The 69,400-nt window shown below is 33.4% G+C and overlaps 4 protein-coding genes and 2 long non-coding RNA genes across 6 annotated transcripts; 4 read left to right on the plus strand and 2 right to left on the minus strand.

Moving 5' to 3' along the window:
* Window positions 1-5,754: 5,754 nt before the first annotated feature.
* LOC123658557 lies at window positions 5,755-7,782 on the minus strand. The gene is made up of 2 exons (XR_006743913.1): window positions 7,650-7,782; window positions 5,755-6,010 (listed from the first exon to the last, which is right to left on the minus strand). It is a non-coding gene; the product is annotated as an uncharacterized LOC123658557 (long non-coding RNA).
* Window positions 7,783-18,676: 10,894 nt separating this feature from the next.
* Window positions 18,677-20,434, plus strand: LOC123658435. Its single transcript, XR_006743874.1, has 4 exons — window positions 18,677-18,832; window positions 19,067-19,257; window positions 19,322-19,496; window positions 20,053-20,434. It is a non-coding gene; the product is annotated as an uncharacterized LOC123658435 (long non-coding RNA).
* Window positions 20,435-24,169: 3,735 nt separating this feature from the next.
* On the plus strand, window positions 24,170-25,101 carry LOC123658459. The gene has a single exon (XM_045593880.1). The coding sequence runs from the start codon at window positions 24,197-24,199 to the stop codon at window positions 24,782-24,784; it is 588 nt and encodes a 195-aa protein (XP_045449836.1). The 5' UTR covers window positions 24,170-24,196; the 3' UTR covers window positions 24,785-25,101.
* Window positions 25,102-27,057: 1,956 nt separating this feature from the next.
* On the plus strand, window positions 27,058-29,571 carry LOC123658623. The gene is made up of 3 exons (XM_045593989.1): window positions 27,058-27,154; window positions 28,392-28,647; window positions 29,046-29,571. Exons 1-3 carry the CDS (start codon window positions 27,058-27,060, stop codon window positions 29,569-29,571), a joined length of 879 nt encoding a protein of 292 aa, XP_045449945.1.
* A 2,608-nt stretch (window positions 29,572-32,179) lies between these two features.
* On the plus strand, window positions 32,180-40,978 carry LOC123658624. Its single transcript, XM_045593990.1, has 5 exons — window positions 32,180-32,225; window positions 33,406-33,605; window positions 34,782-35,013; window positions 39,434-39,637; window positions 40,871-40,978. Exons 1-5 carry the CDS (start codon window positions 32,180-32,182, stop codon window positions 40,912-40,914), a joined length of 726 nt encoding a protein of 241 aa, XP_045449946.1. The 3' UTR covers window positions 40,915-40,978.
* Window positions 40,979-45,957: 4,979 nt separating this feature from the next.
* On the minus strand, window positions 45,958-46,671 carry LOC123658538. Its single transcript, XM_045593927.1, has one exon. The coding sequence runs from the start codon at window positions 46,624-46,626 to the stop codon at window positions 46,030-46,032; it is 597 nt and encodes a 198-aa protein (XP_045449883.1). The 5' UTR covers window positions 46,627-46,671; the 3' UTR covers window positions 45,958-46,029.
* Window positions 46,672-69,400: the final 22,729 nt, after the last annotated feature.

Here is a 69,400-nt window from a genome sequence, read left to right on the forward strand (position 1 = left end):
CATAGGGGAGGCCAAGGAGGATGTACATTAAGATTCAAAACAGATATGTGTAAAAATACAAAAATCTAACCGATTAACATTCAGATGTCTACTATCACCACTACACTATAAATAAATAAATATTTACACCATACATACACGCTCATCTGTCCCTAAAGTAAGCAACTTAACTTAGCTCGAATTCAGATTTCACCCGTACTAACACACATGAGAATTGAGAGCGCTTGGTAGTTCATCGCGCGAATTATATGTATTTTCTCCCCACAAACATTATCAAAGGTTATTTTTTTAAAAACGCAACATATAAAATGTTCTTCATACTTATTTCAATTACCATGCTTAATCTCAAGTCCATAACTTCTATATTTACTGAGATGTTAAGGTTTTAATACAAAAATAGAGGTAACTTTGCGATTTTTTTGTATCGGGAAATTTTTATGGAATCCTGTTTTCAAAACATATGGAAGATACGTTACGTAGTTACGGGTCTCTGTAAAGAACTCACTATAGACGGCGCCACGGTTCGCTTAAACCGAAAGTAAAAATCATCATATCAAAAATTTCGCTCTAGCGGGTACATCGTTCCATAGCTTAATTGGCTAGAGCGCCGACACGGTCAGTCGGAGACGCGGGTTCGAATCCCGCTGGAGCGGTCAATTTTTGATATGATATTCAAAAATGTTTAGAATTCCTAATTGTGGGTAACACAAAAATAAAATCGTACATATTAAAAATAGCATGGTGTCGTCTCCTGTTAAAGATTTTCATTGTAATATGAAACTTTGAATAGTTACGGGTCTCTGTAAAGAACTCACTATAGACGGCGCCACGGTTCGCTTAAACCGAAAGTAAAAATCATCATATCAAAAATTTCGCTCTAGCCGGTACATCGTTCCATAGCTTAATTGGCTAGAGCGCCGACACGGTCAGTCGGAGACGCGGGTTCGAATCCCGCTGGAGCGGTCAATTTTTGATATGATATTCAAATATCGAAGATAGATTATGTCCTGAACTTTACCATACATAAATTTCAACCTTAAATATTCAGTAGTTTGGAAGATATGGACATCCTGCCGAGTGGAAAATAAGCAATTTGAGGTAGCATACACTCTTAATGCTTGTGTTATAGGTAACAGCCGACTGGTATAGTTGAGTGTTTTTACGCCCTCATGAGAAAAAGATGTGGGTTTCTGGTGAGTAGGGTATGGGGTAGTGCCAACGGAATTCTGAGCATGATATCCGGTATACTGGATTGCATATACATGAATCATTGCAATTCCGTTGCAAATGGAACGGTGCAGCGGTGGTTCGTGTGTATTGTAACATTTATTTAAAAAAATTGTAATAATACAACTAACATAGTATGTAAGAAATATTGTTTGCTAACCAAAATGAGTCACTAGTTACTTAAATAAAGAATATTATTATTATTATTATTATTATTATTACTACATATATTTTTTGTGGCTAAACATACAGATAAATAATACATATATAAATAAATATATTATATACTAGCTGCCCGGACAGACTTCGTTGGTTTTTTTTTTGTATAAAACCTACCGTAGGTCTTAAGGAACATACAAAAAATAAATTAGCCGAATTGGTCGAGCCTTTCTCGAGTTATGCGCTTAACAACATTCATTTTTATTTATATAGATTACATCCAGACTCGGGGTGGGAATTGAACCCACAACCCCCAGAGCAGAAAGCAGTTTCACTACAAACTGCGCCAACGGGCTAGTCAAAACTATAATCGAATGATCATCAACGATGCCCTATTACATCCGCAAAAATAGATGTAAACAATACATACAGAAACAATAATATCCAAAACATCAGCCGACCCACCATTGATCACAAATACTTTTTCTAAATTTATTTAAATCAAATTGACAACTCAACTAATCTTACATTTACAATATTAGTATGGGACCACGGTAATAAGTTCTCGTAGAGTGTCGGAAGGACCTCTAGCGCTCTCAAGAGGCTGGTTCATTTGTCTGCTTCAAGAAGGTATGACGTCAATGGTTTACAAGAAGGGAGGAGTAAGGGCTTGAAAGGGAATTGAAGGAGGGATCTATAACTATAATATAATACAAAAAAAATTCCTGCTACTGTCTTCTTGCTTGTGTGGTATTTCTTGTGATCTTTTTCTGTTTGTTCTTTTGATTGATTTTCCCAAAAATGTTTGTTTAATGTCAAATCCAAAATGGAATCCAATAAAGTGTGTTTCGTTTTGGTAATACTTTTAAAATTGGCGGAATGATTCGAATAATGTTTTACAAATAATTGACAAGCTTATCCGTAAACTCGCAGTCAAGCTTTTGATGATTAATCTTCACGTTTTCTTCATCAGTCCTACTGCTAGACAAAGGCAATTTCCCAGACATTTACAGGATGTACTTTATTGTACAGTTAATCTCTCATGTATTACTATTACTCTCATCGTTTGGTTTCCCGTTGACAGTAATAACAATATTTAATAGCGCCTAAGTAAATTACAACGGCAAACTCAGAATTTTGGAAAATGTTCTGTTTTTTTAATTGACTTCTAAAAAGGATTATTGAAGGAGAAAGATTATTGAGGAGGATTCTCAATATAACTCATTTTTATTATGTGTGTTACCTTATAATTTTTACTGGGTGTACCAGTTTTGACAATTTTTGTTGTTCAAAAACTTCTTGCGTTTTACCGAGGTATGAGCGTGGTATGAGCGACGAGTGATTTTAAGTTCAAATATATATAGTAAATCTTAATGAATTACATTCTTTTTCAAAATAATTAAAAAATTCTTCTACTGTCACAATAAAATTTATAATAAGTTAGAAAAAATAAGCGCTAATAAAATATACAACAGCTCATTTTGTACTCGATCACAATATAAATTCTCGAAGATCGTTCAATATTGATAAACCCACTTCGAGATATCAGTAGCCTCCCAAGAGTATTTATAAATACACCGCCCTCATTTACTTTTCATTATTGAAACGTTCTTTTAACGGAGATCAGTTTAATTTAAAATGTATTACACAAAAAAAAAAAATGCGAGAATTTCATTTAATCAAGGGCTTAAAATTAAAATCACGTTATGTAGGAATCATACTTGTAATTAAGCTAAAAACGATACAGATAAACAAATTCGTTACACTAATCATAGTCGGAAGTCCGGAAATAGACACAACATACAAGTAGCAATCTTCAAGTCATGACAAACACAAACAAAAAAATCTTATTAGAGCCCTTCGACCTCTTTAATGTTGTCCTAGTCGCGAAATCCATTCTTATCAACTAACTATTAAATATCTTTTTTGTTTGTCTTTTATTTCATGATTATAGCATAAAAATTAAGAACTTTCATACAAACGGGTGAGAGCCCTTAGAATCCCTTAATATGGCCCGAAAAATCCGTTCTTAGCGAACGCCTGCTAACTATAAACTATCACCCTACCAAATTTCGCCTTGATACGTCCAGCGATATTTAAGATTTCGTAATGAGTCAATGACTCAACGATTAAAATTATTGATAGATAGATACAGATTAAAAATAATAGGAGAATAAGCCTCGATGATAAATAATCTTTTTAACGTTTCCTCACAAAACCGACTATTCCCATTATTTATTCCACTTGAAAAGCATTTCACCGCAGATCCATTTATTGGATATCTAGCTCGAGTCGATGAAAGGAATAATTATAGATGAATTCGAAGCAATTAATTTTATGCTCAGAACACGTTTTACGTACTCGTAGAATATGCAGAATATCTTAGTGGTAGGAGAAAATTAAAATATGTTATATATTGATTGATTGATTTAACCCACCACACTGCTCCACTGCAGATGGAAGAATATATTCCCTACTATGATTTACGATTTATATCAGGTGTCAATGATAACAACCAGGACCGATACTTCAACTTGCTTCCCGCACGTGAGGGAGAACTACGAGGATAGACACCCAGACCAAAAATATGTAAATATTTGTAAAAATACAAATATTCACTCCGAGCGAGAATTGACGTTATAGATTCTGCATGATCACCACTACCAGAGCGGTCATCTTTTTGTAATTTGTATATTAGTAGAAAATAAAAGATCTTAATTAATTAAGGAAGTTAGAGAACTGCTTCATGATGTGGGCTTTCCTTCAAGTTTTTTTTTTTTACTTTGAACAATATTAATGACCAAAATATCTTTATCATCTTCTTTTGGTTTAACGGTTTCTAATTGTGGAAATATAGTACGAATGATTTCACCAACTTCATGTGAAATTGAAAAAAAAGCATGAGGGTTGCTAAGTTTCGTTAAATTACATATAAATAGTTTAGTTTCTAGATTTTAGTACTTTATTTACATATCAAGTCTTAAGTTGTGAATTGTAAATATGTATAATGTTTAATAAAATTTAGTCGATCCAATTACAGCGATGATGAAGAAATTATTATTATCAGTTTATGCAACCTTTTTTTCCAACTTATCGGTGTGGGATGTACCAAAGTATCACCTCGATTCTTTATAGAATTTCGGCTTGAATACATTTTTGATTTGTAATTCCTTCCTATACAATGATGATGTCGAATGCTTTCAATCCTAAAATCAAATAAATCTACTTGTACGTATTTGAAATTCTAGTACAATGGTGACTTAATAGTGACACAATATAACTAATTGACCGTTAATTTTGTAACTATTGTGAAAACAATTTGAAATTATTGTTAAACGACTTGAAAAAGGATTGTCAATTTGACTGTATTTATTTTAACGTGTGTTACCTTGTGACTTTTTCTTTTACTAGGCTAATACTCATGAGCTCTAAGGCCATGTGGTCTCATTCTTCAATTTGAATGAAATCTAGCGAGTGGTTTTTGAGTAATCCGTAACAACGCGTATTTAGTTGAGTGACTCATTTTACTACGTGTCAATGTTAGTCAGTTTTTGAAGTAAAATTTCTTTGCGCAAGCTTAACTTGGGGAGTAAGCTGGAGAATGCGTGACAAGAGCGTTACGAAAGGTGTAATCGGGCGGGGTGAATGGAAGTTGAGAGGGAGATATAAATTAGATGAAGCTAAAGAAGTTTTACTTCAGTCGGGTGGTCTAAAGCACACTCGTTTTCTTTCACAACAAACATAATTACCCTTTTTAAAAAGGAGGTTAATCGATCTAAATAACTAGGAAACGTGTAAAAGAAGAAATGTTAGTCAAAAGCGTATGTACTAAGTCGACTAAACAGTGTTTACTTTGCAAGTTCTCAAAGAGCTTACATTGTATTGTGCTGTATTCAGTAATTAAGGAAAATATACCAGTCATATAATGTTTCAAAGGCAATATTTAGAGATACATAGCAGCGAATAAAAATGTAACTAAGGGGTTTTTAGTGTAAAACATTTTTGTACTTGACGATAATGTATCCGAAGCTACTAACTGCTTAACATGGTTAAGTGTATATTGTAAGTAGAACATAAGTGAACATATATGGTAACTAGGAAATAAGTGTACATATATGATAACTGGCAAATAAGTGTCTGATCCGAAAATTTGAGCAAAATATAATCGCTATGTTCTCAATATAGTAACAAAAAGCGATTATGTTGCAATATATATATATATATATATATATATATATATATATATATACACATACATAATCGCTACATATATAGTTGCCAGCACTTGTATATTTCGCTAGATTAAATTCAAATAGTGAATTTCTAATAAAATTGTCAATCAATATATCAATTAGAAAAATATAAAACTGACTGGAACTTTTGGACATTTATTACATATTTACATACACAGTGATAAATTTATCTTTTAACTTCGTAACGAGGATCAAATTTCACGGCCATTTAGTACGGTTATTATTTAAAAGACATTGTCGTATATAGTCTTCAGATCTCCATCCGAGATGAAAGAATTCGACGAGAACTTTTCTTCTCGTTATTCAGAAAATCCAATTAGTATGATGAGAAGGCGTTTCAGGTTCCTTACCTCGATACACACGCGACGAAGCTGAAATTCAATGATGGCGAACATTTACGAATACGCGCATGGAAAATTTCACAAATTATGTTAATGACGGTTATTTGTAAGCAATTGGTAATATTATTATATTGCAAAAACTTTATTTTGTGTATGCAAGCAAACCAAAGAAAATTAAAATCTCATCATAAGAAAAGGAAATTTTATTATAAGAAAGTAAAACTGATGTAAAAATGTCTTAAGCAGGTCCTTTCTCTCTTCTGTCGTATGTATATTCGTATTTTTTTATATTTTTTATATATTATGTTTATATATATTTGATATATGAATATATATGTAATATGTATATGTATGTATATTTACGTATCATATGTATATATTATGTATGTACACCTCCATGCCGTCTAATTCTTTTGTCATGTCCTTTTCATGCTAGAGGTTGTCTGGAAGAGATCGCTCTTTTAGCGATAAGACCGCCTTTTGTACATGTCTATATTTTCTTTTTCGGTGTAAAATTTTTCCTCTAATAGTGTACAATAAAGAGTATTTGAATTTTTATTTGTAACATTAACATAAATACGTGAATGGTGCCTACAATGACAGCCAATATAATCATATATATTAATACGCTAAGGTTAAGATTTTTGCCTCCCTTTTTAGAAAAATACCTTACAATTACTCCACATAAAATATATATAATTCTATAGATAGCTTGTTCTACCGGCATCAACAACAAAAAAAATATTTTCGCTTTTGTTTTTGTAAATTAATAAACTATTAAAATTGCACATATGACAGCTTTAATTTTGAAACAACGTCAACATGATTGACGGTCGGTAAAATTTTGTTCAATTTCCAAATCAACTCACGTATAAATACTTTTTTGTAATTTTGTAAAGTGATTATTATTATATTTATTTAGTGCAAATTATTGGCACTGGTAAAGCTAGTTAAGAGGTATTGCATTTGTAATTGAAGGCAGCAGTTTATATCAATAGGAAGAACACACTAAGAGGTAGACACAGGGCACAGCAGGAAATATTTTGCTTAAAATCTGGTGCAGGCCGACTGGGGAATACCTCGACCTTATAAAAGATAACAGCTACTAAATACTTTTATCAAGCAGTGTTGTGTTACTGTGCTGAGTAGGGTGGCCAGGGCTCCTGGGGAGATTGGGGGTAAGGTTGGCAACGCGCTTGTGATGCTTGTGGCGTTGGAGACGTCTATAGGCTGCGGTAATCGCTTACCATTATGTGGGCCGGGCCGTACGCCTGTTTGCCGATCTGGTTGTATATTTTAAAAAACCAGAGTGAGATTCACGTTGAGAAAAATAAAATACACAATCACAAATTCGGTAAATCGAGTAAATAGAAACGCACGTGGATAGATCACGTTGTTACGGACTAAACTTTTGGGTTAAGTGACTCTCTACGGTATGAAAGAAAAAAAGTAAGGAATAAGAAATTTCGAATTCTTTTAACCTTTGAAAGTAGAAGGAGTCGATAATTCTCAGCAGCCAATAAATATAAGTCTATACAAATAAAAATGAATCCGAAATATAAATACGCGTGCAACTTCCGATGTATTAAATTGGATATTTTTGTTTTTTTTTTTGGGCTATTAATTGTCACTACAAAGTTTATGCAAAAACGAAATAAAAAATCCATACATTTATGAAAAAATAACAGTGCAAAGTTTGCCACATCAGTTATCAACTAGCATACTAGTTTTTCAGTCTTAATTAGTTGCTTAAAACGTTTTCACATTGCCAATTTAAGCACAGTGCTACAGACAACTCTTCTTGTAAACATAGATATAGTAAAAAAAAGTAGATAATGCGCGGCCTTTGTTGTTAGTGAAGCCACAAAACTCGGCTCCTTCAAGTAAATACACGCGCTCACGCACACATATGCATCAAACTACGCTCATTTTCGTTAGTATGTCACGAGGCTTCATACAGTAACTTTGCTTATAAAATGCCGTCTTGTGTGATTAAATGGTGCAAAAACAATACCAAAGTAAACAAAAAATCTGAAGGAATATCGTTTCACACGTAAGTACATATAAAACTTTAAATTTATTGTTATTCCAAAATAATATTGAGGTTATTCGGAACTTATAATTTCAATGTCACGAAATGACGTACCACGGGAGTGTTGCCAGTAGTTCTTTTTTTCAATACCCCAAAATGTGTGTAAGTAAATTGTACGCAATCAGAAAAATAATTAAGTAAAAAGTAGACATAGTTATTGTTTTTTTTTTCTCGTGTTATTTTATGTTACATAAATTGAAAATAAAAAAATCAAAATATATTTATGAATTATTAACTCGTTTGTTTTATGTTTTAACTTTTTACAATTTTTGAGTAAACTAGGTACCCATATTTTACTATCAAATTTCATGGTTTTAGGTTTCCAAAGAATATTTTAATAAGAGGTGAATGGGTAGCGGCTGTAAGACTGAGAAAATGACCACGATTATGCTGGCCATGTGCATAAAGTCAATTTAATACGATTAGTGATTGAAAAATATTTGAACATAAGACTACATCATATTAGTAAAATGCAAACAATGACGATGACTCTGAGTTCTAAGCGACAAAAATTTAAAAAACTTATACAACATAAAGGATTCTAGGTTTAAGAAAAATAGTTTAAAAAAAACCGACTGCAAACTGAAAAGAGATAAACAGAGGGGATAGGAAGTGTCCATTCATACGATTATCTTACGAATATTTTTTTTTTATTATTCTACCGATTTTTTGTTTTATTTTTAGTAAATTTATTTAAAACTATAAACAGGTTTTTATTTTCACATACCCATTTTACCTATATTAAATTAATTGTTTAATAAAAATTTTAGGGACTTTTTTTAAAAGGTGTCAACACTTCACTCACTCACACATCTTTAAAAAAGTGGCTTCAGTTTTCTGTTCTAGGTGCGTTATCTACCTTTTTTTACTTGATCTATGCTTGTAAATCGAATCACTCGCTTCAAATCCGAACGCAATATTTATAATGAAGTGATAACAGATTAATTTTAATTACAAGACTTGTTTATTCAAACCTGCAACTGTAGAATGGTTAAGTTATGCTAATTATTTCCTGTCATCGTACTTCGTTTCAAGTAACCGAACAAACGCCTGTATTATTCTCAGATTTTATTTAAACGTCCCATTATCATTATCTGCAATCATTGTGCTAATGAGAACGCCTTCACGGAAGTTCCGGGTTTTTAAAACTTTTTACATAATTTTCAGAGTTTTATAGTTAATTCTTTTAATGTATTCATTAATACAGACTAGTTTTAGGTTGGAAGTTTGAGTTCTCATTACACTACAATTAGCTAAGAATATGTCCAGATAAAGATCATAATACTATAGATATATATTTCTTAGAAAATTTGGATTGAGTTTATTACTTTTGAAAAAGTTCTAATATGCAAAAAAAATATTGACATGGTCGGTTAAGAGTTCGATTTTCACGCAAAATAAAATGTATTCGCATAGAATGTATTGTGTTTGTCATTGGGCGTCTTTCCTTTCCATTTAGGTATTTAGGTATTACCAAAGAGCATGCCGAACCCATAAACAGATGTCATAATTAATGTTTCTTCTAAATGTCGTTATTCTTACAAGGAAACTTTGACTAGGAAACTGCACTTCACTTCAGCATTTTAGCATGAAATACACGAATACAGTAACAAACACGTATTTGTATTTAATTAAAAAACGTAGCTCAGGTTTTTAATCACTATTTATTTAATTAATACTAAAATTAACACTGTAATAGCCGGTCGCTTAATGTTACAGAATAGAGAGAGACAGCTATATATAAGAACGCGCACGAAATTCAAAAATAGAACATTATGTTCATAGTTCGTTTTTTTGGCATAAGGGCTTATTATTAATCAGAAAATAAATAGATTAAATATACATTTTGGTTGAATTATTACTTTATAATCTTTGTTTAAATTAAACTCCTTGGTAAATTAAAACTTAAATAAAAGCGTCTGTTAAACGTTTTAATGCTCGTTAATTCGTGAATGTAACATTCCAAATGGAAACTGGCTACATTTTATGCGTATAAACAAACAAACAGTGGTTAAGACCAACCGACCGTTGCTGTGAAGTTTGACCAATTCTATAACAAAACTTATTCAACTTTCAAAACTCCATTTTACACTTCGTTTAACTCGTATTTGACAAGAAGTTTTGTATACAATTACAACCTTCTGCGAAATAAAATATTATTCGCCAATTTTGCAAACCATAAAATACCCCATTTTATATCGTCTGTAAATTTATATTTATGGAAATAACTTTTTCGGGTATAATTATGTTTTCCGCGAGTCCTATCATTGTAAGTGGTGGAAAATTCAATTGACACAATTATTTGTGCCATTATTTTCGTGTGCCAATTTCGTTGATAGAAAATACCGGTGTCATGTTTTATAGCGTAATCAAGGTAAAAGCCGTTGACACCTGACTAAAATATTTATTGAGCTAACAATTTATTTGTCTTGTCATTGTGACATCAATGTTTACACTTTTTACATGAAAATGAATAAATAAACACCTCACTCTCGACGACCTTCTTAGGCTTTTTCCTGTGTCGTTGGTTCGCAACTAAACACACTAAGTACTACATAACGTCAAGATCAGGACAAAAGTCTATCGCCTATATAATTGTGTTTGCTAGCAAACAAAAAAACCAGGTCAATTACATCGACAAGTAATACAACTTAAGTAGACGAAACAAATTAACAAACGCGCTAGTAATCACTACAATTTTCGATGATTTCCCTCGATTTCTCTGGGATTCCATCATCAGATCCTGGTTTTCTTATCATGGTACCACACTTGGGATATCTCCTTTCCAAAAAAAGACTTATCAAAATTGAATTGAACTCGGTTAAAAAATGCTATATCACTAGCGGGAGTAAAATCCACAACCACTAGCACAATAACATGATAGCTGTACCGACACGTCGTCAAAATGAAATCCTACGGAGAGCGCATTACTTGTTGTTGAGTAGTTTTAAATTAATGCTGTATAACGTTAAATTTGAAGTATAATGTATCATCATAACAGCCTATCACAGTCCACTGTTGGACATAGGCCTCCACAAGTTTACACCAAAAATGGCGTGAACTCATGTGTGATGAAGATGATGATTGATGATGATGTGATGATGAAGTTTTTTTTTATATATCACTAGGTCGGCAAACAAGCGTACGGCTCACCTGATGGTAAGAGATTACCGTAGCTTATAGACGGCTGTAACACCAGAAGCATCGCAAGCGCGTTGCCGACCCAATCCCCAATCCCCCCCCCCCCCCCAGGAGCTCTGGTCACCTTACTCACCAACAGGAACACAATACTGCTTGAAAACAGTATTATTTAGCTGTGGTCTTCTGTAACGTCGAGGTACTACCCCAGTCGGGCTGCTCCATATTTTGAGCAGGAAATTCCTGCTGTGCCCTACCTCAGTTAAAAGTGGAAGTGGTGTATAGATTAAAACATTTCTTCTAATTTCAAGATATTTTATAATAAAGTTGTTAATGAACTACAAATAAACTTAGAAGCGGTTCACTGGTTTGACAAATCGCGTCAAAACTAATGTGAACAAGTCAGCTGGCAGCCGACGCTTAGATAAAGTAGACCATTCACGAAAAGACGTTTTTGGGTATCCTTTCACGGATTGTTGCCATTCGACGGGTCCCATTTGTAAATGTTTGACCCTGAAAGTGATTCCTTCTATAAATCTCGACAATTTTGCCACGTCAGGACTTTTTCTTTCCGTTTTCCAAACTGTTCGAAGGTGAATGGTGTAATTGCTTTTTTACCGACTTCAAAAAAATTAAGTGGTTCTCAATTCTTTTGTATTTTTTTCGAATTCGACGGTTTTTATTTTTCTAATTAGTGTTACCTCATAACTTTGTATGGGGTGGACCGATTTTGATCATCATCATCTTCCTGCCCTTATCCCACTTATGTAGGGTCGGCACAACATGTTTTCCTCTTCCATTCCTCTCTATTATTCGCCACTTCAGCGCCTACTCCTTACTTTCTCATATCCTCACTCACACAATCCATCCATCGCTTTTTCGGTCTACCGATCGCTCTGTGTCCTTCGACATTCATCCCTAACATTCTTTTACCAACATAGCGCTCATCCCTCCTCATTACATGCCCATACCACGCTAACCACGGGTGCTACTTTCAAACTTCCCTTTATATACTCATTTCTAATCCGATCTTTCCTCGTTACTTGATGATTCTTTTTAATCGAAAGTTAGTGCATGTCATGTGCTCCCGTTTAAATTTGATTGAAATCTAATTACTACTTTTTGAGTAATTTATTGTTAACGCGTATTTACTTTGCTATTTTTTCGTCTACCTACGTTGTATTACTGGTCAATGTAATGTTGAAGTCGGTTTTTTTTTCGTTTACGAAAAAACACAATCATTTACGAGTTACATCATAGCTTTTTACCGGTTGCACTAATTTTAATGGTTCATTTTTTTATTAGAAAACTTTAAATTTCTATCGCCTTTTAATTTTGAATGATGTTTGAGAAGTAGTTTTTGAGTCACACTAAATAACGTGTATTGTCGCCCTGTCATCAACTATAATTGTCGATTTAAATTAAAGTAGTCTTTGTTGTTGTTTTGTTTAACAATAAACAAAATTTTCAAATTCCAGACAGTTTGAGGGTGAATGGTCCAACAGTCATTATTTTGAAATAATTATTTTTATACCTTTAACATTAAACATAATATGGTGTACGTAAAAGGATAAAAATTTTACAAATAAATAATAAACACCTCACATTTATCGGCCCCAGGATCATCTCCTGTGTCGGGAGTCCAGAAACACACACAGAATACACAAGCACAAATGCCCAGACCACGACAAATATCTGTATGGCCAATACAAACGTTTGCCATGTGCGGGGATCGAGTCGCAACCGCCAGTGCAACAGCCACAAACCAATGCTATATTATAAAATATATCAAAATTTTATGTTCATTACCTTATATAATATTAAAGATAAACTTAACAAGGTCAACTCAATTTAATATATTAAGTTACTAGCTGACCCGGCGAACTTCGTATCGCCTAACAGTCGATTCTTTAATTTTATATATTTTTTTTTTTTTTAGAATTTTTCTCTCCGTAAGAACCATCCTCGTACTTCAAGGAATATTTTTAAAAAAGAATTAGCGAAATCGGTCCAACCGTTCTCGAGTTTTGCGCTTAGCAACACATTCAGCGACTCATTTTTATATTATAGATAATATGTGAAAATAACAACTAAGCAGAAACACAAACACTCAATAATGTTAATATCGAAACATACCAGCGCTTTAATTATCATAATACTGATCTTCAATCTAAATTTTAATAACTAATTTGCTTACATTAACCTAATTTAACAAACATTTAGCACATTCTCCAATATTGCGAGCGCTATTTTATTATATACAAGCTGTGCCCGCGACTTCATCCGCGTGGAATAAAATTGTTCAGTTTGCATAGTAACAAAATAAACAATAATCTAAAATAAAATTACTTAAGTAACTCCTTATTACATCAGCTATCTACCAGTGAAAGTTCCGTCAAAAATTCGTCCAGCCGTTTTAGAGATTAGCCGGAACAGACAGAAAGACAGACAAAAATTGTAAGAAATGTTATTTTGGTATATGTACCGTGTATACATCCATATGCACCATATGCATTTAGTAAAAAGCGGTTGCTTAAATATTACGAACAGACACTCCAATTTTAATTATTTGTATAGATTGAACCTTGTAATATTTCGGGCCAGTTTTACTTGTAAATTTATTCTGCAAATAACTTACGAATAGACATTAACAGCAAAAAGCTAGCTCATTGAGATCTGTTTCTTCCAATAAACTACATACTACATAACATTTTAGATTTATATTCGCGACTAGAAATTTCACATAAATATAGAGGTAATAAAGTTAATACTCGTATATCAAACCTATTACCTTTTGGATATCGCCATCCGTTAAATAGCGTTATCCACAACCAAAAGCAGTCCTTAATAATATCAAATGAAAGCAAATATTGAAGGGGCCATTTTTATCGGAGATTTGAAAAGTTTTATTTGTATTGGAACCTTTAAACGAGTGTGTTCTCTCTCTATTTGCATTAAATTACAAACCGCTCGCAGTTTCGTCCCCTTTCTTATCATGACGTTATGAAACCGATAACGGTTCGAAAGTGCTTATGGCAACAGGTTATTTCGCTATGGATAGGTTCAATCCCTGCATTGATTTCAACATATGTACTTATGTATATAGATACATTCACATACAGATTCTTCTCGATGTGCTAACTACAATGAAAAACACTTTTATAAACATGTAATTCAATACACACACACATATACGCATTCGCTTACATACACACACAGACAAACAGAAAGACACACGCACACATACGCACGGACGCCGTCATATCAATTGCAAATGGCAAACACGCCTTAGATATGTTTTTGTTATAAATTAAAAAATAAAATAAAAAACCTACGTGAGACAGTACTAACAAATTTATTTATAAAATTACTGAAAATTGTGTACCACTTTTAAATAATCCAATCTTCCTGTCGAGTTTATACGACTTTTTCCCGAATATTTAATTTACTTTCTTCGTAACTTTTCCTTGAACGAAATCTTCGCAATATTACGCACGTGTCTGAGGCTTCGGATATTAAATATTACTCGTCGGAAATATTAAAGTTTGATATTTACTTGCTTATGTGCCACTGACGTGTACGTTTGAGATGCCTATCACCCGCGTCTTGATAAAATATGTATCACTTATTTTAACAGAACCGACCAAGATCCTGTAAAGTTAGAGGTCAAAAATTAGTCTGTAATATAGCTTAAGATCCGCCATCTTTACTTGTAGCTTCGAACCAATCATTCAATCAATCAATTCTTTATCAACTCTTTATACACTTCCCTACCGCTTCTAATTTTCTACGCCAAGGTTGTCTGTAAGAAATCGCTCTTAGCGATAAGACCGCCTTTGTACATCTTTCTTTGTATGTATCAATTTTTTTCGTAACGTTCCTTTGTGGTGTACAATAAAAAGTATTTATTTTTTACTAGCTACCCGGACAGACTTCTTTCAATCAAAAGTTAATAGATTTTTATTTATATAGTTTTTTTTAGTATTAAAACCTTCCATAGGCCTTAAGGAACATACAAAAAAAATTAATTAGCCGAATTGGTCGAACCATTCTCGAGTTATGCGCTTAGCAACATTCATATTAGATATTTACTATTTACCACGAATGATGATATCTTTCTGTGAGACATTTGTGCTCTTTGAGGCTTAGTGGATCAATCAATAGAGCGATTGACTACAAGTAACACAATGTTCCAACTCTGATCATGACAATAGATAGATGGGCATATATAAGTTTTAGGTGATGAGGACGGGTATGTTTGTATTTTGTTTAACAAATAATACTTTCGGACCTTCAATAAAGTGTTTCATCCGACCCATGACACCCGCCACTAAGTGTAAAGCGTTTTTTTTTCTTCAAACACTTAAACCAGAAAAAATATTTGAACAAATATAAAAATCACTTTCGATTTTCGAAGTAAGTGGATTTCTCTTCAGCATGACAATATATTATAATGAAACAACTTTTTTGGATTTTCTCGCGGCTTATTCTGTTTTTTAGATAGCCGACGTTTCGGATACTTTACAGCATCTATCTATGTGGTTACGGCAGTAAGGAATATAATCACCCCCTCTCTTCCCGTGGGTGTCGTAAGCTGGGACTATGGGATAACACAGTTCCATTACCACCTTGAAACTTATAAAGCCGACCGATGGCGGGATAGCCATCCAACTGCTGGCTTTGAAATACACAGGCCGAAAACGGGCAGCAAGCAAGGGTGACGGTGTGACAACCCAAGCAGGAAACCCCCAGAGTTGACAAAGGGGCCAGGCTTGGGCCAGTACTGGGAAACCTAGCTTCGGCGTACCAGTATTGGCCCATGCCTGGGCCAGGCTGCTTAACCCAGCCTCGGCCATGCCAATGATTATCCAACCTTGGGCCAAGACTGGCTGACCCAGCCTCGGCCATGCCAATGATCACCCAACCTTGGCCCAAGACTGGGTTACCCAGCCTTGGCCATTCATTGGAGATCCAAGCGTGGGCCAAGACTGGTTAACCCACCCTCGGCCATGCAAATGATCACCCATCCTTGGGCCAAGACTGGCTAACCCAGCCTTGGCCATTCATTGGAGATCCAAGCGTGGGCCAAGACTGGTTAACCCAGCCTCGGCCATGCCAATGATCACCCAACCTTGGCCCAAGACTGGGTTACCCAGCCTTGGCCATTCATTGGAGATCCAAGCGTGGGCCAAGACTGGTTAACCCAGCCTCGGCCATGCCAATGATCACCCATCCTTGGGTCAAGACTGGCTAACCCAGCCTTGGCCATTCATTGGAGATCCAAGCGTGGGCCAAGACTGGTTAACCCAGCCTCGGCCATGCCAATGATCACCCAACCTTAAACCAAGACTGACTAACACAGCCTTGGCCATTCATTGGAGATCCAAGCGTGGGCTAAGACTGGTTAACCCAGCCTCGGCCATGCCAATAATCAGCCAACCTTGGGCCAACACTGGCTAACCCAGCCTTGGCCATTCATTGGAGATCCAAGCGTGGGCCAAGACTGGTTAACCCAGCCTCGGCCATGCCAATGATCAGCCAACCTTGGGCCAACACTGGCTAACCTAGTCTTGGCCATTCATTGGAGATCCAAGCGTGGGTCAAGACTGGTTAAACTAGCCTCGGCCATGCCAATGAATACCCAACTTTGGACCAAAATACATTGTAACGAAATTCGAATAATAAATGTTTACAACACCAAGCAATGTAAAAAGGTTAATAATATAACCGAAAAAAAGGAATAATTTTAAAATAAAGAAAGACTATTGTTATATTTGTTTGTTGTTTTATATATAACTTTAAGAACTAATGAATTAATTAAGTATGCGAATCAAACATTATAAAAATAAAAATATAGTTTTGAAACTCGTGTCATCATAGCTTATAGTAGATTACGAATACCTGTTGTGCGAACAGATAAAGTTGTATATTCTATTGTTGAGTTTGTGTCGTATGAAACTATATGAAAAAATAATTTAATTGAAAAAATTAGCTAACATTATAAAAATAAAGTTTTGGAAGATCCGAAAAAAAACAATCTAGTATTAAATACTTATTGTTGTGGAATGTTAATTAAAGTAAAAACTAAATAAAAAATGAAAACAAAAAAGGAATGTCGGAACTATTAATATCTGTGTAAGAAATAAACCTGAACCGATATAGGTATAGGTATAATATAATATTATAAAAATAAAATCAAAGCTTTGTAACTTATAATATATTAAAATAGATATATGAGCATTATAATAATAAATAAAAGTAATATAATATTAGATTATTGTTGTACATATTTAAGTTTATTTGCAAAGTAATCGATAAAATAGTTTTCACGTCTTAATTACTTCAAAACTTAATATAATTATTTAAAACTTTAAATTGAGTTTTTTTCCATAAATTGATAATCTACAATTTAACTATGAGCTAAATAAATTAACTGTATAATTTAAAATACTGAAATGATTTAATTTTTAATTGATAGAAAAAAAATATTAATTTTTACAGTCAGTCAGACACGTTTATTTTTCTTTATTATTATTATTTAAGAATTACTAGAAGCCGTAAATTGATATACTTAATATAAATATGTCTATACACGGAGACAATAGAAAGTGTAGCAAGTAGCAAAGCAACTGTTCACGTGTCGCGTCGTGTTTGACCTTGAATGCGCAAAACCTTGCGTAGTAACAGATTTTCGGGTCTGCGTAAGCGCGCACTGTCGCCTTGCGTCCCTCTCCACCCTCGCACACGCTTCTCGTGCCCTAGAGTACAATAACGAACGAAATGGATTCGTTTGTCTATTTTATTAACGTTTAATTTTGTGTCAAAATAATGCATCAACTTCAGCCAACTTTAAGACGAGAGAAAAATTATTTATTTGTTTATTTATTTAAATTCTTTGTTGTACAATAAATACACTAAAACAAATGTGTACAAAAGGCGGGCTTAACGCTAATGCATTTTCTACCAGTCAACCTTGGTATGTGCAAGAATGTGTAGTGTGTAGGAGTACAATCAAAAAATAATACAAATAATATAATATATGCGATTTTTGATGTCTTTACATATTTTTCAAAAGAAAATAATAATCGAGAGTTTCTTTATTATTAATACACGATTCAATTATTCATTTGCTGACAAACTTATACTAGTATATATTTTATAATATATTTTGAATTTCACGGGCAACCGCAGAGGTTCGTGGAGCATTTGCCTTAGCACTTTTGTCTACAATAGTACCTGCGCAAACGGTGAAACGACAGCCATATTTTTTTTCATAATTATTTGCTGCGGCCTGCGACATACGCTACGCTACTGTTGTGTTGATGTTGAATCAGTCGAGCAACGTGCTTGCTTCACTCAACGTTTTTAATTTCTTTTAGGTTATTATTAATTTTTTTTTACTTGTATAATGACGGAAATTGTTATAAATAAATTTAAATTGTTAAATTAAACAATAAAAAAATTATAGAGTTAGTACTAACTTCTTGGTTTACTGAGAACGAAACTATGTGTTTGTGGCCACCAAAAAAAGATGAAGACAAAAGGTGAATAAATGGGTTGAACTTGAAATCGTGCCTTTCATGACATGGTTAAAATAACCAATCAGATTATCAGCTAAGCTAGTGAGTATTTACGCACATTAATTATTTTATTTATAGTATTAAAATTATCTCGAGACAATACCTTGTAATTAACCTTTTAATAGATATCAAAATCGAATTATACTTTTAGAAGTTTTAAATTGTACAACGTAAATTTGTTTTCGCTAATGTTATTGAATTTCAATTCTAATAATAAAAGTAATGGTGCTCGATGTAGTAGTAATCGTGTAGTAACATAATTTATTGGCGTTTCAGAGAATTATAATCAAGGATCACGCCGATTAAAAAATCCTTTAAAACAAATGATGTTGAGAGCACTGAGAGTGAATCTATGATTGATCTAAATACTGAGCCTATGCTCTTGTAGTAATTCCTTCCAACGACAATTTAGAAGGAACCTGATAAGAGCGATGAAGCTGCGTGTGAAAGTATAATGGAACCTAAAGGTATTACTTACTTAATATTTCCTGAATTAGTCATCAATATTGTTATTATTATATTTACTTATAGACCAGTACATTTAGCTTTTGAAACCTAAAAAATTATAGTAGGATGAAACCCATTGGAAAAGAAAGAGAATACAACGAAAATGAAAGGAAAAATAAATGTCGGGAAGTGAGGGGTTATGGGGATAAAAACGGCTTATGTCGATTTCTGGCTAAACTACAAGTCTTACGGAAATAAGGTAAATGGCAAGTTGTAGGTAATAAAAAGATATATACATTTTTCATTTACACTTTTTTCGTATAACCTCAAAATTTATCATTTAGGCAATTAATTAATTTATCAAAGTTGGTGTGGTGGTCGAAGCGCGCGGTCTTCGACGCGCTATTACTTTTATTATTATTTACTGGCACGCGCCCGCGCCGCCCGGCCGGTACCGCCGCAACCGCTATATCCCTGCATTTTAAATTTGTAATATCTTTGAAACTATTCATTTAAATTACATGCTGTGAGCTGAGGGCCATATTGATCTATATTAAATGCATAACCTATTTAAGGTGCTTAATTGGATAAGGGTTAATACTGTATTGTTTAAAATCTCTTCGTTAGTGAGCTATAATTTCACGTAAAAAGTAAAGAAATAAAAAACGGTTATATACTACTATAATGTATTTTTTTTTCACTTTTTACCATTATCAAAGGCTAAAAGCACTGGTCAATTATTGTACGAAAATATTATACATTTTTAATTTTAAAATAATACATATTACCACGATCATTTATTGTACAATTTCCAGGCATCACAAACTACCTACGAACATCTTGCGAAATATTTGCAGCGTATTATTTGCACTGAAATGTCTAAAGTAAAAAAAAAGCGTCAATTACACCATTGGACAACAAGTTAAAAAAATATTAGAAGTCGTCCAGCAGTCAGGAGATGCACCGAGTAAACAAAGAGCTTGGAATATTATCGGTGACGCCTTGCCATACAAAGACATTGCGACATTTGTAGTTTTATAAATCTTTAAAAGATAACGAGGAAAAACGCAAAGCATTGGTATTTAAAAACTATCCAAATATTATTCACAAAGATTTACAAATTATTAAAATATTGTTAGCAAAAGATTGAAAAATTATAGGTTGTCACCGGTAGAACAAGCAATTATTTATATTAATATATGATGATGATTAATATTGTATTGTTAATTACAGTCAGTGAAGTATTTTAATGTAATTTAACTAGTGCATCATTATAATAAAAATATAGTTACTATCAACATGTGTTTACAATTATTAATCCCATTTTTTTATAAATGGAAAATATTCGGCATTTAATTTTTTGGGCAGTAATAGCAGTTAAGCGAGGTCTAATATTGGCAATAAAGCATGGCCTAGTCCTGGGAATTAGGCATGGCCCGATCTTGCCAACCAAGTCAGGCCCGGTCCCGGCAACCAACCCTGGTCAAGTCCCGGCACCCAAGCCTGGCCCATCGTTATCCTTCCAGACTTCTACCGAGACTGGGCCAAGCCCGGCTCAGTCCCGGCAACCAAACCTGGCCCAGTCCCGGTAACCAAACCTGGCCCAGTACCGGCACCCAAGCCTGGCCCATCGTTATCATTCCAGACTTCTACCAAGACTGGACCAAGCCTGGCTTACAAGTCTGGCCCAGTCTCGACAACCAAGCCTGGCCCAGTCCCGGCAACCTAGCCTGGCCCAGTCCCGGCGACCAAACCTGGCCCAGGCCTGGCCCATCGTTATCATCCCAGACTTCTACCAATACTGGGACAAGCCTGGCTTGCAGGCTTGGCCCAGTCCTGGCGATAAAGCCTGGCCCAGTCCCGGTGACCATGCCTGGCCCAGTCCCGGCGACCAAGCCTGGCCCAGGCTTGGCCCATCGTTATCATCCCAGACTTCTACCAATACTGGGACAAGCCTGGCTTGCAGGCTTGGCCCAGAGTTTTACATAGTTGGGCCAAGCCTGGGTCAGGCTTGGCCCCGTGGTACTTTCCTGTATGGGAAAGCCAGCCCTGCGATCACCAACCCGCCTGCCCAGCGTGGTGACTATGGGCAACACGCAAGAGTTCACGCCATTTTAGGCGCGTACTTGTGGAGGCCTATGTCCAGCAGTGGACTGCGATAGGCTGAAGTTATGATGATGATGACAGCAACTATAGTAACGGGAGGAAATTATTACTCGAAAATCAATACATTATAATATACCTAACTGGGAAACATAGCATAGTATTTTTTAAATTATAATAAATTTCGATTGAAGCTGGCACATAGTAATTTTTATATCACTTTATTTCCAAGAAAAAGTAAGTTTTCATGCAATAAAATTTTAAGGAGATATATTCACAGGTAATTAACATAATTAAACTATAAGAAATAGCCTTAAAATATATCATTTCCAATTTTAAAAAATAATTGAGATTAATCTGCCATTTTACTATGTTTGATATTAAGAGAAAATTAGAATTTAAATTACGACGATTTTCATCTAAGCAAATGAATTTCACTAATGGAAGGATACTAAATTCAGAGAACAGTTAGTTTTACATATAAAACCTTAAATTTTACAAGACATATACAAAATTTTACCTTCCATAAGAAAAACTAATCGTTTTCTATACATAAGGACCGAGTATTAATAACCAGCGACCATAAACAATTGCGCCCTGCAACATTGCAGTACAACAAACAGAATTGCGTCCATAAACAAATTGAAGAGGAGAAATAGGTATATTTTATTACCAATTTTGACACTTATTCCGTTGTTTTCTTTAGCTATTTACGTCGAAGGTTTAAAAGGGTTCACGATATTTTATATCGTACACATACAAAACCAATTTCGGATACCTCAATTCGTAAAGCCATTGTTACAGTAAATTTTCAAATACATAGCATACTCAATTTTTTATCCTTTCCGAAATTCAAATGAATACGTCATTGATTCAGTTGATATAAGCCGTTTTGAAGCGCTAGAAGCGGCTTCAAGCGAAACTTTTTTCAAAAAAAAATTAAAGTTCAAAGCATAAATTCCTGTAGGGCATTAAATTACAAATAAAAATATGTTACGTTTGATAAAAAAAAGTTACATTGTGCACTTTTACTAATCGCGGTTTTACTTAGTACACCAATATTAAAGAAAAATAGAATATAGCAACAATCTCAATATCTTAAGTACATTTAAATAATAAAAGACAAGTTCAGTAAATACCTATTCCGTTTTACCTCTTAATATTATCGTCGTCGACACAAAGAAATATTATTTGAAGTATAAATGCTCACAAAGTACACTTGACTTTTTAAAATTGTATGAACAGTTATAAGCTTTATTACAATACACGCACCCTTCCTCCCATCCTGGGCATCCTTTCGATGCGGTATTACAAAAAACTAAAAGTTATACTTCAATAAATATAATATACTTAAATTCATTTTCAATAATTATACTTTAATAATTAACAAAATGTTAACTATGTAAATTTACCACTTATTTGCAAGAACATCCTTTGTTAGTTCTTACTCAGAATTAAATTAGGAGGAAGAGACCTTTCGTCGATTAGAACCTTCGCAGTGTGAATGTCACAAATGATCGTGAGGTGGATTTATAATCTACATTACTATTCATACACAAATGAGGATACTTTCAAAGAGATTAGTAGACTTCGAATTAAAAAAAAAACATCATCGTTTATTAGTAGAAGCATAAAAACGAAAATTGTATTACTTGTCTAATTACATTTACACCCAGTGAAAAAATTTTGAACAGAAAAGTAAATTGGAAATATATACTACATATGCTGTATTAAGTAATTTACGTACATGCTACAAAATACAACGAATATTTTGTTCACTGAATGTTAATTGAGAAGAGTATAAAAAGAGTTCGTATTTACATTGATTGACAATAAATAATTAAAAAAAGATCGAAAATGTTTAATAAATACAAGATTGGTTTATTCTTTTTAAAAAATACATACGAACTACCAATTAATATTCATTGAAATCACGGTTCGTGATAAAGATTTATTAAAACCAACCTCGACTATCGAAAAACAACAAAGTTATTTATCATCTGTATTCTCGCGATTGCTTGCGTGGACAGCGTCGTTTTCCCGCGTAATTAAATGTCAAGCAGCCATTTTGGGCGCGAAATAAACGTACGGTTGAACGCGTGCTGGAAATTTTTAACAGTTCACTGACAAATTATGTTACGTATGCGTTTTAAAACAACTTTATTTTATTGCAAATAATTTGGATTTGTAAATTATATTGGTTCGTTGCTTTTTACATTTTGATGGTGCTTTCCGGTCAACGACCTCTCAACTCATAAAACATATAACGCTAATATATAACTCTTTGTGTTACGCTTAAAGATACATGTCTATAAAATAAAATTTCAAAACACACTAACTATAATACACAAAATGACCTTGTAAATTTATTGCACGGCAAAATGAATAATGCATATTAAACAATTTTAAATGAATGCTGTCGACACTCAAAATTGTTATCAATGATAAAAATATTTGCTCAAGCGGTGACCCATTAGAGTCACAATAACGTTTCAAAGACCTAATTAGCAACGGCGAAAGAAAACGATTTCCCCACGAGTCATGAATATTAAAACGCCTCGTTAGGCATTTTCGTAAGTTCGTCACCGTCCGTTGGGAAGCGCGTCACGTACGCGCAATGAACAATGACAGGTTCACCTAATCGAGCACCATTACACAACTGATCATCCTCGCTTAGGGGGCCAATGTCGCGATTCACTCTGACAGAATATCGATCATGGCGAATACCATGACACATCCGGACGAGTATCCGGACAAGGAAATTTGGAAAAAAACACACAGCTTCGGGATAAGTATAAAAGTGACACCCGTTTAGGGCACAGCATCATTCGGTAGTAAGCATCCAAAGCAACAACAATGAAAACTTTCGCTTTTGTTCTTCTTTTGGGAGCTGTGGTTATGGCTGAACCGCCTCAGTATAGACAGGCGAGATTCAGGTCACAGAGGCAAGAAGTTGAAGGTCAAGGAGTGGATGCTCCTTACGCGCCGGCCGGTTACAGGCCAGCCAAGGCATTTAATTTGCCAACGCATCAAGAGTACTCGCCACCAGCTACAAATTATGGAATCCCTGCTGATAGCTACGGTGCTCCGTTCAATACATATTCGACCCCGCAATCTCAATATGGCGTCCCTCAAGAAACCGACAACAATAATAAATATGACCGGGAAGAGGTAGAAAATGTTAATGAAGCAAACGATGAACAACAGAAAGAGAATATCAAGGAGGAGCCTAAAAATGACGCTGAGGTAATAAGTGCCCAAGGAGCTTACTACGTTCTGCTACCAGGATCCCAACTCCAAAGAGTTCAGTTCCAAACTGAAAACGATGTACGTAATATGGCCTACACAGCTAAATTACAATACAAAAACGAAGACCGAGCGCCAATTTTCGTGTACACTGCTGTTCCTCAATACCAATCGGCTGCTTACATCCAACTATTATAAATTTTAAAATATTACAATTAATGCCATTCGAATAACGGGATTGAAAAAAAAAATCAACTGAAATTATGTGATGCGTCAATGTTGTTAAATATCTTGTTTCATCCAAAATATCTGTAAATTGACGCTGAAATTTTTTATTACGAATAGTGATTACTTAAAGGCAGGTGTCCCGCTTGTTGCTTGTGTTAAAATATTATTCTCTCGTGAATTAGGGAAACGAGAATGCTAAAGGGTGGCTTTGTCGATTATTTGAATGGTATGAATTTAATTATTTATTACTTGACGAATACGAAATGACAATAAAAGGTTTTACGTAATTTTTGTTTTCCTTTTTTAACAATTATTTTCAATAATTTCTTCTTTGTATTAAAATTTCAAAGGCTCGATTAGGTAAGGTCGTTAACGTAAAAATTTCGCAAAGATATTTTGCATAACAATCGTATAGAAGATTTGGTAATTTTGAATAATTTTTCTTGCTTTAGTAATGTTAAGAATGAATTCGACAGACTAAAATAATATTTTATTTCATTATGAAATAAGCTATAATACTAAATGAAAATATTTGTGTTGCGACAATAATCTTAACTTTGATATATTTAACATTTACAATGACGTCTATGTAAGTTAATCTAATATATAAAATTCTCGTGTCGCGGTGTTTCCGAAACGGCTTGACAGATTCTCATGAAATTTTGTGTGCATATTAGGCAGGTCTGAGAATCGAACAACATCTATTTTTCATACCCCTTAATGTTAAGGGTAGTCCACCCAAAATTTCTTTTTTTAATTTTTAGATAATTTTCTTATTTTATTTTATTATGATTTGGCGTTGAAAAATATATACAACCCTAAATTTTCCCTCTCCTACCACCAACCCCTATTTTTAAATAGCGTTAGCGGCAAGACAACGTTTGCCGAGTCAGCTAGTATGACTGTAATATTTTTCAGCTTCTAGGTTACATTAGTAACAGCAACTAAAAATCAGACATACAAAACCACCTACTAATGCTACCCATACAGACTAAAACTTTTGTGTATTTTCTCTCTGCAATAAACGAGGGATAAATCTCCCATTTGGCGACCGTATAGTGGTCTAGAATAGCGTCTGGCCGAAAACATAAAAAGTCTGGTTAATTAAGAGAACTATTACATCGTATACTGCTGGATTGAAGACTATTTTTCTTAGTTTTAAGATAGGAACACAGCTTCATCGATAGTAAATAAAAGCTTAAACTGAAATACACCTATCAAAAGAAAGTAAGATTGAGACGGGTTTTAAAATAATATATTTTCTTTTTTAAAATTCAAATGTATACGAGACATAAAAAGTTATTTTGTTAAAATCTGAAAAATATGTGTAATACTAGGTGTGCCCGCGACTTCATCGCGAAGAGTTATTGGCCAGTCCGCAGAGTTATAAAATAAATAAATTCCTAAAACAAAAGTAGCCTAAGTTACTCCTTACTATATCAGCTATCTGCTGGTAAAAGTCTCGCCAAAATCGATACAAACAGACAAAAATTGTAAAAATGTTATTTTGGTATAATTATGTATACATCAATGTGCAAGTAGTAAAAAGCTCCAATTTTATTTATTTGTATGGTATAGATAGAAACTATACTAGAAGAAAGTTTGTATGGTATAGATAGAAACAAAACTATAATACACCAGTACTATCGCAAAAAACCGGTTATGGACTACTAAGCGCATAAACAACACATATGGTGAGCGAACAATAGCTTATTTAGTACCTAGACTAATAAAATTAAATGACCTACCATCAAAATTGATTGAAAGTATTACACCAATTAATTTAAAAAATAAACTTAAAAATTATTTTCTTGATACTATTGTGATTTGATATATTTGGTTGTGTGCATCTTTTTGAGTTTTCAGTCCCAGCTTGCTTCTAATAGGAGGGTGGGTAAATATATAATTATTATATATATATTTTTTTGGTTCATTGGTCATTACTAAATAGCATTGTCACAAACCTGCGTGGTTTTTTTAATGCTATTTATAATGAATAAGTACAGTATTGTTTATTTGATAAATAAATTTAAAAAAAAAGAAAATACAAAGTTAAATTACGCAATTTTTTTATCTATGACATTCGCGATCAAAAATCGTTTATATTATAAAAATAATTAAAAAGAAAACATCAAAGTGACATATCAAATGACAGATTAAAAAAAATAACATTCATAAACATTTTATAATAATAAGATACTGGTAATGTAAAAGGCAATGTAGTATAAATATTAACTGTTATTATGCTCAGACAGAGCTTGGTACAACTGGAGCAGGTGTCCCTATCTCCGAAAGATAAAAGAGTATGTGGATGGATCGTTAGAGGGATAATAGCGCAATGTGAGTGATGATATTGATTTTAGCTGATGACAGCAAATGTAGGGTAAATAAATGAAATAAATATATTTGAAACTAGTTGACTTGAGAACTGCGTACAGCGTTTTTTGTACATGTTTTTTTTCTTTGATATTTTTTATTTACAAACTTCATCCATATACTACTCATACTAACGAATACAAAAAAAAATGTATCCAAATTGGTAGCTCCTGATAGCGTTACTCATAGTAGGGAATATATACAATTATACATTCGCCAGCCCGCATTGTTGTAGTGTGCTAGATTATCGCTCTGACACTACTCCTACATGAAGAAAGAGGCCTACGCCCAGCAATGGGATATTACAGGCAGAATCGTATCATCGTTAGCTTATAGCTTAGACTATAAAACATATCAATAACAGAACTTCGTTCAACATATCGACTATCAATACGAGTGAAACAAAAAACAGGCATTACTCCTACAGTTAACCTATAAAAGCTCCGTAGTTTCAATATTTGTATATTGAATAATAATTTTAAGTAGGGCAAAGAAAATGTGTGCTAAGTGAATAATGGTTCTAGACTGAGAAACCGGTCCGCATTGCAGCTGCTTCGAGTGTGGAAAATATCCGTTTCAGTAGCTTAACAAACTTTGTTTTCTAAAGACTATCGCTTAGCAAGTTTAAACCGAACTCGATTCTTATTAATTTCGTAAGTTATAAACTCGCCAATAGTTTGGTTAAATTTAAATATGGCTCCTGTATACTTTGCTACACTAGATGATCCTGCGAACTTCGTATGGCCATTTTTTTTTTTCTTCTATAGAAAAATTCTCCCGACAATATCCTAATAATAATGAACACAATCAGTATAAATAATGATTACGAGTATTATCTAGAAATATTTCCTGCTTCAGCTAGGCGCGAAGCTAAGCTAAGGAACAGCGATGAGTCACTATTTTTCTTAAAGCGAATAGGCTTTAGTAGTATAGAACTATTATAGTATATCCATTTAGATGGTTACAGCGTTACAGGAAAAGATCATGAAGGAAAATGCACCTCATGAGAAATTAATTTATTGAACTAACATACTCGTATATATCTGCTAAATTGTATTAAAGCAGCTTAGTTTATTACGAATCAATCCACGCTTCACAAAACATGCCATTAAAAATTTGAAATTAATAAGCCCATAATAATGTCTATATTCTGGCTAACTTTGTGCTACATTTTATGTAATTATGATATTCTATACTTTAGGTGTATTGGTGTTTGCTGGAGCAGCAACGATAGATTTCTGCGTGTGGTCTCCAGAACATTCTTCGCACGACTACGACAAGCTAGCCAGAATAATGTATCTTTACGACCCCGACGCCTGCGGTTACAATCTTCGAGCGTCGAGCTCTATATGGAATTTGAAATTTAATAACGACACGCGGGTTATGAATATACGGCCTATTGAATGGATTCCAGCCGTCGTGACTGTATCTACTCGACTCTCAGCTAAAACTAGAAAGTAAAGTATGGATTAATTGTATATGTCAACATATTCACTTAGTTTTACAGTATGTTATGTATTCACTGTATTTAAAAGATTTCAACAGCTTTTAAGATAGATTTGTGGTTTATGAAAAACTATTACATCCCAGTTCGATGTTTTTTTAACTCTTGAAATACAGAAAATACAAAGTTTTTTTTAGTAAAAATTTAATGTATTTGCAATTTATTATTTTTGTAATAATACGACTTACAATGTCAATCGCCTTAAAAAAATAAATACATATCTAAAATCGATTTAGAAGATTGGCAACATTTCCAAAATAAAAGGTTTGTATGTCTACAGTGCAAAAAAAAATCACAGACCTTAAATATTATCCTTTTAAATATTTTCCACATATCTCACTCTTGTTACAGATACGTTAGACTAAGCGTCTATGTCCATTCTATGTGGATATCAGTAGCAATTGCTTTGCAAATGTTCAAGTCAACGACTAAACTACGCTTTCTCAAACTTCTTCTCGACACAGTCTTCTATTTTAGCGTCTTTGTCATCGTCTATGATTTGTCAATGGCTATTGTCTACGTTGCTCACATACAACAGAGCCTGACAAAAGGAATGATTCTGAGGTACAGTGGTTGGAGCGTAGAAATGAAGATAAAACGTTATGATGACTTCGGTGGTTGGCTACCGATCATCGCTTGCATTTGCTGGATGAGGGGAGTTTTCGTCCTCGCTCTGAATGTCTATTGGTGCAGGATTCTTCTTTTTGTTAGACGTAGGATCAGAAAAAGTGAAGTGAGAACTAGATTGACATTAGAAGAAAACTTTCCTATACCAGAGCCGAAATACCAAGAACCGTTTGATGATAAAGTACTTTATTATAGAGCGGGAGAATTCAAGCCAATATCTAAGAAGTCCTACAGATCAATATTTTTTTAACCGACTTAAAAAAAGGAGGAGGTTACTCAATTCGACCGTATATATATATATATACATATATTATGTATGTTCGGGGATAACTCCGTCGATTATGAACCGATTTTCATAATTCTTTTTTTGTTCGAAAGGAGATATCCCTAGTTTGGTACCATGATAAGGAAACCAGGATCTGATGATGGGATCCTAGAGAAACCGAGGGAAACTCTCGAAAATCCGAATAACTTTTTACTGGGTGTACCGATTTTGATGATTTTTACGTATGGTCACATTTAAATTTCATCGAGATTTAATTACAACTTTTGGAGTAATCTTTGATAATGCGTATTTACTTGACAATTTTTTTGTCTACCTACGTTGTATTACTTGTCAATATAATTGAAGTCGGTTTTTATTCGTTTGCCTGGAAACACAATTATTACTAAAAATTTTCGAATAATTTTTATATATAAACAATATTTGGCTCGTGTTGCTCTGATTGCAACAGCTATGTAACGGTAAAGGAATAATTGATATTGTGTCTATTAATTTTAAAATTTATCGATTACAGAATAACTGTGAACATATTAAATGTGTAAATATGATGTAAGAATAAACATTAATTTGCTTATTTAGTTTTTTATATTTATCACATAATAAAATAAGAATAACGATCTTTAATTACTGTAAACAATCTTTCACCGAAAAGGAAAATCCTCGAAAATTGTATAAAAATATTCCAACTCTTCAGTAACTTCCAGGGTGAAGAGTAATGGTGAACAATATTAATCACAGACATTATGGTGGGTAATGCAAAATGAAAAAAATCACTTAAAGAAATTCAATTTGAATGAAGTAGGCATCACATTTTTCATTTCGTGGGAAGACCCATTAATATTGGACTACGTAATCAAAATTCGGAAGTTAGACGAAGAGTTGAACGTTTTTAAAAGAAATACATTTGAGAAGTACACCCACATTTACTAATTTTTACAAATGTACAGATGATAATAAACATAGCTAATTACAGAATAATATAGACATAAGTATATATTATTACATACATTACATAGATGTTCAAAATAAACTTATTATATGGACTTAATGAGAAATGAATATGAGAAAGACCAAACAATTTTAATTTAGTCCGTCTGTTTGTTCTGTTCAAACATATTTCATAATTCTGAATTTCTAACTTAAAATCTGATGTATGTAATCTTAGTCATGGATCTAGAAATGGTGTCATTTCTTTACAAACCACTAGCTGTGCCCCGCGGTTCACCTGCGTTAATTTGAAGAAAAAAGATACAAAAATATTTTAAAACCATTACTGTGCAACTCGGGCAAATTACAAAGACGCTCGACGTAACGCTTCATTTCGTTCTAGATTATTTCCTAAATTATGGGTCCAAATTAAAAGAAGACGAAGAGACAAAGTTTACCTTCATAAAATTACCTTGTTGATGGAGTCTTTCCCATTAGAAAGGATTCATACAGTACAGCCTATACAGTCCACTGCTGGACATAGGCCTCCACAAGTTTACGCCAAAAATAACGTGAACTCATGTGTTTTGCCCATAGTCACCACGCTGGGCAGGCGGGTTGGTGACCGCAGTACTGTAAGTAAGTAGTAGTAAGGATTCATATTCCTGACTTATAAAATGCAACAACCTGTTAATTTTTGGTGATACTTATTCATTGCAAAGATATTTTAAAACTATGTAAGATATCTTCCAAGATATTCCTTGAAATTGAATATCTAGGACAATTTTGTGCAAAAAGAAATATTGTGATTTATAACGTATTCATTTGGGTAAGGATTTATATCATGTCCATTAAACCACCTTCGCAAATAATGCATTATTTTATACAAGCTTGATAACCATAAAAACGTTCTAATGAGTTATTATTACCTTAAAAGATAACTGTCATGGATTTTTTATAACATTTAATGGCGATCAATTCGATCATGCATAGTTTTTTAAAAAATAAAAATAATTATTTCGAATCCATTAAAATCCAGAGTGAAAAAGACAGCAAGAATATGTCAGTTACAAATTTAAATAAACGGATTACAATAAATTTATTATTTACAGAGCATGTAAGCTTATCATATAACTACACCACCTACCCTGTCTCGAGATTATATTAAATTTATCCTTCCTGTAATTGGGTTGTCTGGAAGGAAATGGCTAAATAGCCATAAGTCCGCCCAATGTTTTTCGAAGTCTGTAAATATCTTTAATATGTTTAATGTTTAAAATGTAGTTGTGGTGTACAATAAAGTATAAATAAATAATAAATAAATAAATAATTTTTAGTATCTTTTTCGAGATGAAAACGGATCCAGTGCTGCATAATAGCACTCTTCGTGTCCGGTCTCGCTGCTACTGTCTGTAAGAGGCTGTTGGAGATAAAATACTAATATATTTAAAATAAAATATCGAAATGAGACTTTATTTTAAAAAACACTTTATAAACCCTCCTAGCTCTTTGCCCACCGATTTCAGAACGATCAAATTGACCGTGGCCGACTCGAAATTGTTTGTCACTAATTTCAGAATTACAGAAATGAAGATGAGATTTCTCAGATTGATTTTTAATTGGATTTAAACGTTCTGATTCAATATAGATGAGCACTGTTCAGATTTGGAGTATTGTAGTAATATTTTGTCAAAGTAAGTTATTTAATATTATAATTTGTACTGTTTTTAGAAAGATCGGATTGCTTTTATCATTAGTGTCGTATTCGATCATTTATTCTTGTTTTAATTGAAAGTCTTGGATTGCGATTACCGTAGTTATAACATCTGTCATTCAGTCACTTTTAGGTGTTTTGACGAAATGCTACGAAGTGAGATTATAAACCAAATTTTAAGATTTGACTTGTATGACATAGTCTAGTCTGTATGCATTAGTCATGTGAATCTTGGATTTGTAATTTATATTTTCGTTTAATATAAATGTCTTTGGATAACTTTTATCTTCCGTTCCTTTGAATAAATTAATCTATTAGACTTCACAATTGAAGTCTACACAAAACATTTGAATGTAAAGAATTGTATATACAAAAAAAAAAAATTGAGACGAAAAATATCAATTTGCGTAATTTTTTTTCTATACATAATTTTGCAATCTTTAACATCTTACCGAAGATTAATAAGATTTTTTTTGTAGAATCACCATTGCGTACATTTCATATTACGTTTTGCATTCAAGTAAACTAAAGGCTGGTTACCAAATTCAGAAAAACGATTCGTTCAATAGAATTTTTCGGGTTTTCGAATTTAGGATCACAGCAGCTCGCATAGGAAAGCACCTCTTTACAGAAGAATAATAATTTCTAGTAGTACTATGTTCCTGTGGTAGATAGGTATGCAGAACTCCGGGAGAGAGTATGGGGTTAAGGTCGGCAACGCACTTGCAATGGTAACAGTGGTAATGGTTAATGGTATATAAAAAAGTTAGAAACAATACAAGTAACGCAATGAATAAATTATGATTTTTTTTATACAACTAGGTCGGCAAATAAGCATACGGCTCACCTGATGATATTAGAGCAATTATCGTACTTATACCGTACTTATAGACGCTTGCACACCAGAAGCATCGTCAGTACGTTTCCAACCCAACCCCTAGTCCCCTCAGAAGCTCTGGTTACCTTACTCACCAGAGGAACAAAACACTGCTTGAATGCATATTATTTAGCTGTGATCTTCTGTAAGGTCCAGATACTATCCCAGTTGGGCTGCTCCAGATTTTAAGCAGGATATTTCCTGCTGTTCTCTACCTCAGTTGATGCATTTAAAATCAATTATGAATCAGTTAATGAATTTAAAACTGTTTATAATATTATAGCGTTAATTTCCGTCATAATCAGCTGGTGGACTCTTGATTGTCGCTTCGTCCCTAACAGCTCTGAGCTCCATGAGATCACACTAATGAAGCTCCTATACCTCTACGATCCAGAAGCTTGTGGTAGGATACACTTCTACAACGTCACCATTGTAGACAATTATGACTTCCACTCCACAGTCATTTGGCCTATTAAGAACAAGGTCGCTTCTAGCTTTCGAAGGTACAATAAGGCATGTTTTTGGTTTAGTTTTAACTAAGCATTGTTTATTTTCTAAATTTAGTTCTCATTGAATAAAATGAGAAAATTATTTTGATTAGGTTTTTATAAAAAAGATTATATTAGATATAACCTAAGGTACTCAATAGCCACGCAACTATATGCAAGTATTATTTCACTACTATTGGTTATGGGTTCATATTTTATAGCCTGTTTAGCCTGGTTAGATAAAATCCCCTCGACAATTTAGTTTTTGAAGTGAAACTTCTTTAGGCGCATAAAGGTAATTTTTATGGATGAAACGTCACGAAAATTTACGACGTTATGATGTGCAACGTTTTTTAATTATGATACCGCCTACTTCGTTCGGTACAGGCGTCACCCACCTCGTGTCCCGCTTCACCTTAGTTTTCAATTAGTTCTTAATTAGGAATTCTAAACATTTTTGAATATCATATCAAAAATTGACCGCTCCAGCGGGGTTCGAACCCGCGTCTCCGACGTACCGTGTCGGCGCTCTAGCCAATTAAGCTATGGAACGATACACCCGCTCGAGCGAAATTTTCGATATGATACTTTTTAAATTACGGTTTAAGCGAACCGTGGCGCCGTCTATAGTGAGCTCTTTACAGAAACCCGTAACTATTCAAAGTTTCATATTACAATGAAAGTCTTTGACAGGAGGAGGTCTGTCAAAGACTTTCATTGTAATATGAAACTTTGAATAGTTACGGGTTTCTGTAAAGAGCTCACTATAGACGGCGCCACGGTTCGCTTAAACCGTAATTTAAAAAGTATCATATCGAAAATTTCGCTCGAGCGGGTGTATCGTTCCATAGCTTAATTGGCTAGAGCGCCGACACGGTACGTCGGAGACGCGGGTTCGAACCCCGCTGGAGCGGTCAATTTTTGATATGATATTCAAAAATGTTTAGAATTCCTAATGTGGGTAACACAAAAATAAAATCTTAGATAGTTCTTAATTATCTATTTATTTATTTTTTTCAATCAGTTTGCCAAAGAAGTTTCACTTCTGAGATGTATACTTTGTACGCACGCACTTTTTTTATTATACTAGTGTAGATGACAGATAGATGTTTTCTTTCTTGGTAGGTACAAATAATTCAAGACTTTTACATCATTTTACATCATGTTACAGTCTAATATACATATGTACATTAGATTTGTATTCCACAGAAAAATTCGTTTATGGCTATCAGTCCACGTGATCTGGTTGCTCCTGAGTATAGTTAACTTTACTCATGGCCGACGACCCTGTGGTTTCTATGCTGTCGTACTTCCATTCACAGGAACTGGTATCGCCTCTCTGATTATCGATTTGATATACACAGGAATTTTCTTAAGTGAGATCAATGTCACTAATACAGAAAGTAAGTAAACTTTGATTTTACATATTAACGAGATGACCTCGCAAACGTTGTTTTGCCATATATGTTATCAACTCTCTTAAAACCTTATTACTTAGGGATATGAAAAATAGATGTTGGCCGATTCTCAGACCTACCCGATATGCACACAAAATTTCATTAAAATCGGTCCAGCCGTTTCGGACGATTATTGTAACTAACATTGTGATACGAGAATTTTATGTATAAGACTAGCCGCGCCCGCGACTTCGTCAGCGTGAAATAAAAAAAATATTGTTCAGTTCGTAAAGTTGCAAAACAAATATTTTTTTTTAAATAAAAGTAGCCTAAGTTACTCCTTACTATATCGGCTATCTGCCTGTGAAAGTCCCGTCAAAATCGGTCCAGCCGTTTCAGATATTAGCCGGACAAATAGACAGACAGACAAAAAATGTTAATAATGTTAATTTGGTATTTATATCGTGTATACATCCATACGCAATTAGTAAAAAGCTGTTATTTTAATATTCCAAACAGACACTCTAGTTTTATTTATGTGTATAGATTAATAAACGCATTAAACTTAACGGTTCAACAGGAAGAGAATACTAAATCTAATATCATAAATACACACAACAAAAATACAAAACGCCCAAATACTGATAAAATTAGCTTTAACTTGAGAATGTATTTATCGTGTGCGGTCAACTAATCTGCAATTGTTATCTCAACAGCCACTTGATTTGACCACTGCATCAACGTTCTGTTAACTTCTCTTCAATATTCAATATTTTTAATATCTGGCATAGATAATGCTTTCACGTGTAAAAAAATACTGCAGCAGTTAAGCAGATTACAGTTATAATAAAAAAATTACAATTTCAAACTTCTTGATGAATTTGATCACATAAAATCGCAAGAAGATCTACTCAAAATTATTTTTATTAAAAAATAAATTTTACTATAAGAATAAAATCCTAACCAATATTTGTAAGCCTTTCACGCTCTGATCACCTATTGTACAATCACCTAACTTAGCTCTAACCTTTTTCTTTTGAAAAATCAAAGAAAATTGTATTCGTAAATAAGCTTAGCAAATATTGCCACGTCTATTACCACGTGTCTATGTTCAGATAATCAAACAGTTTCATGCTTCAGTTAATCTACAAAGTCAATCGAAGCTATCTCACTATTAGCAATCTTGGCTTCGTAATATTTCAGACCAGTTAACTTGTAATAGAAAGCTTGGTAGTCAAATAGGTCTAGTGCCTTCAGGGCTTTGTAAATGGACGGCCGATGTCTAAACTTGTCGCTTGTTATCGGATATTGCTCAAGGAAGCTTGTGATCAAGTTTGTTCTATTATCTAAGCTTGGACGATTCGAATTAAATTCAGCCTAGGGATTTCTGGTTTAGAATATTTAGTATTAAACTGGTAGAGCTAGAACCAAAAATACGTAGAAAATTTACGTAATACAGAATTTTATAAGTAGCTACAATAAAATTGCGTAGATTTCTAATTAAATTATATTTAGTACCTTATAAATAAAAATAATAATATTTATAAAATTAAATTGTTTAAACATACCTGATAATATCAGTTATACGATATGCAATTTTTTTCAATATAGCGGGGTAGACACTTACGCTATATGTGTAACTACCTACTCATAAGGTACTAAGGTAACCTGTTGGTGGGTATATGTGTGAATATGGATAGTTAATTATGTAGGTGTATATGTGTAAGTTACACTTGTAATGTATGAGTGTATGTATGAGTGTAAGTGTATGTATACATTAAAAAAAATAAAAAAATACCGTCAGCGTCGGATCACGTCCTAGCTTTACTGGACAGTTGTGGATTAATTGTCTGTGGTATTACAAAATGTATGCATGTTTAACAAAAGGCATAGGCATTTAGATCCCGTGGATGTTAATTTAAAAAAAAAATGTTATTTAATAACTTTTCTACGTAACATAACCAATATTGCTAACTTTTCTTTTTAGATACCTCTAAGGTGGTGAATAAATAGGCGTACGGCCTGTCTGGTGGTAAAAAAATTATATCACTACGAGCATGACAAGCGTGTTTTTGACTTTACCTTTGCTGTCACACAACGCATGCCCAAATACTCTGGTGTCTTCACTCACCACAGGAATACATATACAGGAATACAGAGCTCCTGGGGGGATTGGGGATTGGGTCGGCAACGCGCTTGCGATGCTTCTGGTGTTGCAGGCGTCTATAAGCTACGGTAATCGCTTTCCATCAGGTGAGCCGTACGCTTGTTTGCCGACCTAGTGACATAAAAAGAAAGAATACAACACTACCTGAGGACATTGTTATTTGGCTGCTATCTTCTATGAGGTTGAGGACTTCTCCATTTGGGTTGCTCCATCTTTTAAGCAAGATCTATCCTGCTATAACCTACCTTTCCCTAGCTCTCTAACTACTAATCCTACCAATAAATCTTTTTCTTCCACCTTTTCTGCTAACAAAATTTTAAATCATAACGTTATTGTAAATTATAGAAGTTTCTGTACAAATGTTAAACGTATTCAGTCTGTATCAATCCACTGCTGGGCATAGGCCTCCCACTACATGTAGGAGAAGAATTGTATCTCTATCCACCACGCTGCTCCACTGCGGGTTGGCAAATGTTCCCTACTATGAGTAACAATCGCTCTAATATTTTTGATAACAACCAGGACTAAGGACTTATGCTTTCCGAGGCACGGTGGAGAGACAATCAACACCAAACAAATCAAGTATCGTCCCGAGAGGGAACCCGCAAACCGTTGATATTTTAAACGACTAATAGCACTACTACACCAGAGCGATTGTACACCAGACCGCTTTTTGAAATGTTAAAACTTTATTCTAATAAAATTACTCAGAGGCTATGGGCATATATAAAAGCCTGATTTATCAAGTTTAATGAATATTCAAGGCACGGAAATTGGTCATAAAACATGTTTTAATCACTTTAACCGCTCGGGATGGATTTAAGGGATTTTACACCGAGATCATAACTGAGCAATCAAAACAGTCAGAGCAACAAATTAAAATCTAAAAGATTTATTGATCAAATAGCACTTTTAAACATGATTCTTACACTGATAATAATAATCATAAACAATAATATTATTGTAGAATAAGTGCGTGGCCACAAGAAGACAATTTAAATCGTCTGAGAAAATTTACGCTTGTATTAATCATTCAATTATACTGAAAGAATAAAATAAATATTGTGACGATGCGTTGGTGCAGCGATCGCAGCGATTCCTGTTGCACAGGTGGTCACAGATTCGATCTTCGCTAATGTCAAACATTTGTATAAATAATACAGGTGTTCTAAACATTTTTGAATATCATATCAAAAATTGACTGCTCCAGCGGGATTCGAACCTGCGTCTCCGACTGACCGTGTCGGCGCTCTAGCCAATTAAGCTATGGAACGATGTACCCGCTAGAGCGAAACTTTTGATATGATGATTTTTATTTTCGGTTTAAGCGAACCGTGGCGCCGTCTATAGTGAGTTCTTTACAGAGACCCGTAACTATTCAAAGTTTCATATTACAATGAAAATCTTTGACAGGAGACAACACCATGCTATTTTTAATATGTACGATTCTTATTTTTGTGTTACCCTCACATTAGGAATTCTAAACATTTTTGAATATCATATCATACATCGTTCCATAGCTTAATTGGCTAGAGCGCCGACACGGTCAGTCGGAGACGCAGGTTCGAATACCGCTGGAGCAGTCAATTTTTGATATGATATTCAAAAATGTTTAGAATTCCTAATGTGAGGGTAACACAAAAATAAAAATCGTACACAATACAGATGTTTACCATTATCTGGACGTAAGTGCATGTTTGTCGTGTGTGTTTCCAGATCCCCGACACAAGCGAAAAGCCTGAAATAGGCCAATTAGAGTTATGCGTTTATTTATCTATATATTTGCAGCAAAATTTTACTAAGACAGGAAACTAGTCAGAGTATAAACATATATATCTATATATAAAAATTTCGTGTCACGATGTATGTTTCAGATAAACTTCGAATCTACTAAACCAATTTTATATCAAATTTTGTAAGTATCTGCAATTTGGTCCAACTTGGGAGATAGGGTAGTTTTTATCTCAATTGGACCCAGTAAGTGGCGCTGCTAGCGGTATGTAAGCAATCAAATTTTGTAGCTGTTATGAAATAAGTTTTTGATGTTTTGGTCGGATACAAAACATTTTATTAACATTTGTGTTATGAAAGAGAGAAAAAGCGAGAGAGAATTTACTTAATATACTTTATTGAACACCACCTACGAAAGAATCGAATAAATTAATATTCTATGGAATATTAATGTACAAAGGCTATCTTATTGCTACGTACCATTTTTTCTTTAAATATCATCATTACATCGTAATAACTGTCACACAGTCGCAATACTTCTGTATATATCTGAGCCCGGAGCTCTAAAGTGGATCAACAAACCATTTCCCTGGCAATGCCTTCAAGAACGCGACGAAGATACGAGCTGGATATCTCTGCTCTTCGCGTATATCAGCTGCAGGGGAATTGTCCAGTGGTTTGTCAACTTCTGGCTGATTAAAGATAATTATTTTGAAGGTCTTGCGGCTTACCGTAAGTTAATCTTTGAAAACTTTTTTTACATTGTAAAATTTTTATTTTATAAATTATACCCATGCCTTTTTTATCTGAATCGATGAGAAACTGTAATAGATTATCTCCTAAGCGTTGTATGTGAAACCGAAATAAATTTCGAGGTAAAAAGTATACAAAGTCATGCATCGTGTAATAAATTCAAATCATATAAATTTTTATCATTTTTGGCGCGAACTTGTGGAGGCCTATGTCCAGCAGTGGACTGCGATAGGCTGATATGTGTGTGTGTGTGTGTGTATATAAATTTTCAAGCTAGCGATGTGCGCTATCAATATAATGTTATACAGATAAACAGATAGACAATTTGATTATAAGTTCCAGATAATTAAATATTAATTTTATACTACAAATTTAGAATTTCTCATAATATAAATGCTTGATTGTAATTTCGCCCTATGCCTAGAAAATTACAATATCTTTATATCGCAAATCTTCGAATTAAATTGTTATTTTCTGTAGATATGTCAGGAATTCGAATATTCTAGTGAAAGCTTTATATCGCTGCGAATTCCTATTCCTATTTGGTACATTAGTACCTACTAATTAGTTAGTTGTTAGGATTAGTGGTGTAGAATTTCGCCTAAACCTAAATGACTAAGTTTGCTGATTCAATTAATTTCAATAAATATGTTAAGCTTTTAATTGAAAATAATTGTTAGAATATTCGGTTAAAATTAAATTTAATAATGGCGTAGTTAATATAAGATTTAAGATTCGGAAAAAAATATAATGATATGTTTTTCCGAATCTTAAATCAAACTACCTTCTTGTTCTGCAGTCTCTGTTATGTAGAATTTGTACTATTCTAAAAATAAACTACTGTAGTTCACTTGAGTAAATTTTCACGAAGTTGTTATGTTTTATCTAATATATGGGTAACTGAGGTATAGCAAAATATACTCTGCTAAAAATCTAGAGCAGCCCGGCTGGGGAAGTACCTCGACCTTACAGAATATCGCAGCTAAATAATACTACTTTCAAGAAGTGTTGTATTCCTGTGGTGAGTAAGGTGGCCACAGCTTCTGCTCCTATTGTGAATAGGGTCGACAACGTGCTTGCAGTTTCTGTTATTGCAGGCGTCTATAGGCTACGGTTACCACTTACCATCTGGAGAGACGTATGCTTATTTGCTGACCTAGTTGTATAATATATACCAATAAATGTTTCCTAATCCTACTATCAATGTTTCAGATCGCCTTCAAAAAGAAAAATCTAGAACAACATCAAGAGCATGATAAACTAACACTAATGAAATTATCACAATTGTATTTTAAATGGAAATAAAAATGTCCTAAGTAAAACATAAGTTGGTTAATTAATTATTCAATTCAATCCCTCATACTCAACAGTCTCCTATACAAACACATACTCAAAGGTTAACACAAATATTAGCAGCTGAATAGTTTCTCTGACTACTATTGAAATTACTTTTCAAACATTAATTAGTCCCTACGCCTTGTATAATATTGTTTTAACCCATTACATCGCTGTGTTAATTCAAAAAATATAATTTAATAACACCATTTTATACATTTTATTAATGTAATTGTTATATCGGAAAGGCGCGTCGATGACTTCAAAGCTATCATGCGCAAGAGGTGCGCGTCATTACTTGAGCGTTGCCGCGGCAGCCACAATAGTATTCTGAAAGTGTTTGTAGATAGATGGGAGAGTCCAATGCTGCGACATTGGATAAAACTCCATGTGATTTGACCAAAAAAAATATATAAATATAAAAACTATTTAAATTTATTGTCTGTTATTGTACTAACACTAGGTTATAAGAAACATTGTTACTAACACTATATAGGCTATTTCCGAAATAAATGTTATTATTATTATTATTATATATCGATAGGATATTCTGTCTCTCTCTCTCTCTCTCTCTCTCTCTCTCTGTAAAATATACAATAGAATTATAATGTTGCGACTAACTCACATAATGAATCTATACTAATATTTTAGTATATATTAAAGAATATTATGTTTTTTTTTGTTTGATCATCTAAATTTCCATGTCTATTTCAAAGAAAACTTGGTTTTAAGTTAAGAAGAAGATAAAGTACATTCACCGTATATTTGTTGACTATGTTTCATAGCACAGGCTATAAATATTTAAATGGAATGGTGTTTTAAAGCCTATCTATCCAGCGTTTACACAGTTCACTTACAGCTACAAAAGATCACACTGCGCTTTATAACGTCTGACCCTTGGCTGAAAATTTTTTAAATCCACTGAAACCACGATTATATAGTTAAATAGACTGGGTACAGACTATATATTATTATTCTAAACTAGTTTTTTACTCGCGGCTTCGCTTACATTGATTTTTTTTTTAATAAAATGTATCCTTTGTTACTTCTAATAACTCCAAGAATATTTGTACAAAGTTTCATGATGATAGGTTCAGTAGTTTTCAATTGAAAGGATAACAAACAAACTGATATTCACATTTATAATATTAGTAGGGATTATCAATAAAAAAAGAAACATATTTCAAAATCACATCGATAAAAAAAACGTTGAAAATGTAATCCGTTCGTATATTTTTTATTTCATCAACAACAAGTAACGGCTACCTAATCCGGATTTTAATCGCGATCCCCTTTTGTTTTCATGCATCAAAAAACAATCATAAATCGTCTGCCAATGAAATAGTAAAAAGACGAAAGAATACACTCAGTATTGTTAGAATATTCCGTGTTCATTTTGTAAAGGAAAAAGAGGTGTATTTTTTAAATGGCAATACTTTAAAAAACAAAAGGAAAATTATTTCTTTGTCATTACAAAGCTAAATATTTCAAAAAATATAGACCATTTAAAAATAGCTTGTTTATGACTTATACAAAAATGGTAGACTACGTCTTAGAGCCTCCGCTTACAAGACAGCTGGTGCATGTTTTTTCCTCAGAAAATTGGTATTGCGATACAACAAGACACGCCGCTGCTGCCAGCATTCTTGGCACCATTTTACGAGGACTTGTTTTACTATCGTAACTGTCTGTAAACGATTTGTTCTTAGATTACGAATTGTAAATACATATTTCAAATAAGTAATAGGCAAATGACAAGAAGTAGATATATAAATGAAAATAATACAAAGAAATGCCTAAATCTCAACGGCCCACAGCATGATCTACTCAAGTGTCGGGGGTCCAGAAACACAAGTATAAACTCCCAGACCACGACAAACATCTGTATAGCCAATACAAATGTAGGTATGCCATATGCGAGGATCAAATCCCGCAACCACTAGCGTAATATAATAGCCGTAAGCCCTAAGGAATAAGTGAATTAGTTACTTGTTAAATAATTGTATTTATTCCCATCAGCTACTGAAATTGAATACATAAAATTATCGTAGGCTTATATCCGCTTAAATTCAAAGAAGACATGCTGTCAATTTAATGGTTTGTAACAAAAAACGAATCGTTTTTTGCATATAGCAACCGAGATTTAAACGTCAATGTTGAAACGACATAATCTCATAGTCCAAATAAAATATACTAAATATAATTATAATATTTCTCAATCAATGGCCAAGTTATTAAAATTTAAAGTCTGACGTCGTATATTCCGAACAGTAATTATCGTACAGCGATCATAATGAGAATTTTGTATGCTTTGTGAACGGTTGGTAATTATATTTTCAGACTACCAGTACGTGAGTTGTTCGGAACTGTCCATATCGCTAAAACATTGCATTGATATCGCAAATTGTCATTTTATACTTTGTTAACTACATAACGCAAATATATTCAGTATATACATTCCGAATCCTTCCTAAATCTAAATACAGTAAATGGGTAGAGTAAAAAATTGGGGTAAATTTGGGTCAGACTCAAAAGGTGATGGAAGGTTCTGTAACCATTACGCATTTATGTAATACAAACCAGCTTATATCGACCTACACACAATATTTTAGTGTTATTTTTCGTAAGCTTGTTGGACTATATACCAAATTAAAAATATACATACGAGTTTTATTATGAAAACCGGTTTGAGGTTCTAATAAATTCTTTCTCATACCTATACATAGACTTGGCTGCCGTTTAAAAAAATCCAATCCAATCCATCAAATCAAGGCCAGGTCAAAACTATAAACGTATTTAGCTGCAGTGCGAAAAATTCATTACTGGCAATTCGCCTGCATTATGATAAGGTATTTTAAAAATATAAATAATTAATAACTAAACACACAATTACTTCTATGTTATATATACCTTAATTCAAAGAAAGTTATGGAAATAATGAAAGAGCAGAAAATCAAAATAATTTTGAAATAAAAAAAAAACATCTAAACTGTTATTTAAAAACTTTCCCTGGGACAGGGGACGGGCGCTTTTATGGGACGCAATCTGCGTTGACACACTTGCTCCGTCTCATGTGGGGGAAACAGCCTTAAAAGCGGGAGCCGCAGCGGAAAAAGCTGAAACGACTAAACGGCACAAATATTCGTCACTAATTCCAATTTACATCTTTGTGCCGTTTGCAGTCGAAACACTTGCACCTTGTAACACCAGTGCTAATTTTTTTTAATAAGATAACTCCTCGCCCTATTGCCTCCACTGGTGACAACAGGGTTGGTGCATTTTTTGCCCAGAAAATTGGTTCAACCGAAATGCTGCCAGCATTCTTGGCACAATTCCACACGGATATGATTTGTACCAAAACTAACTGTAAATACTTAGTTCTTAAGTTGTGAATTGTAAATATGTATAATGTTTAATAAACTATTGTTATTCCATTTAAAAATTACTAAATTGTAACGTTTGATATTAACGAAATTTGATATTAACGTCAAAGCTTTGTTCATTTCGAAATGTTAAGCTTTTGTTAGAACATCGTAATGAACTGTTGCCTTACTGGCTTTCATTACAAATATACCAGAATTCATAAAACCATACACGTTTTAATGAGTGACACTGATACCTTTGATAGTATCACAAAGTGTTAAAAGAATGTGGAAAACGGTATAAAATTGAGAATATTTTTATAAATCTAGGTGACACGGGTGATATTATAATATACTAAGACATATAATAACTTTCACAGAGAACAATTTTCAAGCCAAAACAATATCTTAATTGCAAGTTAAAAATAACATATAAACAAATTTAACTTGTTCAACAAAAACAACATTAGGTTTCATTGAATTTTAATAATATTCTAAGTAGGACGTGAAATAACTACATACATATCCATTTAAATATAATTTTCAGTTTAATTTTCCTCATAACAATAATTACCTAAATTATCATCCCTGAAAAAGAACAGAAACAAATGATAATGTGATATAAATCAAATAATAACGTAATCCATAACATATTTTTATCATGATTTTATCAACACACGTTCAAATTTAAATCATTTATAATTCAACCGTGTTAGAATGATAAATTTGGTATACAAATAATGTTTTTACATGAAAACAAATTTAATGATAATTAATTAAGTTTTAAGGTCCATTGAAACTTAATAAACAACTATATGTGCTGTGTGGCTACGGCACTAAAGAATTTAGCCACCCCCTCTCTTCCCGTGGGTGTCGTAAGAGGCGACTAAGGGGTAACAAGGTTCCACAACCATCTTGGAACTTAAGAAGCCGACCGATGGCGGGATAACCATCCAACTGCTGGCTTTGAAATACACAGGCCGAAGACGGGCAGCAGCGTCTTTGGTGCGACAAAGCCAGTACTGCGGTCACCAACCCGCCTGCCCAGCGTGGTGACTATGGGCAAAACACATGAGTTCACGTTATTTTTGACGTAAACTTGTGGAGGCCTATGTCCAGCAGTGGACTGTATAGGCTGTAATGATGAAACAACTATCATAAGGCGATACTATGTAGTATTTAGGCTTTCAGATACTAGTATTTTTCTTTTTTCGTATTTTATACTTTTTTGAGCACCAGTCCTACGGTAATCGTGTTGTCAAACTTTGTGTCGTAGGTATATCATTAATAAGATAAGGTTTCATTGTATCAACATGACTGCGATGTAAAATAAATACAATAAATCATTATTCAACCTAAATTTGGAATCAAAAAATTGGAAAATTTAGCTTCGAAAATTATTCGCAGTAAACAACTAATAGCACAACTCAATAAATTTGACTGGAACAAAAATAATAAAACCATCATAATTGTAAAACAACACACCAATTTACAGAGCACCAATCCATTAGGGTGAATATAAAAAGAGCCCTTCAAATAATAAAAAAGCAAAAGCAAAATCCTTAGGTTTTTAGGGTTCAAAAAATAAATATAAGTCTTTGCTTAATTGTCCCTCCAATTTATTCATTATTCACATGATAGTCAGAAAAATTTACGCAATAATTGTCTGTACTTTTAAGGTCCAAAAACGTATAAAGGTGCTCGTTCACGAAGTTGCAATCTCGCTGTATACTTCATATTCTGAATATCATCTTCCGAAACGAATTCTATTCTTTGTAACTGTCCGTTTGGTAGCAGAACGTAATAGGTACCAACACTTTTTTGTACCTCTACTGGTCCTACTAATTTTTCTGCTTCTGGGTTTTCTGTGGTCGTCGCGTCAGTAGTGGGAACGCCATATGTGTTATCTGGTACACCATACGTGTTATCTGGAACACCGTAGCTCGTCTTTGGTGGAGTCTGCTCCTGGGGTAATGTGAAAGCTTGTCCTTCAGGCTTCCATCCTGAAGGCGGGTACGGTCCACTTGCTTCAGGGGGTCCATACGTATCCATAGGGGCCGCGGTAGTTTCCTGAGGTAATGTGAAAGCTTGGCCAGCTGGCTTCCAACCAGATGGAGGATACGGTCCCGAGGGTTCTGTTGTTGCTTCCCTCGGTGAATCAGTTGTCGTCGGTTCTAATTCCTGACGCTGAAACCTGAACCTCGCTGGTCTGAAGCGAGGCAGCTCAGCGGCAACACACACAATCAAACAAGATAACACGAGAAATTTCATTTTGAAATTATAAGAACCGTCAAGAAGTTTAAATTTAATGAACTAACTGATGACTGTAATGTCCACGCTGTAGCATTTATACTAAGATCGCTCATTTAATTGTTCTTTGTTAATCAAAAATGGTGCGAGAGTAAGGACGATAGGAGGATGGATAAATGAGGATATAGATACGCCGGGCGCGTATTTGGTGACTGACACTGACCCCTATGACGTCTATGCGGCCATGGGTGAGTCTGGATGAAGCAGCGTGCTGTCGTAAATTATAATTTAATATGACATTTGAATGCGTAATGATAATGATTACTTAATATTGATATCTTATTGAATGAAACTTATTGACGACCGATGACCGAAGGTCTAAATTTTAGTAATTCGGTTAATAATACAAAAAAAAATACTTTAATTACTATTAACATCGTAAGTAAATCTGCACCTCAGTTACAAAAACATTATGATACACGTATTATAACTAAACTTAGTAGTGATTAAGCTTGAAATAATAAGCTAAGTTTATATCGATTTTATAAGAAATAGTCCTCTTCTCAGTAGTGAGACGTTAACAGCCTCTAAAGTGTCTATATATTTATTACGCTAATCTAAGATTGTTCACTAAATTCGTTTTAGTAAATATTTATCAATATTTGACAGAGCTGGCCCGTGCGCAGTTGACAATGGCCCGCTTTCCACTGCAGAGTCGTTGTCTCAATTTACATACCAAGTGTTAATTATCAAAAACAAATATTTACACTGATCGATTATCACCTAAAATACTAATTAAGTACTTAAAATACTCGTTAAGTTGCTTATCTTAAGAACAGACATTTGTGTGTGATTTTCAAGCATTGTGAATAACAAGATTGATCAATCTAATAAAACGTGATCGTTATCGTATTATAATTTTATGAAAAACAACACCAAAAATACCCAAAACTTCATTGTTATAAAACACAACGAAAAAAAACCTCTTCAATCGCAATACCGAACATGATTTACGCTCACGTGATTAGGGTCGAATGAACGCAACAATTCTTTTGTTAGAACATACTGAATCAACTCTTTGTGAACCTAAAAGACATAACAAAAACATACGTATAAGTTTTTTATACATTGAAGTCCTGGCGCTAAAAGTAAAAACCCCAACAAGTATGCACTGGGACTTGCTGTGTTGAATATACATTACGTGCTATTACAACACACGTTTTATTATATCCTACTGATATTATAGATGCGAATATCTGTATGAATGGATACATGTTTCTTCCTTTTTTTATGCAACTACGTCGGCAAACAAGTGGCTCAGAGTAAGCAATTACCGTAGCTTATAGACTCCTACAACACCAGAAGCAACGTAAGCCCGTTACTCTCGGTGATGACAGCCCGGGCAGAGAGGCTCTGCCTAAAAGCCCATACCCGGACTGACTTCGGTCAGTCTGGAGATGCTCACTCACATAAGCGCATTACTGATCCTACCCAATACATATAATCATACATACATAAATCAAAATCAAAATCAAAAACAGCTTTATTCAAATAGGCTCCAAGAGCACTTTTGAATCGTCATTTTACAAACTAAAACTTTATAAATCAATTATTATATTTGTAGAAGTAAATCTACCACTGATAGAGCCACCATAGAGCATAAAATACAGCGTCACTAAGTCCACACTTCTTTATCAACTATGTAATCCTGCACCGAATAATAGGCTTTATCTATTATTATTTTTAAATAAAAACTAAAGAAGTTTACAATTTATCGATCCCTTCCAGACAACCAGCGTGGAGGAGATAACGTGGAAAAAGCGTAGTGTGCAGAATTAAAATAAAGAAACAAAAAGAAAACCAAATATACACACATACATACATACATATATAAACATATTATAAACAATATTAACTATCATAAAAATTACACAACATAGTACATAAAAATATATAATTACACATTGTTATATATTTTATTTGTTTTATTATTATACTAGCGGTCCCGCGAGTTCCACATCCGTAAATTTGAGAAAAAATATAGTAACCCAGTGCTGGTCATAGGCCTCTTCATGTGGAAGAAGGATTGGAGCTTAACCCACCACGCTGCTTTACTGAATTTAGGCGTATACATTCCCTCCTATGGGTAACGAGCGCTATCAGGTATTTATGACAACAACCGGGACCTACAGCTAACGTGCTCTCCGAGGCACAATGGGGAGACCCACACACACAAGACAGACACAAGGATTGACATCCAAACTCACTCCAACATCACTCACTTACTTCAGCCTATCGCAGACCACTGACATAGGCTTCCCCAAGTTAACGCCAAACACATACATATAACTAAACTAATAAATATAATATTTCTATTAACAAATATAAATCTAAAACTTGTAGTTTATTAATTAAGTTGAATCAGGACCTAATTACCTATTCTACCTCCTGCTGTTAAGGTACAATCGTAACTTATTTGCAGGATAAACTTTATCCAAGATAGATAATGGTGTAGCAATTATTGAATTTCTTTTTTCTTTAAAAACTACATAAGAGTCTTCCTAAGATAAATCGAGGCGCTGTAATATTCTCTTTTATTTTAAGTATTGTAGAAAAAGTCACATAACAGACATTTGTTTTGTTTCTTTATTTATTACTAACTGTGCCCGCGACTTCGTCCGCGTTTCTTAAATAAATGTATCCGAAATTACTCCTTATTACATCAGCTATCTGCCAGTAAAAGTCCCGTCAAAATCGGCCCAGCCGTATTCGAAACTCGGGGACTCGAAATATTACGAATTTTCGAGTGTTTGAAATATCAAATGGTTCGAAATGTTTGAGAGAAAATAAATAAATAGTTTTTATTTTATTTTATTTTTTAGTTCGTCATGTTCAAAATTTAATTTCTCTCAAGATTAATTTTTTTTAACGCACGACAACTCAACGTCACCCACTAAGGTTTATTCCTGTGATGAAGGTTCGGAAACACACACAATACACAAACACAACCCTCCAGACTGCGGCAAACATCAGTGTGACCAATCTATACTGATATTATAAAGCTAAAGAGTTTGTTTGTTTGTTTCCTTAAACGCGCTAATCTCAGGAACTACTGGTCCGATTTGAAAATTTTTCTCAGTGTTAGATAGCCCATTTATTGACGAAGGCTATAGGCTATATAATATTTAAGTACTTTTTTTCTTAAATTAACGTGGGTGAAATCGCGCGCACATCTAGTACAAATATATGCCAAGTGCGGGGATCGAATCCGCAACCACCATCGCAACAGTCAAAAACTTACCCTGGAGCAAAGATGATGTTCGAACTCCCTGAAAAAAAAAGAAAACAGGAAATGAATGGAAATAAAATTGACACGTACCGTTATATTATATGGGTGGTATACAACATATATCAGCGACCACACACACACATATATATTACATTATTCCTAGTACATTTAAACATATTTCTAAAATTAATGAGTGATTTAAAAATCGAAATCATAGATTTTTTTTTAAATATCAATAGGCGATAAATGATTTCAAAATGTTATGATTCGGAATGTAGATTCGGCTGAAAATAATGAGAAAGAAGATAATACATAAGACAGTATAATAAATACAGTATAATAAATACAGTACAATAAGATAAAACTGCTCATTTCTGCTCACAATAATTTAAGACTTTATAGTAAACAAACGATATTTAACTATTTTTAAATGTTATGAATTAGCATACGAAAGCTATGTATTATAATCTGACATTATATACATACATATTGTAATTGGACATATGAAAGAAGATAAAACACATTCCCGTTCTACGAACAAGAAAGAACGAATGAATATAAATTCTAAAATACAAACATCACAATTAAAACATTCATAATAATTTAAGTCACGAAAACAAACGGTTACGATTTCAAATCCACTTTCCCTTTTGTTATTCAAGTGGTTTGTCTTTATTTTACGCCGTAAAATAAAATTAAGCTACAAATCGTTATTCTTAATAAAAGGGCGAGGAATATGAATATTTAGGGATTTTTTTTTTTATTTGTAACACAAATTTTTCGTGAGTGGATTGCAAAGAGTTATGAATTTAGTTGTGTTTGTAAGTCTGACGCTAATTTTACAGATCTTAATATCAATATTCAAGTTCATCGGTTTTCGATAAAGTTTATCTCTCACATAAGTAACTGATAGATTTTATAAAAGGAAAGCGCAGTAAAGAAAGCTTTTTTTTTTAAACAATGATAGGCTTGCGTTTGACCACTATTTCACCTGATGATAAGTGAAAATGCGGTCTAAGATGGAGCACGCTTACCTAGAATTAACCTATTCACTCGCGACTTAAAGATCCCCAGCAGGCCTAGCATGCACGCCACGACAAAATTTTGTCGACCCCTTTTCTCGTATTATCTCTCTATGTCTACAGTAGCTAACATGCGTGCACGCGATACTCTTCTCGTTACGTCAAGAAGAGATAATCATTAAATTTTAGTGATCTGTGATATTTATCTCTACGGAAGCTAACATGACATCGTAATTTTGTCGAATTTTGTCGTTTTAGGAAGAGAAACTTCTCGTCTTCAATATTATCGACGAGAAAGACGATAAATAAAAAATAAATAAAACCGGGTGCCTATTTTTTGTATACCATGGCGTTTCCCTATTATAATTATATAATTTCGGTATACGAAGAGCGGGAAATGCGAAAAGTCGAGTGAAGTGTGCCATATAATGACACAAAAAACGTATTTGCTCCCTGTTGCTTCTTATTCTAAATAATAATAATAATAATAATACTTTATTTTAGACCAAAGTATAAGTCCATATTGGGTTAGTACAACAAGACAAGACAACATTCAGAATAAAAAACAAAACAAAATTATATTAAAAAAATCAATAACTAAAAATAAAATTAAATAGAATAAAAGTAAAATCAATAATCAAAAAAAAAAAATTCAAAAATTCAAAAAATTTTAAAAATTAAAAAAAAAAAAACAAACAAACAATGCGTGATAGAATTACAATTATCTAATGTGCGACAAGATATAAAGCACAACACGAGCATATTGTTTTACATATATAATTAAATTCATTTACTTACGCCGTTTTATTTTCCATATTAGAGTTTTTTAAATTAGATATACACTTTTTATCTTAGCCAAAAGGCCGAGAACATTTTTAAATAAAACATGTGTCACTCGTTTGAAATTGGTCAATAACCTTGTAAATTCAACTTTACGACATAAGAAATAAGAATGATATTCAGTTGTGATTATGGTTGATAATGTTTCTCTACTCGACAAGGCGAAGTCTTCGGAAGAGAATTTTGTCTCTCGTAGTGCGCATGTTAGGGTAATCGAGAAAATACTCGATGTAGACATTATCTTTCTCTCTCGTCAAGAGATATCTCGTTGTATGCATGCTAGGCCGGCTGGTTATAATTTTCCGGAAACACAGACGCTTTTTACCTCAACTTTTGATTGTAAGATATATCAAAAATTCTTATCACTTAGATATCGGATAAATATTAAATACAACAAAAAAGTTGTTTATTACTCTTTTACACAAACAAATAAAGAAGCTATTGCTATTAAACTTTGTACGTAGATAGCTGAAGATCGAAGCTTTTATGGAGCAGCCCGACTGGGAAAGTACCCGAACTTAAAGAAGATCACAGCTAAATAATACTGTTCTCAAGCAGTGTTGTGTTCCTGTGGTGTGTAAGGTGACCAGCGCTCCTGGTGGAATTGGGGATAGGGTCGGCAACGCGCTTGCGATGCTTCTGGTGTTGCAGACGTCTATAAGCTACGGTAATCGCTTACCATCTGGTGAACCGTACGCTTGTTTGCCGACCTAGTAATATAAAAAAAGATGCAAAATCATACACAGACTTCTTTTAATGCCGACATTCGACTAGAGACTAGAACAGGACTAGAAGTAGTACAGGTAAACCCACACGATTTATCTAGTAGCGTGTACATTTATATATGATATAATCTGATGTTATAATCGAAATGAACATTTCTTATTCCATGGACAAAAAGCGACATCAAAGGCAAAGTAACAATATTTATAATTTTATTCATTCAGAACTGGGAATAAAAGATAAAAGAAGATTACAACCTAATTAAAATGATTTTATTATAAATATAACATCATATTACAATCGAAAATATGACATATTTAAACCCACGTAATAAATAAGAGAACGAAATATAAATCAAAATGTTAAAAATATTATTTTTTAAAAACATTAATCGTATTCGAGCGAGTATTTGTCATCGCCGTGGAATCTTTTCCTTTTTAAGGATTTTCTTCATTATGTTCCTTTGTCCGTCGACGGGATTTTTATTCTTAAAAATAAATAAAAATTGAGAAAACTGTTTTTCGTTTGGTGATAAATATCGGTGTCGTATTTTGAAATGTTACTTTTTTATGTTATTTTGTTTTTAATTAAATTATTTTTATTTAACTTGGTAATACGGGATAAATAGTATTACTGAATTATAAATAGGACTAAATATGTCTCGTTGTTTTTTCTTCATTACTTAATATTCTGTGAAAATGTCTGGATTATCCTAGTAGTCAGAATACTTCGTATCTTTAGCAACCTAAATACGAAGTTCTATCCCTGTTCCTAAAAAGAGAAGCCAATTCATTTAATATTTTACAAACTGAGGTCGTAAGAATTTAAGGTCGGTAAACATATGTTCCATGTTCATTCTTATAAGAGTTCTACGTATAACGATGTGAGTATTAAACTTAATGTCAGATAGGTCTAGGTAGATATTGACATTCGTTCAAATAATGATTTACGTCTGGGTGTATCCTTATGGGTAATCCCACAGTGCGTCAAACCACATCAAGACACTTGGTAGCGATCATTACTCACGGTGCGAAATTGTTCGTTAACCTTCAAGTGAGAAGCATGTACGGACTTAACGAACAAACTAATCAATCAATCATACAGTTTGAGAATTAAGTTCCAAGCCTTTTCCTATAACATGATCCGTGATCTTTGTCTAGTCAGATTTAGATGTCTACAGGCTTATTCAGTTCATTTGAGTTTAGTTTAAACTCATATTTCACTACCTCTATATTTTTCAAGTTGAAGCGGAATTGGCACAGCGTCGCTATAAAATGAGATTTAGTAATGTGTGAAAATGACATACTTGTAAGCATTCAATAACTCACTTGATATATAAGGCCTTTTTCACCAAATGTGAATAACGCTGTTTGACAGATAACATACATCCAACAGATATAAATTGTTAATATACCTATTAGCCTTTTTTACCATCGAATTCCAATATATTTATGAAATATTTCTATTTGCAAAATTCAATTTAAGCGTTAGTTTATTAATCTGAGGTAGGGCACAGCAGGAATTTTCTGCTCAAAATATGGAGCAGCCCGACTGGGGTAGTACCTTACAGAAGATCACAGCAAAATAATACTGTTTTCAAGCAGTATTGTGTTCCTGTTGGTGAGTAAGGTGACCAGAGCTCCTGGGGGGGATTGGGAATTGGGTCGGCAACGCGCTTGCGATGCTTCTGGTGTTGCAGCCGTCTATAAGCTATAAATCTCTTACCATCAGGTGAGCCCTACGCTTGTTTGCCGACCTAGTGATATAAAAAAAAAATGTCGAAGAACCGATCTTAATGGCCTATTCTACCTGATGTTAAGGTCTACACGTAACTTATTTGAAAGATAATCTTTATCTACGATCGGTGAAACCTGCCCTTATTATCATTTCCATACATTTTCTCTTTAGCGCTAAATAAACATTTTGTCTGCTCTATTCTATTAATAAGTCTGCCCTAAGTCGTGCTGTATCACATACGTATCAAAATTTATCTTGAAATACGTTGTAGTCATGTTGTATCCTGTACAAAACGCTTTGATCCTTGTAAACAAAAACGTAAAATCGAAAATTCTAAAACATTTAAATTTATTTATTAGTTAAATAACTATTAAATTATATATGATCGACTATAGCAGATACTATTATTGCAGCCTAGCGACTTCGTTCGCGTGGAATTTAACAAAAAAGTTATTGTTCAATTCGGAGTTATAAAATAAATAAATTTCTAAAATAAAAGTAGCCTAAGTCACTCCTTATTACATCAGCTATCTGCCAGCTACAATCTCGTCAAAATCGGTCCAGCCGTTTCATAGATTAGCCGGAACAAACAGACAGACAGGCAGGCAGACAAAAATTGTAAAAAATGTTATTTTGGTATTACATATACCAAAATAACATTTTTTACAATTTTGTGCCATATGTATATATCCATATGGATATAGTAAAAAGCGGTTATTTTAATATTACAAACAGACACTCCAATTTTATTTATTTGTATAGATTATTTAATGTTTATGTCTTAGATAAAAGCCGACAGATATACCTACATATGAAATTAAATAAAATACCATTTACATATAACCACACAGTCATCTGTTCCTAAGGTTTACTTAATGCCTTCGCTTTATCTCCTTTCCAACCAAAAAAATATCAAAATCGGTTCATGGACGACGGGGTTGTCCCCGAACATACATAAACAGGAATATATAAGTACGGTGGAATTGAGTAACGTCCTCCTTTTCCGAAGTCGGTTAAAAATGTATGCCGAACCTTCTCTGCAGAATCTACACTCCGAATCGGTGGTAGCTTTACTTTTACAAAAATAATAATTTAATTTTAAAGTTTAAATTTGTAAAATGACGATTCGAAAGTGCTCTTGGGGCCTATTTGAATAAAGCTGTTTTCGATTTTGATTTTGATTAGGTAATTCACCTTTTTATTACTAACCGTAAAAATGCAATAATACCGGATTTATTTCGAAAATATCGTGGTTGAAATGTAAGGACCAGTGAGCAAAACAAATCGTTTTTTTTAAGGTAAAAGTTCTTTACGTTCGCTTGACTTGATGAGTAAGCTGGTTAATGCGTGACTAAAGCCTTATGAAAAGAGTGATCGGGCAAAGCGAACGGAAATTGAAGAGGAGATATAAGTTAGATGGAACTAAAGGAGTTTTACTGCAATCGTGTGGTCTGAAGCACGCTCGTTTTTTTTTGTTTAATTATAGTAATGTCACTTGAATTTTAATTTCAATACCTATACCACATACCATACCTATACCATTTGAAAACCTTATATTCAAATATCACATATGACCTTCTCATAAAATTTTATTACAGTCGGTATTTTCAAGCCTTTGAAAATCTTACCCTCGTTAAATGGATACCAATAAAAACGGTTAATTCGAACCAAGAGGGAATTATAAGGATAGGCGATTAGAATTCCATGGAACAGACACAATCTCGTTACGCTGACGTCGGTGGGAGGATGTTTGAATGGTTATTCCCATTAGTATGCTAAAATGCTCAATCAAAATCGTCTAGCGCAAGTGACGAACTTTAAAACTTCATTATTACTTGAAAACCCTTTTATTTTTGGTACAATCATTAGTAAAAGCTGGTTTTTAGACTGGAGAATAATAATAAGATTAAGAATTTGTATTATTATTTTTATATTTTCATTTAAATTATTTATTTTAATTTGTTATTTAAGTGTTAACGTAAACAAAATGTACATTTTTTGAAATTACTTTTTAATCGTTATTTTACAAATAATCATTATATTAGTTCTAGTGACTATATTTAATATAAATCTATAGCGCCCATTCGGAGTATCGATCCCGCAAAGAAGAATCGGCCAGAAACTCTACAATCACTCCTTTAAAAAAAATATGGTTCAAAAATAATAATAAGTTTTCTAAGCCTGAATCTGACTTATGTCTTGGACCACTCATCACCAAATACTGAAATATAACTTCAGCAAAATGTTTATGTCTCGCCAATCATATCTACGAACCATCTTAAAAGGCATATAAAATACTAAATGAGAGCTGAAATATCGCTTAAAATCTAATTATCTGATAAAAACTTTCCCATCTAATTAATGCGTCTGCGGAATCATTAATTGATTCAATTTGGGAGAAATAAAAACTTTTTCTTTGGTAGAATAACAACATGGCTTTTGCATTATTTTACAAAACTTTACCAAATAATAAACAATTTCGTTTTAAATAATTTATCTTACACAAATTTTCACTAAAAATAACTCGATACTGGCTAATTTGTAATAATAATTATTACAATTCAGGAAGCGTCGGGGAAACACGAACAAAAAATGACAATTATAATAAAATACTTATATTATAATAAATTCAAAACAAACAAAACAACAAATACTTCTTAAAGCTGATTTGGGTAAAGATTTGTAGGCCATATAACATCAAGCTACGACTCATAAAAGATAAGCGATAGTAAACGTCAACACAATAATAATTTCAAAAATCCCATTTATGCATTTGTATGAATAGTTGCAAGTACCAATTACCACGCACTGCTTGGGACAACCAACACATACATTTTGTTAATCATCTCTTTACACACAATATTATGCACAGCACGAACATGTATTGAATATTAAAAGACAACTACGATGCTAGTCGGGTACGTAGACATTGAAATATTTTGACAATGACTCACTCACCATCACCATATTATAAAGCTGAAGAGTTTGCTTGTTTGAACTGAGAGTTGATTTAAATAATTATTTCTGTGTTAGATAGCCCATTTATCGAGGAAAGCTATAGGCTATATATCATCACGCTGTGACCATAAGGAGCGGAGCACCACTAAATAATGTTTCAAAATCGTTTTTTTTTTTTTCCTTTTAAGAGATTCGTAAACAATTAAAGTTTCGCAAATCATATGTTACAGAATTGTTCCCCCTTTAAAAGTTCCACACGAACGAATTCGCAGTAGAAGCTGGTCGTAAGGTACATTTTACAAGAAGTGTGTGTGTCTGGTATGTATGCAAGTCACTATAACAGTTTTATTTTGCACATTGTTAATTTAATATCCGTCAATTTGTAACCCGTAAAATTGTAAAATGTCACGAATTTACATAACACATACAATTGAACGATAGACGCCTTGGCGGAACGGTCACAGTACTGGATTGTGGCTGTTGCGCTGGCGAATTAGGGTTCAATCCCCGTACATGACAAACATTTGTATTAGCCATACAGGTGTTTGCCGTGGTCTGGGTGTTTGTGCAGTCCTAGTGGGTCTCCCCACCGTGCCTCGAAGTCACAGGTCAGTCAAGCTGTCGGTCCCGGTTATTATCATGTACACTTGATAGCGATTGTTACTGATAGTAGGGAATATATCCGCCAAAATGCATTGGAGTAGCGTGGTGGATTAAGCTCTGATCCTTCTCCTACATGGGGAAAGAGGCCTATGCCTATGCAATGGGATATTACAGGCTGAAGCGTACAATTAAAAACAACACGTTTTTTGTTATACCTAGAACTTCTGAGACTCCATATAAAAACTATTTCTGTAATTGAAATATTAGCAATAAATAGAACACTATAACTAACATTGTTTATAATAATACGAATTAAGAATTATTTTTAAGTTAAAAAATAAGTAATAAAATTGAGTTTCAAAATAAAATTTCAACGTACTAAAATACACTGTTCCAAATTCAAACAGTAAATTTGGACAAAGGCGAAAACATATAGTAAACAATCAATCGTTGAAGCTAAATACGTAAAATGAAAGAATCGAGAAATTCATAATGAAAATTCAGTTCGAAATTCGAATACACTTTTAAAACGTTCAAAACGGAGAGCATATTTAACGTACAAATTGATACGATACAGTACGAAAATATTGAAAATATCGGTAAATAAAAATTCGAAATTCAAATTAGAATCGAACGAAACACGATTAAAATATAGATACAATCAAATTTTCACGAAACTGGGTGAAACCATGTCTACATATTTCGTCGGTTAATACGAAATGTAAAAAATAACAATTCTGAGAAACTATCGTTATTTCTTTGAAAACAATTGTAGTAGGTTTTGTAGAGATTATTTCTTTTTTTATTTAAACTTTTTACCCGACTGCCAAGGAAGGGTTATGTTTTTGGCGCGTATCTTGTATGTATGTATATTTGTATGTAATATTCTTTACTACCTCATATTTCCAGAACCACTGAACGGATTTACATAATTGAGGTATCGTTAGGTTCGTCTTAGCTGCCCAAGTGTTCTTAGATAGGTGACCTTAAAAAAAAATCAAACATGGCGGCTGCGCGAAGCCATTGTAGTTAATGAAAAAAAAATTTTTTTCTCGAATACTACAATATGGGTATCAAATTGAAGGGCACAATACAAGGATTTTAAAAAGGTATATCATGTTTATTATTACCGTAATACTAATAAAGAAATACAATATTAAAGTTTAAAAAATGTGGACTTTGCTCTTTCCCACGCCTATGCCATGCCAAACTCGCCTCCTAGGCGACGATCAACTTCGGGGTGTAGCCTTTCTAATGAAATACAATGGTTAAAAAAACATACAATTAAAATTACAAATAAAAATTAATAATTGTCACACCAATTTACAATTACATTAATAAAATCAAAAACAAATACATAATACCAAATACAAACAAATAATTTTAATAATAATTTCATTATATCAAAACTAATAGTTGTTGACTTAAGCAGTCACCTATTTGCTAAAGGTCAGGCTTACGTTGCTTTGAGCAAAGTGAAATCTTTCTCCGGGCTTGCTATCAGTTCTCTTGACCCTAAAAAATTACTTAATCAACCACATGATGTAAACTGTTTTAACAAATTGAACCGATTACGCAATTTGTCTGACTAAAAAGACATAAATAAAATGATAATTAAAAAAAAAACAAAAAACCCGCCTGCGTGAAGAACAACTAATAGAAAATCAACTGAAAAAGCTGGAACAAGATGAAAATTCAATATGCACACAAAGTCAGCGAAATAAATAGAAACAATATCAAACATTTTGTGCTGTACATTTAAAATATATTAATACGGTAGTCCTTCGAAACTTTATGCAACGTCGTAGATAATATGCAGTCGGAGGCATGAAATTGAAGGATAAGTCAAATCATTCTCTCTTTGTGCATGTCTCCGACTGCATGTTATGTACGACGTTGCATAAAGTTTCGAAGGACTACCGTATTAATATATTTTAAATGTACAGCACAAAATGTTTGATATTGTTTCTATTTATTTCGCTGACTTTGTGTGCATATTGAATTTTTATCTTGTTCCAGCTTTTTCAGTTGATTTCCTATTAGTTGTTCTTCACGCAGGCGGGTTTTTTGTTTTTTTTAATTATTTTAAGTTAAACTTCTTTAAAATCGTTGTGATTTGATACTCGATGAATCGAAAAATGTGTCACGATAAAGAAAGAAACACATAAATAATAAGATATAATACATTACTGCTCAAAGCGTGTAAACGACGCGTTTTGCATAGCGCTTAGGACTTTTTCACTAGACCGTGATCGTCGTCGATAGAACAAATCGCACCGGCCTTCCTTCACACTCTGTTCCAGTACACTCGGCGGTCCCAAATTCACCAGATCGAGATTTTCACCTCAAAGCGTGACGGATCAGCCTAACTTACTTGCTACGAAAAAATGTGTGTGCAATGCGCCAAAAGAAATTTCGCTTCAAAAAAAATTATCATAGTATATAGTTACCAATACATACACATAGGTTTTGTATCAGGTCAATACTACGCATTAAAATTATTTTAGTTTTTTAGGTTGGCACTGAAATCGACTCTGAAGCGAAACCTGTATTGTTTTTATTTTTTATTTTTGTCTGTATCTTGTCTACCTATGTGTACTATATAGACGTCGTTTTGGCGCAGCGGTCATAGCACTACACACTGACTGCTGGCAGTCGCGAATTCGATCCCGCTCACGCCAAACGTTTATTAACCATATAAATATTTGTCGTGGTCTGGGCGTTTGTGCTTGTGTATTTTGTGTTTCCGGAGCCCCGACACGGGATAAAATCCTACTGGTGACTATTGAGAGTGAAGTGGTTATTTATTTATTTCTCGTTAAACTACTGTATGTAATGTACTTAGCCGCATACCACAATTAGGTACTGCATGCATTTGAATGAAAGCACAATTTTAATCCACACTACGAAATTGAATACTGGATACTACTATCCTGAAATTATCCTTAAGATATATGAAAATCAAAACGTCTAATTACGAACTAAAACTAGGGTACAGTTTGTATGACATTCTGAATTATATAAAACCAGCGTAATTACAGCAAATAAACTCAGATGTTCATACATCACAGCTGGAGTTGAAGACTCTAATTGCAACTCGTGCAGGAATGTTGACAAACTTAAGGTACATGTAGACGCTGGAATCCTCATTAACTAATGCTCAGGTGTGGAGTTAGATATTTCGCTATATTGTAACGTTCTAGGCTTGAAAAATTTGTTTTCATATTACGCTAAAATATGGGTTATTATGAAATAGTTAATGTCCAAAAGTTTTTGTATCTTTTGATATGATATGTTAAATCCGTAGTTTTGTATTTGTATTTCATAGATTAAGGTTTTTATAGAAATGGTATACGAAAATGACAACATCATTAACATTGTAATAAAAACTAATAAGAAATTAAAAATAAAAATGTGTACAAAATGTTTATTATTTTATATTTTACGTCGATAGCAGTTATCGTTTGCCAATTTCTTAGGAGTTCTAGTAGGGTGATATTTAAAATCGTAAGTTTGAACAAAACATATGGAAAATATTTACTCCGTGTTTAATATAAATTTAAAGCAGTCAAAAGTTAACGCCTAATCTGATTTCATTTGTTTTACAACAAACGTAAGTTGCTCTCATGTAAATCTCAGGCATTTCTAAATAAATTTGTGGTCGCCCAGTGGTCGAAATTCGACCACAATTAATTAAAATCATGTTTGAAGATGAAACAAACGAGTATATATGGGAATGTGTGTCAAATACGTAGTAGTGTGTGTAATATTTCTTTTATTGAATTTTTGTATTTTTAAGCGACTTAAAAAAAGGAGGATTTTACTCTGGATGTTATTTTGTTATATGTACACATCCATATGCATTTAGTAAAAAGCGGTTATTTTATTATTACAAACATACACTCTAATTTTATTTATTTCTATAGATGTATAGATTTATAGATGAATAACAGCAATCGCGTTTTAAACAAACACTATGAAATGTTTAACATCAAAGTACAAGAAGTCAATCTACCGTAAATTTCCGTTACAGTTTAATGACATAGCTTCAGAACTCAGGTGCGACGAGAGACGTAATAGTCGCTACTATCACGTATTAACATTTTACTTCTAATTAATGTCTGCAATATTGTGCTGACGTTCAAAGATTCCGAGATATTTATATATATGTACTTACGAGTATGTCATTAATGTAGGTATCATTAGCAGTAAATGTAGCAGTAATATGTTGTAATAAAAGTATCGACTGATTTCAGGACGCTTTACATTTCGATAATATTATTCACCTGTTTCAATTTTTGTGTTTCCATTGCCATCGTGAGCATTAATAGAAATAGTTTTATTTGGTTTTGTTCTTGATCAACTTTTCTTAATATTGCACGCCTCCGAAGGAGACTGTGCTTTACTTTCACAAATGATAAAAACGGGAAGCGCTTACACTTCATTTTTAACCGACTTCCAAAAAAAGGGGAGGTTCTCAATTCGACTGTATTTTTTTTTTTTTTTATGTATGTTACATCAGAACTTTTGAATGGGTGGAGCGATTTCGACAAATTTTCTTTTAATCGAAAGGTGGTGTGTGCCAATTAGTCCCATTTAAATTTATTTGAGATCTAACAAGTACTTTTCGAGCTATATCTAATAATGCGTTTTTACTTGACGCTTTTTTCGTCGACCTGCGTTTATTATACCGCATAACTTTCTACTGGATGTACCGATTTGAATAATTCTTTTTTTGTTAGAAAGGGGATATACCTAGTTTAGTACCATGATATGAAAACCAGGATCTGATGATGGGATCCCAGAGAAATCAAGGGAAACTCTTGAAAATCCGCAATAACTTTTTACTGGGTGTACCGATTTTGATAATTCTTTTTTTTTTGTTGGAAAGGGGATATCCCTAGTTTGGTACCATGATAAGGAAACCAGGATCTGATGATGGGATCTCAGAGAAATCGAGGGAAACTCTCGAAAATCCGCAATAACTTTTTACTGGGTGTACCGATTTTAATAATTTTTAATTTAATCGAAAGCTGATGTTTGTCATGTGGTCACATATAAATTTCATTGAGATCTGATAACTACTTTTTGAGTAATCTTTGATAACGCGCAGTTACTTTAGTATTTTTTCGTCGATCTACGTTGTATTACTCGTCGATGTAATTGAAGTCGGTTTTTTTTCGTTTGCGAGCAAACACAATTATTTTATAACAATAACCTCTATATTTTTATAACAATACATTAATATGCTGTAAAATACACTTTAATATAGAATCAAGCTATAAATTAAATATCAATTGAAGTACTTTTTTTATACTATTATGGTAATAAGAATCGATTAAAACAATATTATGTTGGACATCGACGTTTTGGATGTTCGAATGATAGCCAAACAACGCGAAAACCACTTGACGAAATAAGTTGTTTTTTTTTTTATGATTTGCCTTTTGAATAGGCAGAAAAATTATAAGATTATTTACATTAAAATTTTCTACGTTTTTATCAAAATAATATAGAATCAGAGCCATCTGTGATTATATGCAAGAACTAAATTAACTAATCGAACTTACGGTTATATGGTCAATCATTAGTTTTTAAACAAGGGCTTAGAGATTATGTATTAGATTCAATATCACTGAAAGTGCAGTTAAGTTTTAATTGTGTATTATATTTAAAATATTCAATTGTAATTTTCGAGCAATTTAGAAATTCAATATAACGTTAATTTGCATCTAATGTGTTTTTTTTTTTGTTCTATTTCTTTTATTATATTTCTTATCTGTTAAATTATCCGACTTAGGACCTATTTTGGTTAAAAATAAATGTACAGATTTGCTATTATGCGACTACAATACTGTAATTAATAATAGAAAATAATCATCATTTTTATGATATTCACATAGTTATCGCCAAAGTTATAAAATTACGTAGTATGGGTGGTTTTATCATTTTATAAACTTTGTGTGGTGATTTTATCATTTTATTCAATTACTGGAATAGTACTTAATATTATTAGATTACTGTTACAGTCTATCCACCCATCAGCTTTTAGAAGTCCACTGCTGGACGCAGGCCTCCCCTAAGGTTCGCCACTCCGTCCGGTCATATGCCCTCTGAGTCTAGCGGCTTCACGCTGTATTTTTTATGCTATGTCGGTAACCTGCGTTCGTATAAGGATTTCATCATTTCGAATTCGGTCACGTAGAGAAATACCAAGCATAGCACAAGCTCTCTCCATCGCCCGCTGAGCGACCTTGTGCCTATGAAAAAGTCTAACGGTAAAAGACTACATTTCATCGCTGTAGGTCTGGCAAACACACACTTCTCAAACACTTTTAACTGCATGTATAGAGGTACACTGAAAAAAAGTCTATACGTAATATAGTAATCCGGAAAACAATTATGATAATACTACAGATTACCTAATTACTAGAGATTCACGTGTAAATTGGATATGCAAAACTAGTTTATTTGTCAGGTTTTATTAGATGAGTCACATAATTTATACATCCTGTAATTCTTCCTACCATATCATTATTCTAATGCAAAAAAAATACATATTGTAATCGGAATGTTATTTGTATTTCTACATGAATAACAAACGGAGGAAATACGAACAACAATAACAGCGAGGCAATACGATGCAAAAATGGAAAACAATTTTGATATGTACAAGCTGTCCTATATTAATATAGAATTATTAATTTTTATACAACTAATCATCGCAAGCGCTTCGACGACGCTTCTTTTTCTTTCAATCATTCTACTTTTTCTTTCATTCATCCTCGGGACGAACTTTGGCTACCATAATAAACAAACATTGGATGTGTGTTATTTAGCTTACGCCTTAAAGAAATTGAGGTAATAATCTTGCCAGACTGCTCAAGATTTTCAATAAGACATTTCCTGCTGTATCCTACCAGATAAAATGAATGAGTGTGTATATATGAGGTTTATATGACCCAGCATTTTAGTAAAAACGACAATCCAATTTTCAATACCATTGATATAAAGAACTTATCAGTAAAATTTAAAAAAAAAACTGGTTATATAAATCAACATTAATCTAGTAACAGATTCCATCACGTACAGCTCAACGTAAGTGATAACATTTAAAGATTGGATGATAAGAATTCGACGCGTGCATAAATTGGAAAAAGAATATATCAAACTGATTAATATCAACCTATCATATGATGTTGTTTATACAACTAAGTCGGCAAACAAGCGTACGGCTCACCTGGTGATAAGCGATTACCGCAGCCAATAGCACGACATTTCCTACTGCACTCTCCTCAGAATCTAAATATAAAGGTATGTTGGGATCTGTCTACTCATATTTACGTAACGTTTTTATATCTGCGGGCTTAGCCAAGTTGACAATCTACAATCGATAACGCTATTAGAAAACTAACCAAATGTATAGGAATGACATCATCTCAACGTAAAGTCACGTGATCATAACAAATAATAGAAAATTCGTAGACAAGTTTACTCGTTCAAAATGTTACAACGTCGAACGGAATCGTTTCTACAACGACGATCACTACATCCCATACAAATGGTAGCCATGTTACAGTTTTGACAAGCGTCAGCGAAACGATATCGAAATTTTTGAACGATAGTTAAAAGATTGCCGAAACCCAGTAGTAAACGTTAAAAAATGGCGTCCTTTATGATAATATGAAAGAGTTGTGTTAGGACCGAGAATTATTTATTTACGATAATTTTGAACTATATGCAGCATTTAGCCATGATGATTTTGGAAGAGCCATGCTGAGTTATTATTGAATAGATTATAGTAATTTTAATTAGTAAGATTTTATTTACATTATCTAGTTACAAACTTTTATTCTTTTTTTATAAAAATTAATAAACGCTTTACACTCAACGGATCCCCCAGTAGGACTTTCTCCCGTGTTGGGGGTCCGGAAACACACACAATACACAAACACAACACCCAGACCACGACTAACATCTATATGGTCGATATAAATGTCTGTCGGGAGCGGGAATCGAACCCGCGACCGCTAGCGCAACAGCCAGTGCATTTACCATTGCGCCAACGCGTCGTACTTAACTTCGTACGTCGTACGTAACTTTATCTAGGTCCTTCATATTTAATTTATCATTTACCTACATATGAGTAGTTAGTTTTATGTTCAATGTAATGTACCTACTTAAATATAAAATAATTAATAAAACATTATTATTATTACAAATAAGTTTATTATTGTTTTATTAAAACACTGATGATATTCGTGGCATGCACAGTTGAAAAGAAAGGATTTTTCAGTCATTAATACTTTTTATTTACAATTCACTCAAAACCTACATTTTAGGTATTATTTGTTACTTTACATAAAAATCCATTAGCTACAGTTATTGTACATAAATATTAGTTTCATTATTACATTTTAAGTATAAATTAAAATAGGTTTTGTTATATACAAACAAAAATTAATTGTTCCTCTGATATTGCAGGGAATTTGAAATTGTATATAGCCCTCAGCTGAGACCACTATCACTACATTAGACATTTTAAGGAATAGTGTTTGTCGGAGGTAGCGATGATGGTCTCAACTTGTAAAAAATGGTAAAATTTGCATCAAATTGTCTAGTATCAACTAAACGACTTAAAATTACATTTTGGCTTTCTTCCATTGCTATCCTTCGCAATTCTAATCACAACCTTTCCTTTTCTCTTCGTGGAATTTTGTTCCCTTTCCATGAATTCCAGTAAAGCTGCGAACTGTACTGGGCTTGCTCAAGATCTATATTCCATCATATAAACCACTTAATTTTTAAGATTTTATTTTATTTTATTTAGGACAACAAACAATTGCATAATAAAAGTTTATCAGCGCCGTTGTCCACATATAATATTATATACATGGCAGCACAATATTTCTGAAAATGTAAATTACAATTTAAGAGAAAAGAGAAAATGAATAAAATTAATGAACATGACAGCTAACGAAACGATAAGAACAAGTCCTAACCAATTCTTAAAATTAAAATTGCAAAGATTTAACACCTAATATTCTTCCAAGATTTTTTTCATTCCTATTCAGAATCATGTTATCATAACATTTCGAGTTTTTCTAGACACAGTAATGTTTAAAATTAACACTGTGATATAATAATAATAAACCAAATATAAGAACTTTACCTTATTTCGGTTACGCATAAAACACTTAATAAGTTAATAACAATTTCTTCTTCAGGATTAATGGCTTTCAATAGTTCTAATAACAATTTATAATTTTATGTATTACGACGTTGTGACTTTGACGTTAGTTTGACGCTCGTAAAAACGCTCATCATAGACTAAAGTATTAGTTTTTTCTAAAGACGTTGTATAATGAGCGTTTGACTCAGTCGTGTCAACTTGGCTACCAATTTAAAATGACTTACGCCGAGCCGTCAACGATTGTAGAAAGACGTTCGATACGAAACGTCTGTAACTTGGCTAGGCCTTCTGTTGTCAATGTTTAAGTAGCAAAATTAAACGAAACGTATAAAAACGTAAAAAGTCTTTAAATCAAAATATTGTTCGGCCATTCTCCGATTAGCAAATTTTTCGTGTCCGGGCTTGTTTAAACCGTAATATCATCATATTCAATCATGCACTTTTTTATATATTTTAGATAGCATCCGTACCTAGCTGTAAAAAAAATATTGGCTTCTGTTTTAAGCAATTAAGACTAAATTAATTTAACTTATGTTCAAAAAACCTCTGTTCTCTAATTACCGTGGCGTGTCCGCACACCAACTTAATCTTAAAACTTGCTTGTAATTTTTATAGCATATAGATTTACTTTGTGCTGTGTGGCTACGGCACTAAAGAATTTAGCCACCCCTTCTCTTCCCGTGGGTGTCGTAAGAGGCGACTAAGGGATAACAAGGTTCCACAACCACCTTGGAACTTAAGAAGCCGACCGATGGCGGGATAACCATCCAACTGCTGGCTTTGAAATACACAGGCCGAAGACGGGCAGCAGCGTCTTCGGTGCGACAAAGCCAGTACTGCGGTCACCAACCCGCCTGCCCAGCGTGGTGACTATGGCAAAACACATGAGTTCACGTTATTTTTGGCGTAAACTTGTGGAGGCCTATGTCCAGCAGTGGACTGTATAGGCTGTAATGTATAGATTTACTTTGATCCATTCAACGTTTTAAACGATATTAAGCAGCGTGTATCGCATAACAAAATATCAACTCAATAGAACCAGTCTACAAATAATTATTATGAAGTAATCGTATGTCCAATGGAAACTTCTAATTACCGTAACATCTGCTGTTCTCGAGTGCACATCCCTAAATATAAGTATTTAGCACATCACTACCGTACGCATCGCGTCTCCTCAGTGTGTACCGAGGTCCATCAGCAGTTGTATGACTCTCATGCTAGTGTACCGCCAATAAAGCACGTGAGTATATAATTACCGTAGCCTTGGTTAAAAACTTTTCTAATTACCGTTGTCCTTATTTTAATACTAGATTTTTAAGATAGACCCAAGTTGATCATGTAAATGGAGACAGTACTTTGGCCTCCGTACGTTGTAATAAGCTAGAATTTGTATACTGTGTCGGTTTTAAACATTTTTATGAAAATTTATCGTTTTCTAATTACCGTATACTAATTACCATATGTTTATAATTACCGTTGTATGAAAAAGTAATACTTGTTTACCGCGGTTTTCGTAGATTATTATTATTATTGTCCGTAAATATGTCTATATTATATGCTGACCATTCATCAAATTATTTAATTTATAGGATAGGAAAACCTAAAAAGACCAAAGAGTAAGTTAAAGATAATAGAAGGCTTGCCGCGCGACAATACCGAGAACGAGTTAAAAATGCCCCTCTTTGTATTAGCAATCAAAAAAAAATAAAGGAGAAAGAAGGGTACAATAAAAAAAAATAAAAAAATACTGACTATCTGCGAAATGTCACCAAAAGCCGGAAGAAAACTCAAAAAAGAAGTAGAGAAAATTTCAGAGCTTACTATAAAAGACAAAAGGAAAAGGGAAAATTGAAAACAATCGAGGAAGAAATGACCTTAGATATAGAGGTGCTTGATAACAATATAATAGATCCTCTTGAAACTTTGTCACATCACATCTCAATGATTTATCATACTCTCTGCGCTAAAAAGTACACTAAAAGAGTACAAATTGTCCCGAAAATCCCAAATTAAAAAAAGAAGATAATCAGCAAGACGAAATTTTTCTGCAGTCGACTTTTCTTGAAAAAGAATTAGTTCCCTTGAAAAAGATACCAAATTTTAAACCTTCTTTAACCACATCAACGCCGCGTCCATCTAGTGCTCTGTCATCATCTTCTACTGAAAGTATGTTATTTTATTATTAATCAATAATGAGCCTTTGACCGAAAATAAAGATACAAGTGCGAATATTACGGAACGAGCGTCTTCCTTGTGTTCAACACCAGCTTCACCAACTTCACCATCTTCAAAGATAACTGTCGAGAAACCGATACGTAAAAAATCTCACTCTTATTGTTATTTAGAAGGCATGTATAGAAAACAAATAAAGAAATGTCATATTTGAGACAAAACAATAGAGCTAAGAAGAACAAAAGAAAAGTACAGGAA

Source organism: Melitaea cinxia, chromosome 12 (assembly GCF_905220565.1).
Source record: "Melitaea cinxia chromosome 12, ilMelCinx1.1, whole genome shotgun sequence".
NCBI classification, from domain to species: Eukaryota; Metazoa; Arthropoda; class Insecta; order Lepidoptera; family Nymphalidae; genus Melitaea; species Melitaea cinxia.

Bases quoted from the DNA above. Each gene is read 5' to 3' on its own strand.
- LOC123658459 (XM_045593880.1), top strand. From the start codon at position 24,197: ATGAAAACTTTCGCTTTTGTTCTTCTTTTGGGAGCTGTGGTTATGGCT.
- LOC123658624 (XM_045593990.1), top strand. From the start codon at position 32,180: ATGAGCACTGTTCAGATTTGGAGTATTGTAGTAATATTTTGTCAAA. The intron at 32,226-33,405 runs GTAAGTTATTTA...ATAATATTATAG, and splicing joins TGTAGTAATATTTTGTCAAA to CGTTAATTTCCGTCATAATC. The intron at 35,014-39,433 runs GTAAGTAAACTT...ACTGTCACACAG, and splicing joins CAATGTCACTAATACAGAAA to TCGCAATACTTCTGTATATA.
- LOC123658623 (XM_045593989.1), top strand. From the start codon at position 27,058: ATGCTCAGACAGAGCTTGGTACAACTGGAGCAGGTGTCCCTATCTCCG. The intron at 27,155-28,391 runs GTGAGTGATGAT...TCTATACTTTAG, and splicing joins TAGAGGGATAATAGCGCAAT to GTGTATTGGTGTTTGCTGGA. The intron at 28,648-29,045 runs GTAAAGTATGGA...CTCTTGTTACAG, and splicing joins CTCTCAGCTAAAACTAGAAA to ATACGTTAGACTAAGCGTCT.
- LOC123658538 (XM_045593927.1), bottom strand. From the start codon at position 46,626: ATGAAATTTCTCGTGTTATCTTGTTTGATTGTGTGTGTTGCCGCTGAG.